Raw genomic sequence first — 72089 nt, forward strand, 5'->3', positions numbered from 1 at the left:
TTTTAGATTTTGAAGGAAATTGCTAGAAAAAAGTTTTATATAATTATTATTGTCACTCATTCTATCAAGTATTTTTATTGATTCAATGATTTATAGGAATAATTTAATGAAATTAAATTATTTATAGTTCAAAGAACACTCTCATGTTCTAGAACAAATAAGTATAAATAATTGGTTGCATAATATTGTAAGAGCTAAATCAGAACTTATAAGCAACATATGCTGGGAATATACATGAGGAAGCTACAGATGTTACAGTGCAGAATCAACTATTGTTTTATGTGGCTAGGAACATTTAGTTTGAACTTGAGTTCTTTAGAATTTATGAAGAAATAGAGAAAAAGAGCTGATATTCATGATGGTTATAGGGCTTGTATAAATTGTCAAAGTGACACGAACAAGCTACATCATGCCTCTAAAGGCAGAAACTGTTTTACAATAATGTATTGGCTATTTCAATTGTAATGGTACTAAGTGCTCTCCAACATCCATGTCCTTGATTGCATTTCTGCTCTTCGTCTGGGCCACAGAGAGACTTACTTCCCAGCCTCCTTCACAGGTGGTTGTGGCGATGTGGCTGAAATCTTAACAATGTCATATGAGTGAAAATTATGTGCATCATTTAAAGGTCCAACCCAACAAAAATCTCCCCATGAACACTCCTCCATACACCTTTTTCTTCCTGGCTGTCAGGAATGGGGATGACCCCGGAATACGTTTGCTCAGCCTAATTCCCAGGGTAACTGTATTGAGAAGGCTCTTCAAACACATCAGTACTCTGAGAAGATCAATTTAAGTCTATACTATGTATGAGTCATTTTATGTTTTGTAGCCTATTTGTGACAACTTTTTGTCCACCCAGTCTAATGTTGAAATTGGAATTGAGAATATGCTGTTTCGTGTAGATGCATTTGAATAGTGAAGAAACAGAACCAAGAATCCACTCAACCTGCTGATTTTGTGACGGGTTTTGTTTTCATTGGTTTTCCAACCACAATACGCTCTATTCATCCATGTCTTCAGTCATTAGCACATCATTTGGACTAACTATTCCCAGGGCTGGCTTTATGGTCTGAGGAGTCAGCAGGAAACAACATAGACATGATCTCCACATTACATTGTGTATATTCTGCTGGGGCAGACAGATGATTAAAAACAAATGAATAAATTAGATGTAGGAATAATTTATCTTAAGGTTTCAATGATGTTAAAATTTCCTAATGTAAAAATCAATTTGGTATGTAAATTCAGTTGCTGAACCAGGTAATACATTTCTTTCTTAAAATAGAATTTGTTATTAATAATACATCAACACACTATTTCATTATTTTCCACAAGACTGTAATAAAACAGATGATGAAGACATTCCCTATAATTATTATATAAACATAACAGATACTATTTTAATATATGCAGAAAGGTCATTATGTACTATCATTTTTTTTTAAGATTTTATTTACTTATTTGTCAGAGAGAAAGAGAGAGCACAGGCAGGGGGAGAGGCAGGCAGAGGGAAAAGCAGGCTTCCCACAGAGCAAGGAGCCCAATGCAGGACTTGATCCCAGGACCCTGGGATCATGACTTGAGCCAAAGGCATACGCATAACTGACTGAGCCACCCAGGCATTCCAGTACCATAAATTTTTACTATTCTTATAATGAACATATTTTTTTTAAAGATTTTATTATTTATTTGAGAAAGAAAGAATGAGAGAGAGAGCACAAGAAGGGGGAGGGTCAGAGAGAGAAGCAGTCTCCCCACTGAGCAGGGAGCCCGAAGCAGGACTCCATCCTAGGACTCCAGGATCATGACCTGAGCTGAAGGCAGTCGCTTAACAAACTGAGCCACCCAGGTGCCCATAATGAACATATTTTTAAGACAAGGAAGATCTGAGTCTTGTTATCTGAAGCTTAAAAGAAACTTTTTAGGTAGCAAGAGGGAAAAAATGATTGGCAATTCAGAGATTCAAAGATGAGAACTGAACAATTTGACTTCAGATTTCAACTACCAAAAAGGTCTTCTTCATTCAAAAATTGTAAGAAATGACTCTCCTAGCAGCATATGGGAACATAGAAATATTGAAAGCAAGTCATGCTCATTTTTTTTCTTCCTCAATCCTATCGTAGAACTTGATTTTTTATCCAAGAGTTTACCTACTTGTATTAAATCTCATATTCTTTAGCATTGTTTATTGTACACATACATAAAATGTATTCTAAATATATTTATCACTCTTGAATTTTATTGTGTGCATCTTTCTTTTCCTAATAATAGCTCTGATGGCTTTCCATTAACCAAGAAGAATTCATGACGGAATAATATCTACCCCAAACATTCATCCTCAATGTGTGATTTACAACTGAATATCATTACCACACAAAAGATTGAAGACTCAAACAATAAAATCTAAATACTGTGGTACATATGTGTGGTGCTGATTACAATGGGAAATAACAATGGTTTCCTGAGATCAAGTTGTCGGTTCTGGAAAATGCATAAATATAGATCAGAAATTCTTCAATTAGAAGATGATACATAGAATATGTATATGAAATACACTTTGCTTCATAATCTTGGAGAAATTTCTTACAATATTTTGTATAATTAGATTGCTTACCTGCAAAAGATGGGTTAATGATATGCTAATCTTATAATCTTTCTCATATTTTTCATAAATACACACTCACACTTTTTGTGATACGCTTAGGTAAAAGACTTTTCTAGAAAGCACTTTAGAAAGCACTCAATGTTATACTCATTAGAAAAAGAGGAAAGAAGTATAAAATGTTATAGACTCCATCAACTTGTTTTCTCCTAGAAAACACATGATGCCCCTCTTATATCCTTTCTTTCAGCCAGCACCTCAGCTGTCACAGAAATGACAGAAAGGCCTCTCTCAGCTTCTTGTTTTCCCAAATCAGGATAAATGAGTGGCTTGAACATGATTCCAATAGCCTTGCAAAGCAGGAGGATCAACTTGTTCGGCAGCCCATTAGAACTCCAGACTGTGACAATTAGAGTCAGGAAGTAACCTGCTAATAACAAGAGAAAGGAGATCACAGTCTGCATGGCTCTTATGTGGACCTTGGTGCTGGGATCTTGGGATCTTCTACCACTGGATTGCATCTTCTTGAGATGTTTCCACAACGAAAAGATTAACAGCAGGAAAGATGTCAGGGATATAGCCAAGGGCACAAAGTTTGCTAGCGTGAATACAGTCATATTCAAAAGGCTTACAATGTTCCCCAATTTGGTCTGCCTAGCGATGTTTCCTTCATATGCATTTTCTCATATATGCTTACCACTGTGACATGAAAAACCAAAAGAACAAAGACCCCAACAGTATCACAAGAACTATACTTTTAACTTTCCACTTCAGGCGAAGAAAAATAAGGCTAGAGAAATTGGCTATTTTGAACAAATAAAATACGCTGAGGCTAGTACCAAGCCAGATACTAAAATGATTGTTTACCATCCATGCACTATGAACAATAAGTCTTACTTCTAAACTAAATAAAGCTGGATTCAACACAGCTGCAAACCAGTTTATTAACATTACCCAGAACAAACCGATTCTGGAGACTGCCAGAGCAGTGAGGAATTTGATCAGCTGAGGACGTCTTTTGTCTCTTGACCCAGTCAATGCAGTTCACCACTGCTATGAAGCCACTGGCAAAATTTCCTAGAACAAATTCTGTTATTACTAGGATGGAAAAAAAATGCCCAGTAGTAAAGTTACCATGTCTAGGAGGAAAAACAAACCAAAAAGCCAAGTCTAATGTCACTGGTTGTGATTCCTTGAATATTTGGACCTTACGTACTATAGGCAGCTGATCTCTGAGTGTGAAAGTAAAGTTCTTGTTTCTTTTAAGTTCTGTGACTAATGTCAAGCAGGAAAGCACCAGGGTATGCTAATAGATGAGCTCAATGCCATCTTGATGAAAAACATTGTTATTCCCAAATAGATAAGTTGACTCCGACTCACACATGGTGTGTCCTTGCCATGGGCTGGATTATTCCATAACTAATGTCAGAGTGAAAGCTGGGGTCACATTTGCTAACATGCAAATAAGGACATATTGTTTTGCAATTTATTCCTTGTTTAACCTTTCCATAATTTGTGTTCACCAACTTTAGTCTTGAGGTAGTAAAATTTAAAAACCCAATACATAGAACAAACAGTGAATGTTCAAACAGTTTCATGGAGCTGGGTTATAGCTAGGATCTACAGCGCTATGGATTTATTATTACTTTTTTAATGCCAGATTTACATAGGAAGAATTCAAGTTTTCCTATCAAAAGCATCCAGAAAAGACAATTCTCTCTAAAAGCTGGTTGCTGATAACTAATACTTTAAAAAGTTTTATTTATTTACAAGCTCATAAACACACACACACACACACACACACACACACAAACTCACCCAAATACATGTGCATCTCGTGGATGGAATTACTGTCCTATAATTTCCAAAATGTAAAACCAGTGTCAGGAGATCATCCAGTTTAAATCCTCCCTTTCTCCCATGCAGACTTTTCAACCCATTATTTATTTATTTATTTTTAGTTTAGCACCATTTATTAAGTGATCTCAGCTGTTGTTATAGCTGCTGCGTGTCAGCCTGTTCTTAAAACATAAAATGCTCTTCCAATTCCTCTTGTCCAGGACAGAAGGATGTTCCAGGTAGCATGCCAACAGAACAAGAGACTCCGATGATGCCAGCTTCAATGATGGTGCCATCCAGAGAGGGAGAGGGTCATGGCACATTCAACCACGGCTCCAAAGGTTTTGAAAAAGGAGCCTTTGGGGGCCCAGGCTGCCTGGCATTTTGATGCTGTCGGTGTGGGTTTTGTACTCCATAATGGTGTTGGGAGGTAAGTTAAGCACTCGCCGAAGCGTATCCCAGATTCGGGCTGTGGTTGCTTGGTCACTGGCAGTCTTATTCCATATTGAAATAATGTCCTCCTGAAACCAGAGAGAGACCACAGCCCCACAGATCTCCTCCCCAACCATGAACTGTTCCCCCAACATGGCCAGGATAAGATTCTCCCAGCAACGGGATGCCAAGCCCTTCAGCAGCCAAATAATCCACTTGCCACCATTTTTATTTGCATCATCCTCCCACATGGGTTTAATTCCTTCTTTGAAGAGATGGAAGTCACCATGACCTGTCAGGTCCCCAGGACGTACCATGCGGCTATAAAACCTCCAGAACTGCTCCACAGAGGCAAAGGTGCCAATCTGTTTGATATTCTGTTCATAGCTCTGTGAGCTGGTGGGACGGCCGGGCGTCCTTCTGGAGTACCAGAAAGTATAGTTGTACTGCAGGGGATGCTCTGCTAGTCCAGGAACAACAGCCTTCCTCTTACTGCTGCCCTGACTTTTGTCTCGTTCTGTTTCTTCCTTCTCACCATCTTTCTGTGTGCTGTTTTCTTCATTCTGATCATGGCCTCCACTGTCATCGTCTTTCAATGCATCGAACTTGTTGTTCAGCCTCTCACCGCCCCCGTCGCCACTCTCAACCCATTATTAATAGCTACCAGATATATCTCTCATGCTTAGGGCTTTGATAAAGTTCTTTTTTGAGTCTATTTTATATTCAAATATTAATATTTAATTAAAATATTCAAGAATTTTGTAAACAGTTTTGGGCATTTCAAAAGAACATGTGTTTTCCATTGCCAATTCCAGTATTTTCCATATATGAATATTCAATTTTGTTTTCTCTGTTTAATTCATTTTTGATAACTTCTTTTTTAAGATTAATAGATGTTAAAATCAACTTTTACCCTTGAATTTCATTCAGATTCAGTTTTTGTAGTAATTGTTTTATTTTTTTATTTTTTATTTTTTTAAAGATTTTATTTATTTATTTGATAGAGAGAGAGAGAGCACAAGCAGGGAGAGCAGCAGGGGGAGTGGGAGAGGGAGAAGCAAGCTCCCTGCTGAGCAAGGAGCCTGATGCGGGACTCAATCCCAGGACCCTGGGATGATGACCTGAGCCGAAGGCAGATGCTTAATCAACTGAACCACTCAGGCGCCCCTGTAGTAGTTGTTTTTAGCAGAGGATCTTGAGCCGGACTGCCAGGATGAGAAACCCAGATTGTCTGCTTCATACATCTCTGATCTTGGACGCTGTTCTGAAACTACTCTCTGCCTCATTATGATCATCAGTACAGTGCAGATAGTAATGATATCCTTTCCCAGTGGTCTTTGTGAGGAGTTTGTATACTATATTCCACCTTGCCTGTCTGGTACAGAAAGGGCAGGAATGTTGTTCCTTAGTCATTTGATCCTGTGTTGTTTGATACACTAAAGTTAACCAACCATAACTTCCATTTAGGAATAGAATGTAGCAAATTGAAAAAAGAAAGATTCCCTCCAATAACAAGCAGGATAGAGAGCAAATTGCCAAAATTGTATTTGAAATTCATCATAAAGCTGTGCAAGAAGGGAAGACCACCTGAACTAAAAACTGGACTACAGAGTCTTCTCAGGTAAAGAGATGATCTATATATTCAGTGCAATTCCTCTCAAATCCCGGCAGGGATTTGATATATATATAATATGGAATATTATGCAGCTATCAAAAGGAACGAGATCTTGCCATTTGCAACGACGTGGATGGAACTGGAGGATGTTGTGCTGAGTGAAATAAGTCAATCAGAGAAAGACATGTATCATATGACCTCACTGATATGAGAAATTCTTAATCTCAGGAAACAAACTGAGGCTTGCTGGAGTGGGGGTGGTGTGGGAGGGATGGGGTGGCTGGGTGATAGACATTGGGGAGGGTGTGTGCTATGGTGAGCACTGTGAATTGTGCAAAACTGTTGAATCACAGATCTGTATCTCTGAAACAAATAATGTAATATATGTTAAGAAAAAAAAACAAAAAAAGAAGAAGATAGCAGGAGTGGAAGAATGAAGGGGGAGAAATCAGAGGGGGAGACGAACCATGAGAGACGATGGACTCTGAAAAACAAACTGAGGGTTCTAGAGGGGAGGAGGTGGGAGGATGGGTTAGCCTGGTGACAGGTATTAAAGAGGGCACATTCTGCGTGGAGCACTGGGTGTTATATGCAAACAATGAATCATGGAATACTACATCAAAAACTAATGATGTAATGTATGGTGATTAACATAAAAATAAAAAATTTAAAGAAAAAAAGATAGTGCAGTATTCTCATGCAGCTAGATATATATATTAATGAAACACAATTGAGAGTCCAGTTTAATATTTACATTCATGGTCAATTTGTTACTGAGCCCAGTTGGGCTGCCTGTCACTCGAAAGGCCATTACTCAAGAGATGAGATTTTGTTTGTTTTATTTTTTAAGGTTTTTATTTATTTATTTGAGAGAGAGCATGTGCATACAGCAGGAAGGGGCAGAGGGAGAGGGAGAGAATCTCAAGCAGACTCCCTGCTGAGCATGGAGCCCGACACAGAGCTCGATCTCAGGACCTTGAGCTCATGACCTGAGCTGAAATCGGGAGTCAGACACTTAGCTGACTGAGCCACTCAGGTGCCCCTCAAGAGAGGAGTTTTTGATTGGAAAGGAACATGAGCTTTATTCAGGAGGCTAGCAACCTGGGGAGAAGGCCGACTCTTGTTCAAAGCCAACTCAGAGATTTCTGCCTGGCCCAGGGTTTTTAAAGGGGTTTAGGGTAGTTACTCAGCAAAAGGAGTGCAGTGGTCTGCAACATTTCTTGATTATGTGCAGACCCCATGATGCCAGCTACACACATGATCTCAGTGCAAGGGGGTCATGCTGGGGGTCCGGTTCTTATTCCGTGATGTTTAGGAGGACTCTGTTCTTTCAGCAAAGGAGGGCAAGGTCTCCTGATACACAAAAGAAGTTCAGTAAAATAATTTGTGACCTAAAAGAAGAAAAACATTTTGCTAAAAAGTTGCTACGTTAATCAGAAACCCAAGGTGGCTTCATATAGACTTGCTGGCTGCTGTGGCCTCGGAAAGTTCCGGTCCTTTACTCCTCAAGGCCAGTGGCCTACAAATCTCAAGAAAAGTAAATTAGTTCTTTCACAGATCAAGGGCCTTAAGTCAGTAAGTAAGGAGGGTGTTAACTTGAAGCAAGTGAACCCTTAAGACCAGCTGGAGTGCTGCTACAAATGAATTCAAGAAAGGTATCGAGGCAATCAAGGGGAGAAATGATCTTTCTTTTGTATCCACAAACGAAGTTGGGACAATTAAATATCCACATTCATAGAGATAAATTTAGACCCTTATTTCATACCATACACAAAATTAACCCAAAATTGATTGTAGAACCTAAATGTAAGAGGAACAACTATAAACTTTAGAAAAAAACATAAAAGAAAATTTTGTAAACTTGAGTTAGTCAGACTTCTTAGATACAACATCAAAAGCACAATTCATAAAATTAATAAGCTAATAAATTGGACTGTGTCAAAATTGAAAACTTTTGTTCCCTATGATGTTCACACCCTAATTCCCTCCCCTTAAACATGGGCAGGACTTGTGACTTATTTCTAGCCTGCAGAATATGGCCAGCATGAAGGAATGTTGCAGATACTTAGGATCCCAAATCCCTAATTCTGAGTTAATTAAAAGGGAGATTATCCTTCACGGGCTTGATGTTATCAGGTAAAGCTTCAAAAGAGTGGCTGGGCCTCCACTGAGTGAGAGACTCTTGCTGGCCTTAAGTAAGTAAGCAGCCATGTGATGAAGTACACACGGAAAGGACCACAAGAAAATGAATTCTGCCAACAACCCATGTGAACTTGGGACTGGATTCTTCAGCCAAGCCTGCAGATGAGAATACAGTTTGTCAAAATGTTGGTTTTTAACTTGGTGAGATCCTGAAGCTGAGAACACAGATAAGCTTTGCCCAGACTCCTGACCCAAAAAAGCTATGAGATAATAAATGTGTGTTTGCATGCACCCCAATGTTTATAGCAGCAATGTCCACAATAGCCAAACTATGGAAAGAGCCCAGATGTCCATCAACAGATGAATGGATAAAGAAGATGTGGTATATATATATACAATGGAATATTATTCAACCCTCAAAAAAGTGAAATCTTACCTTTTGCAATGACATTGATGGAACTAGAGGGTATTATGCTAAGTGAAATAAGTCAATCAGAGAAAGACAATTATCATATGATCTCACTCTTATGTGGAATTTAAGAAACAAAACAAATGAACATAGGGGGAGGGAGGGGAAAATAAAATAAGACAAAATCAGAGAGGGAGACAAACCGTAAGAGACTCTTAACTATAAGAAACAAACTGAGGCTGCTGGAGGGGAGGTGGGTGGAAGGATGGGGTAACTGGGTGATGGACATCAAAGAGGGCAAGTGATGTAATGAGCACTGGGTGTTATATGCAACTGATGACTCACTAAACTCTACCTCTGAAACTAATAATACACTATGTTAATTAATTGATTTTAAATAAAAAAAGAAAAAGACAAAGATCAAACTACCCAATACAGATCAACCAAAAAATAAATAAATAAAAATCAATGTGTGTTTGCTTGTTTGTTTGTTTGTTTGTTTTATTTAACGCACTAAATTTCTGGTAATCTGTTGCACAGAAAGAGCAAATGAATACAATGACAGTGATTCAGAATTTAGTGTTTTGGTCTATTTGATAGAGAAGATATCTATTCTATCAGGTGAGAAAAGCTCCACAATTTGGTTTGCTAGTTTTTTTGCTGTTGTTGTTTATCTGTTTGTCAATTTGTGCAAGAATATATCTTGCTTCTTCTGGAAAGGAGAATGTCTGTATTAGTGAATTTTACAACTGTACAAGTGAATTTTTGTGTTCTATATCTATTCTGTCCCTGGGCTGATATTATACAAAGAAGCAAGCCCTCTGTGTTTCTGTTTGCAACTGACAAAAGCCTTTGCCTGTTATTGTGAGTATGAAATTTTTGCCCACCTCTGGATACTCTTATGCAAGGAATTTTGTTCTAAGTGCTTTACAGAGTTTAAGAAACACTTATTAAAACGTAACATTTGAGAATTCCCGGAGAATGAAGAAATCGAACTTCTACTACTTTAAATATGCTCATCCATTTAAAAAAAAAAAGAAAGAAAGAAAATCTTTTCTACAAAAACTACTAGTTCAGGAGTGTTTTTCTATAAGAAACCAGGCTTATATAATCCAAATGATTGCTATAACAGATCAGATTGGCATATGGTTTCCTCTGATTTTTTCAGTGTGGGATATGTTTTACTTGGTTTTTTTTTTAAAGATTTTTTATTTATTTATTTGACAGAGAGAGACACAGCGAGAGAGGGAACACAAGCAGGGAGAGTGGGAGAGGGAGAAGCAGGCTTCCCGCTGAGCAGGGAGCCCAATGCGGGGCTTGATCCCAGGACCCTGGGATCATGACCTGAGCCGAAGGCAGACGCTTAACAACTGAGCCACCCAGGCGCCCCATGTTTTACTTTTTATAAGATTTGGGGTTGTCATTCTAAATTCCTAAAATTCTTGTACTGGTTTACTGATAAGATAAGCTAATATTATGTTCACATGTTAAAATACACAAAAAATGTAAAAGTACATGTTCTAATAAACTGAATAGAAATTATGAAATGTTTTGTGTATCAACAGTAATTGTTTTCTGTAATATATCGGCTTAAAAATGTTCCAAGATTCTTAGTTATATTTAGGACTTTAGACTAATATTAAATTGGGTGATAATCAAAAATCTTTGGATTGTTTCTAGGTAAGATGGAATACTGAAATGTGGTCACCCAACATAGTTGATATATATGTATTCTTATACATATATATTTTTAAATATATATATTCACTTAACAAATTTATATTTTATGCAGTGCATAGAAAATATCTCTGGAAGTATTGCTTACTGAAGCTGTTTGGTCATTACTCTAGGTAAAACATCTTGTGAGTGCATTTTACTACTTTTCAGATTTACCTCTTTCTTTTTTCCCATTATTTCATGTAAAGAAAGATTAGTTGCACTACTAGGTATTTATCCAAAGGATACAAAAATAGTGATTCAAAGGGGTACATGCATCCCAGTGTTTATAGCAGCAATGTCCACAATAGTCAAACTGTGGAAAGAGCCAAGATGTCCATTGACAGATGAATGGAAAAAGAAGGTGTGATATATATATACACAAAATGGAATATAATGCAGCCATCAAAAGGAATGAAATCTTGCCATTTGCAACAGTGTGGATGGAACTAGAGAGTATTACGCTAAGTGAAATAAGTCAGTCAGAGAAAGATAATTATCATATGATCTCACTCATATGTGGAATTTAAGAAACAAAACAGATGAACCTAGGGGAAAGGAAGGAAAAATAAAATAGGTTAAAAACAGAGAAGAAGACAAACCATAAGAGACTCTGAGCTATAGAGAACAAACTGAGGGTTGCTGGAGGGGAGGTAAGTGGGAAGATGGGGTCACTGGGTGATGGGCATTAAGGAGGGCACATGATGTGATGAGCGCTGGGTGTTATATACAACTGATGAATCACTAAATTCTACCTGGAAATTAATAATACACTATATGTTAACTAACTTGAATTTAAATTTAAAAAAATAAAGATAGATTAGTGATCACTAGTTTTACAGTTTAGTCTATAAATTATAAATTATGGAGAAGAATCATGATGGAAATAAGGGAAGAACTGGCATTGTCCAGAGATCAGGGATTTGGATCAGATGAAACAAGAGCCCATTTTTGGAGCTCCAAGTTTGGTGGTTGGAAATATGACCAAATGCTTTGACACAGTTTACATACATAGATGGTGTGTAATTCCCGTACCCTTCAATATGGGCCTCAGTGGTTTGCTTCAGTAAATAGCATGTCCTAGAACTGACACTGGTGAATCTGCCAGATGAGGTTTAAAAAGCCAGTCATCTTGGGACATCTGCCTTTGAAGCCTTGAGTCACAGTGCTGGAGGACCCATGTGGAAAAACCAAAGAGAAGCAGAGTTGAGATGCCTGAGCTCTTCCGGGGCCCAGCTGCTCGAGTGTTCCTAGTGCAGGCACCTGGAAGAGGCCATCACGATGACTCCAGCAGCCTCATAAGAGACTCAGTGCCAGAACCATGCAGCTGAGTCACTCCTGAATTCCTGACTCTTAGTAACCAAGAGGGGATAGTGATTATTGCTGTTTAAAGCTACTAAGTCTCAGGTGATCTGTAATGAAAAATAGGCATCTAATATAGTAAGGGATAGCTTCTTTTGTTAGATGGGAGCAGGGATTTTTTTTTTTTTGTCAATTTTAAATGGGGGGTAAGTGGTGAATGTTGGGGAGCTGAAGAAGCAGATTACATCGAACAGGTGTCATTCTCTTCAGTCACCCAAAAGCTGGATCCTACTCCTGGAATCATGCCTTATTCTATCGATCTCTAATTTTATTTTATTTTTTAATTTTATTTAATTTTATGTTATATTAGTCACCATACAATACATCATTAGTTTTTGATGTGGTGATCCACGATCCATTGTTTTCGTATGACACCCAGTGCTCCATGCAGTACGTGCCCTCCTTAATACCCATCACCGGGCTAACCCATCCCCCAACCCCTCCCCTCTAAAACTCTGTTTGTCTCTCAGAGTCCATCGTCTCTCATGGTTCATCTCCCCCTCTGATTCCCCCCCTTCATTTTTCCCTTCCTTCTCCTAATGTCCTCCATGCTGTTCCTTATGATCCACAAATAAGTGAAACCATATGATAATTGACTTTCTCTGCTTGACTTATTTCACTGAGCATAATCTCCTCCAGTTCCATCCATGTTGATGTAAAAGTTGGGTATTCATCCTTTCTGATGGCTGAATAATATTCCACTGTATAGATGGACCACATCTTCTTTATCCGTTCATCTTTTGAAGGGCATCTCGGCTCTTTCCACAGTTTGGCTATTGCGGACATTGCTGCTATGAACATTCGATCTCTAATTTTAGAGAACTAAATTGAAATACTTCCCCAGCCTCCCTTGAAATTATGAAAGCTCCTAGCATGGCTTTTTGATGTGCCAACTAGGCATTTTCTAGAATGTGCTGATGGTGTCCTACAAGGGAGACCCACTCAGGAGAGCTATCGGGCAGGGGGAGGCCAACAGCCATCTGCAGCACACACACACCTTTTTCCTGCTACCCATTCAGATGCTAGCCAAGGCCCTAGGTCCTAGGAAAGGATTTTTCAGATGTAATTAAGGTCTCAAATCAGTTGATTTTGAGTTAATCAGAGAGGAGGCTATCCAGAAGGGGCCTGACTTAATCAGATAGACTAGGCTATCCCAAAGGTTAAGAGACTCCAAGCAGCAGAAAGAAAGCTTGTGATCTTCCCTTCCTAACTGCCAACCACTTGACTTTGGGTTCAAACATTAGACAGCCTGGCAAAGAGTGCTCAGCCAGCCCCCAGGGTCCTGCAAGACAATTCCAGGTAATAAATCCTAGTGGTTCTGCTTCTCTAGTTCAACCCTGACTGATACAACACACATTGTGGGATCTATCTCCATTGTATTAGTATTGTACTACTGCACTGCATAACAAATTAATCTCCTGTAAACCTTGGCAGCTTAAAACAACACTTACGTATTACCTCACAATTCCTGTGTGCCAGGAATCTGGGCACAGCTTCGCTAGATGCCAGTGGCTCAAGGATTCTCACCAGGCTGAAGACAAATTATCCATCATCTCCAAATTATCCATCATCTCGAGACTCAACTGGGGGCTGATGCACTTCCAAGCCCACACACTTGGCTATTGGCAGTTTTCAGGAATTCACTAGCTATTGACTTCTAGCCTGTTCTAGCTAGAACAGGCTTCTTGTCTTATAGTCCTCTCCATGGGGCAGCTCACAATATGGCATCTGGCTTCCCTGAGTCTGAGGAAACAGAGAGCAACTATATTAGTTTGCTAGGGCTGCTATAACAAAATACCACAGATGTGGTGGCTTAAAAAAACAAATTTATTTTCTCACAATTCTGGAGACTGGAAGTCCAAGATCAAAGTGTCAGCAAGCTCACTTTTGTCAGAAGCCTCTCTCCTTGACTGGTAGATGGATGGCCACCTCCTCACTGTGTCCTTATATGGTTGATCCTTTGCCTGTGTTTTCTGTGTTCTAATCTCTTTTTATGAGGACACTCAGCATATCGGATTAGGGCCCACCCTAATGAAACCATTTTAACTTAATTACCTTTTTCAAAGCCCTATCTTCAAATACAGTCACATTCTGAAGTACATGTGAATTTTGGGGGGACACAAGTCAGCCCTTAACAAGCACCTAAGACAAGTATAACTTAACATTATGCCCTACACATCTGCTATATTTTGTTCATTAGGAGGGAGTTACTAAATCTACCTCATACTCAAGGTTACAGATTATATAAGGGCACAAACACCAGAAGGCTGAATCATTGGAAGCCAACTCAAGGCTGTGTATCACACTCATTTGAAGGGGGAAAAATAAATCATTGAGACAGTCACTTTCCCAGGCCTCCTTGAGATTATATGTGAGATTATGGCTGAGGCTTTATCAAATAGAAGCTAGTAGGCAAAGAAACAGGGACTATACAGAATCTAGTGTGCAAGGTAGTGCCACCATATTGGTGAAACCAGTATCCATTGTCTATACAGTCTGAGGCATACCCTGTTGACTCTCTCTGCAGTGGGCATCAGTGTCAACTTCGCCTTGTCAAATCTGCAGTGATTTGTGGTATTGTAGGTGCCAGTGGCAGCCTCATGACCTCATCCTTTGGCGAGACTATAAATTCTCCAAGTTAACCAATTGTTACAGGATTTTTTCTCCCATCTTAGAAGATGGGTTAAACTAATGGAAGAAAATACCTCTAAATACTACCTTTAAAGAGTTTCCTGATAGAATGATCCACAGAGTGGCCTTGGTTTGAATCTTCCTTACATCTTCCATTTTTGTTTTTCTCAGTAATGTTACTATGCCATTGTTACTACACCAATGTTATACTATACTATGTGTTATACTACACTTACCAATGCTACTATATTCCCCTTTTAACATTCTCTAGATCAAAGTAGGAACATTTCCATATCACCACAAATGCTGAAGTTAACAAAAATACTACAGGAACCAGGGAGGGAGGCTACTTTATAATGTCTATTTTGCCAACATAAGGTCACAACATGTAATGCACCACAACCCCAAGAGAGAGCCCTGAAGTCCAAAACACCTTGAAATCTCAAAGTTTTGAGCCTCCCCTTGAGAAGTTTCAAGGCCCATCCAGTCGCTGTCCTAACTCCCACATACCTTGCTAGCCCCATATTAAAGTGTCCCTCGGTTCAAGACAAAGCAGATTTGGGAGTGTTCCCCTGCCTACTCACTGGGCTCCTTCTAAAAATAAAACTTTCTCTACATCAAAGCCAGTGACTCAGAGATTGGCTTACTGCACATGGTATAAATCTGATTTCAGGATTTTGTTAGAGGCAGTTAGTTAGGTTGTAACAGGATGCCTGAAGACCAGTGAAGAGGAAGTCATGGCCAGCTACTGGGAAAGTCAGAAGCCTGTCCAGCTAGCATTCCAAAGCCAAGCCACAGGAAGCTGGATCAAACCAGACAGGCCCAAGATAGCTGACAAAGTCGGGGGAAACCTTTGACCAAACAAGGAAGAAAAGGTGTGAAACCCTGCCTCCAAGAAATCCCCACCTCAAGTAATGAATATTCCACCCCCTTATTAACAGCTGTCAATAAAAGAGAAACTGGAAGCCCTGTGGTCCTCTCTCTCCCTCTCTTCCTCTCTTCCTCTCTTCCTCTCTTCCTCTCTTCCTCTTCCTCCCTCCCCTCCCTCTCCCTCTCCCTCTCCCTTCTTCTCCCTCCCTCTCCCTCCCTCTCGGTCTCCCTCCCTCCTTCTCTTTCTCTCTCTCACCCACTCTCCCAACTCGATACTGTACTTTCACTTTAACAAATTTTCCTGATTGTACCACTCATCCGCGATGCTGTGACTGTCCTTAAATTCTTTCTCATGATGAGACCAAGAGCCTTCAGTGGCATCTTTAGGATGGGCCGGGTGGAAGTCTCAGGGCATGGGGTCTCCCCAGTTGACCTGGCAACAGTTTGGCAACAGAAACCTGTGTAAGAATCAGCACAAGATAAATTAAAAAGAGAAGGAAGTCACCATTGTCATGGCTTTTACATGAACTTCAGTGTTAGGATCTTGGTACCCTATGATATTAAACGCTATCCTCCTGATATGTGTGCAAAAAGAAAAAAGTATCAGAAGAAATGATGCTATGGAAAAAGGTAAGGGGATGGTAATCTGAACATTGATGAGCACTAAGAAAATAATACTTTGTGTTTCATACATATTCATCTTCCATGTCTTGACTCTAAATTTAAAATAACAGGAATTATGTGGCCTATCACTGGGAACTAAAAAGAAAAAAGAGTTAAGACCCCAGAAAAATACTAATAATCACCCTATTTATTTTCCACTTCAACCAAAGAAAAGAGGATGGGAAAAAGTAGCAATCTTCTGGAAATACGAAGATGCCGAGGAAGGTGTCAGATCAGACACTTCAGTGGTTGATCATTACGCAAAACAGAATATTAACTTTTTCAATTTGACCAGTGCTATGCGGATCTGCAGAGAGCACCAGTAGAAGTGAATCAGTCAGCATCATGATCAAGAAACATATTCTGGTAATGGACAAGCTGAAGAGGATAAGACTAATGAAGTTGATCTTCCTCTTTCTTACCCAGTTGATGCAGTTCATTATTCCAATCAGTCCATTTCTGCAAATACCTGTTAGGAGTTCCACAGTTCCAACAACCAAAAAGGTTGTGCGCTTGAAATTTCTTCTGAGTGAAAAATTACCATCCTAAATATCACTGTTGATGAATTGATGGATTGAAAACAAATAGTTTTTGAAGTGCTTTTTGTTTTTATCCTGGCTTCCATTTCCTTTCAGTAGACGCCAGCTTCTATTATCACATTGGTCCTCAGCAAACATTGGGAAAACCGTTTCGTTCATTTAAAATGTCTTAGTTGGGGCGCCGGGTGGCCTAGTCGTTAGGCGTCCGCCTTCTGCTCAGGTCATGATCCCAGGGTCCTGGGATCGAGCCCCGCATGGGGCTCCCTGCTCCGCGGGAAGCCTGCTTCTCCCTCTCCCACTCCCCCTGCTTGTGTTCCCTCTCTCGCTGTCAAATAAATAAATAAATAAATAAATAAATCTTTAAAAAATAAATAAATAAATAAAAATAAAATGTCTTAGTTGGTGATTTCCTTGCCAAAAAATGTGGATAATTCTTCTTTTTAGTAATGCCTCCTATGACTTTTCATGTTCTAAGATGAGTGAAAGAATAGAATTTAGTTTGCTTAGATGCAAATCGAGATTCTCTTTCATTGTTTATCTTCTGTCCTACTCCAAAATACACATAAAAAATGAAAATCCCCAAACAGGAATTTCTAAGAGCCATCTGTAGAATTAACATTGTTGTAGAAAACTGAATTAAGAGATGGAAACTCACCATCACAATTAGCATCATCATTGACTACAGCACTTAAAAAAGAAACCAAATAAAAAGCACCAATAATTCAACTCTACCTAAGCTGATAGAAGGTTGGTGCCTAGAAATAACATAAATTGGGGAAATGTGGCAAAAATGAATCTCAGTAGTTGAAGTTTAAAAAAAATAAATTATTTTTTACCAGAATAATCTTTACTTGGATAATTATAGTAATACTGATCCCTATTCTCTAGATAACGTGCTTATATATTACAAAGGATTTTTATCTTTGATATCACATTTGCTTCTCAAATACATCGTTCAGTAAAGATAGAAGAACATTCTATTGTGAAAATGTGCAACCGAAGATCACAGAATTTAAATGGTTTGCCCCACATCATGCAGCAATATGGCCGCTCAGGCTTTATACGATACCTTTTCATCCACAGGAGGGGAGGAAGACTGATGGGAAGAAAGACCTTCCTCTGCCCTTTGGTCCTTCTAGCAGGACTTGGATTCAAATTGACACAAGACAGACTTAACAGGAGAAAATCAAATGTAATAGGCATAGGTAGGGGACATGAGATTCCGAAGACAAGGAGACAACAGGAATCTTACAATATGAGCTAAGGAGAGGGGGAGGGGCTGAGGACACAAAGGGAAGGAAGGCCATTAGCAGGAAGGTGAGAGGAGATGCTTGGAAAAACAAGGTTGTCCTATTATGCAGACAGTTCCTTAGGTAAAGGGGTGTCTCTGTTAATAGCTCTCTTCCTGGTACAGGCTCTCCTTTCCAATGTAAATTTAGGCAGTTGTGGGGGAGGCAGAGAGCTTTTCCTGTATCTGCTGGGTTTTAGTCACTTTTTTTTAAGGTTTTATTTTTAAGTAATCTTTACACCCAACATGGGGCCTGATCTCACAACTCTGAGATCAAGAGTTGTACACTCCAACTGAGCCAGCTGGGTACCCCTGGGTTTTAATTACTTTCAACTCAAAGTAATCTTTATGCCGAAGTGGCCCATCTTGGATCTGCTATATTGACGCATTATACTGTTTTTACACATAAAGAAACTTTTTAGGGGCATCTGGGTGGCTCAGTCAATTAAGTGTCCGACTCTTGGTTTCGGCTCGGGTCATGATCTCATGAGTCATAGGATCAAGCCCCGAATCAGGCTCCATGCTCAGTGGGGAGTCTGCTTGAGTGTTCTCTCTCTGCCTCTCCCTCCACTGGTGTGCACTCTCTCACGTGCCCACCCTCTCTCAGATAAATAAATAAATCTTTTAAAAAAAACTTTTTTAGAGGTTTGTAGTCATCTTAATAAACTACACACATCTGTAGGACTAAATCTCCTTGCACTTCTGTAACTTTCCAGAATTGGGACCAAAATACACCAAATACGTATGGTACATATGTGTATCAAATATGTATGTGTATGTAGATAGATACAGATATAAATAATATGAATATTTATACTAAATTCTCCTTCACAAGGAGTCTCCCACTATACCACCTGAGCAGAAGTATATGAAAGATAGTGTCCATTTTCCTGAGCCCTTGACTAGTCCGGATGCCATTTTCTGGTTGTTGTAATATAGTTTACCAATAGATGTCCACCAACCTTTGCATTTTACATACTTTTTCTTTTGGGGTGTTTGTTTTTTTGTTTTCGTTTTTTTTTTCTTGGGGTTTTTTTGGGTTGGTTGGTTGGTTTGTTTGTTTGTTTGTTGCCCTCGGTATTCATTCTTCTTTATTCTTCTGGGGAAGTCTGATTGATTCTATGATGTTTCCCAGACCTTAAGCAAAACAAGCTACTCTAAATGGGAGCTAGGGGATTGGAGGAGAGGGCGGGGTATTTACATATATGGCTGAATTTGGCAAGAATTGATATTGCTTGGCACATTGTCACTGATTTGCCAGCTTGGAGCATCAGTCAGGATTGCAGTTTGTCCAGTTCCAGGTTGCTCATCCAGCAACTTGGTGTCCCTGTGTGGAAGGCTGTACAGCAATGTGGCCATGCTTCTTCTGCGTGTCGCATACATAATGTGAAGTTCAAATTAGAAACAAACACCAAGTCTAGTTTTTCCTCAAGGGTTCCTGTTTTTCCTGCTATGTCCTGTTTATCCTGCTTCTCTGCCTTACAGCCAGATTTTCTTCCCGACTGCCAGCACTGCTGACCTCCTTTGCCCTCCAACCCACAACCTGACACAAAGGCAAAGCCCTCTTCCATTACAGACTTCCTCACAAGCTTTCACAATGGCGTAAGGTCTAATCCCTCCCTGTATAAACCCTATGTTCCATAACACTCACAGTGGCGATATGCAAGAATGGCTCATGGAAGTAGTTCCAAGGAAACCAAACTTTGAGGATATGTTCTCTGAGCTATCTGGAATTATTTCTTTCATAAGATAGAGTTAAGGTCATTCATGACCTTCTTTCCAATGATAAAGGGGACATCCATGGCATGCAGTGACGATAATTACTTAAATTATCATCTGTAGATAGAGTCCCACAATCAAGTGTCTATAGAAGAAGGCAAGGTGAGCAAGTAGTTGTTATCATCAAATATATTAGTGAAAAGAAGAAGTAGAACGGGGTTGTTTGGTTGTTTCTAAATGTGCTGGAAGGGGCACCTAGGTGGTGCAATCAGTTAAGCGTCCGACTCTTAATTTTTTTAATTTTTTTTATTTTATTATGTTATGTTAATCACCATACATTACATCATTAGTTTTTGATATAGTGTTCCATGATTCATTGTTTGCATATAACACCCAGTGCTCCATGCAGTACGTGCCCTCTTTAATACCCATCACCAGGCTAACCCATCCCCCCACCCCCCTCCCCCCTAGAACCCTCAGTTTGTTTCTCAGCATCCATAGTCTCTCATGGTTCATCTCCCCCTCCGATTTCCCCTCTTCATTTCTCCCTTCCTATTATGTCTTTTTTTTTTTTAACATATAATGTATTATTTGTTACAAAGGTACAGGTCTGTGATTCAACAGTCTTGCACAATTCACAGAGCTCACCATAGCACATACCCTCTCCAATGTCTATCACCCAGCCACCCCATCCCTCCCACCCCCCACCACTCCAGCAACCCTCAGTTTGTTTCCTGATATTAAGAATTCCTCATATCAGTGAGGTCATATGATATATGTCTTTCTCTGATTGACTTATTTCACTCAGCATAATACCCTCCAGTTCCATCCACGTCGTTGCAAATGGCAAGATTTCATTCATTTTGATGGCTGCATAATATTCCAGTGTGTGTGTGTGTGCGCGCGTGCACGCACGCGCGTGCGTGTGTATACACGTATATACCACATCTTCTTTATCCATTCATCTGTCGATGGACATCCGACTCTTGATTTTGACTCAAGTCATGATCTCAGCGTCCTGGGATCGAGCTCCTTGTCGGGCTCTGCCCTCAGCTGGGAGTCTGCTTGAGATTCTCTCTCTCTCCCTCGGCCCCCTCCCCCCTGCTTGTGCTCTCTCTCTCTCTCTCTCGCTCTCTCTTTCTCAAATAAATAAATAAGGGGCGCCTAGATGGCTCAGTCAGTTAAGCAGCTGCCTTCGACTCAGGTCATGATCCCGGGGTCCTGGGATGGAGTCCAGCATCGGGCTCCTTGTTCGCCCAGAAACCTACTTCTTCCTCTCTCTCTGCCTCTTACCCTGTCCCCGTTCGTGCCCGCTCTCTCTCTTTCTCTCAAAATAAAATCTTAATAAAATAAAATAAAATAAATCTTTAAAAAAATTCTCTCTCCATCTACTTCTTCCTCACCCCCTAAAAAAATAAATGTGCTGGAAAACTTGAAGAACGAAAATGATGAGTTCAGGTAAAAGATCAGAAATTTGCTATGACCGTTATAAAAGAAACTTATCTGTGGGAGCAGAAGGGCTGAAATTTCTGAAAAACAAACCAAATCAAATCCTACAATAGATGAATTGCATTGCAAGATGAGTTTACAACCTCACAAACTCCTGTGTTTGTGGGCGTTCGTTAACAAGAAATGAGATCCTAACATTTGGGATGAGGATGTATGGGCAGATTTCAAAGAATCTGGGGAACCTTGAAGCCCTCAATTCTGCTGAGCCTCCTTTGTCAGAGGAAGCAGCCTCCCTCCCCTCACTGAGGTTAGTTTTCCCTTGCCTCAAAAGCCTATAATGACTTCCCCCGAGGTGGTGGCCTTGTAGAGGAATGCTGATCCTCCAGGATATATCTGTACCTCCCCTTGGTGCTTTGACCTATAACCATACTCAGCTCCCAGAAGGCCCCGAATGATTAGCTACAAAGTGTGATGTGTGAGAAGGTAAAATACAGACCAAAAGAAGTGTAATGTTTTGCTAATTTTGTATCAACACACACCTGAAGAATATGAATAGGAATGGATCCTAAAGATAGAAGGAATTAAAAATTGGAACAGACCAAATATAATCATATGGGCCCACTAACAGATATTCAAAAACAAATCGCAAACGAGGTTGTTGAATGAGTAGTCCACGTACAATGGAAAATACGTGGGGGGGTTTCCAGTTTAATATTAGAATATGGAAGTGATATAAAAAAATAGCATGGAGTATTTTTTTATTACAAAAAACTCACATAGTATTCAAAACTCGTATCGTATTCAACACAACCAATTCTGGAGATAAATGTGTTACAATAAAGTCACCCAAGGAAATCTGATACCAGAGGCAACAAATGCTTCTATGATATCCCTGAGGTAAGACCAAAGGCCACATGATGGTTTTTCTTGCCCTTTCCTTCCCTTACATCAGGTATTTAATGTGGCCCTATTATTAATATGTCCAGTATTTCTTCCACACACTTTGGGTTAGTGTAATCAAGGGTAGAGTTTTCGTGGGTTGATAAGAGCAGGGGGAATTGGAGGAAGATCTCCAAGTTTTAAAGTATTCGGAGTTGGAAAGTTTTGTGTTGATTACTTCTGTGACCTGAATGACCCAGTGCATTATTTTGTCCTCAGAAGGGATGGATAGTGTCTGTATATTTGGAATTAAGCCATACCTGTTAAAAAACAACATTCAACACAGTAAGTTTGAAGATTTAACTGGCTTTATTAAACGATTCATGAATTGGGCAGCATCCCGTCCAGCAAATAGAGGGGGCTCCAAGAAGTCGTATAAAATGGAAGGTTTTTATAGAAGGGGAGTGAGGTCAAGAAAGTTATTAGCAAAAGAATTGTTCTCTGTGAGGCTGCTTTCTTGGGGGAAAAGCAAGGTATTATTATCATTGCAGATTACCTTATCTTTCTTTAGGGATGGACTGGACCCAGCAGGCAGATTCATTGGTGCTGATGGAAAGTGTGCTGACTGACCGGATAAGACTGCATTTCTGCGGGGAGGTTGAAACAGCATTTAGATTGGGTATTGAGCCTGAGTTTAGGACCTGGGGTCTAAGGGGCACCATTTTGGGCCTGTGGTTTTCTTTTGAACAGTCCCCACCTTTTGACCAGAATCGCAGTTTAACCGAGAGATGTGATCAAATTTTAAGGCGTTAACACCACTCTCGGCTACCACATTACAGTTCACGGTTCTTGTTGCTCCTTCAAATGGTACCTGTAGGTCATGATGTTTTTTACTTAGTCTCTGTGAATATTCATAAGTCACCGTTTCTTTCTTTTTTTTTTTAAGATTTTATTTATTTATCTGACAGAAAGAGACACAGTGAGAGAGGGAACACAAGCAGGGGGAGTGGGGAGAGGGGGAGGCAGGCTTCCCACGGAGCAGGGAGCCCAACGTGGGGCTCGATCCCAGGACCCTAGGATCATGACCTGAGCTGAAGGCAGATGCTTAATGACTGAGCCACCCAGGCGCCCCTATCTGAATTTTTGTGGTCTCTGCACTTTTATTCTCCCAATGTCAGTACTAGAAGCAGCCCACAGGTTTTGGGGAGGTTTGGTTTTGTTGCTGTTGTTGTTTGTTTTGTTTTGTTTGGCACCTCAGCTATAGAGGGGAACTTTATTAGGATTCTTCCTCTTTTATATCAAGAACAGATTGTAAATACGGGAGCCTGGGTGGTTCAGTCGTTAGGCGTCTGCCCTCGGCTCAGGTCATGGTCCCAGGGTCCTGGGATCAAGCCCCGTATCAGGCTCCCTGCTCCGCGGGAAGCCTGCTTCTCCCTCTCCCACTCCCCCTGCTTCTGTTCCCTCTCTTGCTGTGCCTCTCTCTGTCAAATAAATAAATAAAACCTTTAAGAGAAAAAAAAGAACAGATTGTAAAGAACATAAAAGATCAGATTCAGGTTGACCAGGAAATTCTAAGGTAAAGTCTCCATTAGAAGCAAAGTATATTAGCCCTTTTATTTTAGAAAGGAGATCTCTACCTAATAAATTAACTGGAGCTGGATCACATGGCAAAAAGGAATACTTCTCAGTTAAAAAGTCCCAGAGTCACCTGTACTGATTGAGATGAAACTGTGAACTTCATTAGATAACCCCCACTACGGAAACCTTTCTACTCAGAGAAATTTGTTGTCCTATGAGAGCAGGATTTAACATAGAAAGCGTAGCTCCAATATCTACTAAAATTTGGCAAGGTTTTCCATTAATTCTAATTTCAGTTTCCCAATGGCTATTGAGGGGAATTACTGGTAACAGCTTACCAGAGAATCCCTCCAAGTCCTATCAACCCTGGGAGGGGCCCATATAGGAGTCCTCCCTTGGGGGGCACTCAAACTGAAGAATTTGCATAGGACCTTTGAGGACAATTTTTTTTTTTCCAGCACTCCATTTGATTACAAATAGAACACTGATCTTTAGGCCATTGTTTTGACGGTAGAGTCCTAGAAGGGCAGAATGTGCAGGGCCCAGATGTTATTTTAGGTCTCTGGCCTTGGAGCTGCTGTAGCTGTAAAGCCAACAATTTGGCAGATGTGTGTTTCATCTTACTTGAAGTTGCTTTCAAAATGCTCAGCTGTAGCTATGAGTTCAGTCGGGTTGGTGGCCTCCTGTCCTATCCTTTGCCCTTTTTTTGGGCCCACGGATCTCTGGGGACAATGCATTTACAAACAGAGCGAGCGACCAGAACAAGCTGGGCGACCTCATTTCTTGACTGGAATCCAGAATGCTGAAGGAAGAGCCTCCAGCCACCTCCAGAGAGGCTGGGACGTCTGCCCCAGGTTCATCTTTCTGTTGTTTGCGTGTTTGAATAACAGACCAATCCCTGGGGGGCGGGGGAGCTCTAGGAATGGCTTTTTAAAAGATTAGCTGCTATTCTGGGAGCTTTTTCTGATTTATAAGAGAACCATGCTGGAGACACAATAACTCAAATATCATCCTTGGAATTACGCCGTTCTGCTACCCACATCCATTTTGGGGCTTCGCCAGGTCCTACCGACATGTGCACTAGCTGATAAAGCTCTGGCAGCCTGGGGTCATGGGCTCAGATCAGGATTTTAAATTCTTTTAAAAACTTCTGGGGATCCTCCTTGGTTTAGAAAATTCTTTAACTATGGCCCTTAGTGTAGTCTTTGACCAAGAAGTGAAAGATAGCCCGGGAGGGTCGCCTGCCACCTCAGGTGGTTTTATCTTTAAAGGTAGCTGCTTCCGTGTCTCTTCAGAGTGGAAAGGCAGTTCAGATAGAGATTTAGTAGCCAGGATGACCTCAGGGGTAGAAGGGTGGAGGGGTACAGTGGGAGTCCTGTCCTCCTGTCTTAGGTACCTCTCGTGTTTTTAATTTCTCGTAACCTTCTGTAACGAGACTCTCACTAAGGTTATTTTAGAATCTTGAAATCCGTAGGAAGAAGCTTCTGCACACCAATTAAAACAGGCATCCCTTTCTGTTTGCTTCATTTGGGAAGTCTTCCTTTCAAGCGCACTTCTTAAATGAACAACCTTGTCTAATTGGAATGTTCCCCATATTGGCCATTGTAATTCTAGGTTATTTTTCGTGAAATTTTTCCATCTTGCTACATGTCTGCAACTTCTGGGACTAAAGTTCTTAGACAGAAAATAAACCGGCGTGCCGGAAGGTAACAGGCTTGACTCTGTAGAATTTAAGGATCCCATTAGCTCAGACTTTGGGTTTCTTGAAGCCAAACTAATACCTAAAATGGATGTGCTGTGCCGTATATCTCACTGCAGTTTTTTTGAGGTTGTCGGGTGACCTAGAGTCCGTCCAACCTGTTCTGTGACCAACTTATTCTACCATGAGAGTCTTCTTGAGGTGGCAATCTCTCCAGCAACCTTTAAATGCTTCACCCGGGCCCACCAATGTTTGCAGTTTTTTGGCCTCCAAAGACCCCTGCTAAAAATAGCCTTTAATCGACCCAAAACAAGACATGCAAATGTGCGCCTTAAAATGTTGGCAGTACTGCATCCTGGCCACAAGAAGCCCCTGTGCGCACGACCACCAAGTCCGTCGAAAATTTGCGGAGCTTTCCTACCCGGAGAATTATAAGCTGAGAGGCTGTAGGCTTGGCTCTGGGCAGACCTTTCTGCCAGCCCAGGTGGGCTCTGAGCAAATATGCTAGTATAACTGGGCCCTGGGAAAATAGGCCAGCTCAGTTGGCTCTGGGCATAATTGTCTGCCAGTGCAAGCTGACCTGTCCTATAAAGGAAAGTCAGTTAGATTGGTAGCTCAAATGCAAAAAAGAGCCTCTTGAGGAGCTGACCCAAAGCCTTCAGAAATGGTGAGAAAGACCATGAACTCAAAGGGTTTGCAGGTACCATTGCCTGTGTTTTTCATCCCTGGATGCTGCCAGAAGTTTGCTTCAGATCCTGTTGCTTCCACCAAATCTGTTAAAAAACCCAAGTGCAGCCTAGTTTAAAGATCTAATTGGCATTATTAAATGATTCATGAATTGAGCAGCATCCTATCCAGCAAATAGAGGGGGCTCCAAGGAATCATACAAAATGGAAGGTTTTTATAAAAGGGGAATGGGGGCAAGAAAGTTCTTAGCAAAAGAAAAGGATGGTTCTAGGTCAGGCTGCTTTCTAGGTGGAAAAGCAAAGTGTCTTATGCAGACTACCTCATCTTTCTTTAGGGATGGACTGGACCCAATAGGCAGACTCGTTGGTGCTAATGGAAAATTTTCTGACTGACTGGGTAAGACTACATTTCTGGGGGAGGTTGAAACTATAATTAGGATTGGGTATTAAGCCCAAGTTTGGGAGCTTGGGTCTAAGTGACACCATTTGGGGCCTGTGGTTTTCTTTTTTAACAGACCCTTTTTCTCAGTCATACTTTCTCTCATAATTCTCGTAGCTGGTTGGTTACATACCCTCAGCCTTATCCTGTTCCTTGTACAATGACCTTAGAAATCATCTTGAATTACCAGGTGCTGAATCTCTTGGGGCTGGCTGCATGCTAGGGTGGCAGTAGGACCACAGCTAGTAAGACTGGAAGTTCGAGATTGTGGAATAGGGTGTTTGAGATTGGAGACTATAATCAAACCTCCCAGATAAATCTCGCAACAGTAAATCAGGTTTGTGTATCAGTCATATGGTCAATTAAATATATAGAAAGAAAGATATTTTTGGACATGGTAAACATGCTCTACCTGGCTGAAATTGACCTGCCAGTTAACTACAGTGCATGGATAGATACATATTCTGGAATTTAACCAGTCCTTTTCAGAAACTGTTTATACAAAAAAGCTAGAAATCAAGGGTTTGGATAATCCATGAATATTGTTATCAAACACGTAGATAGGTATCATAAACTATCTATGGTGAAAAATTCAATGTGCTTTGCATTAGGAGGTATATTCTCCTATTGCTGCTATAATAATCACAAACAGTAGCTTAAACAACACGAATTTGTTATACAATTCTGGAGGGCAGAAGCCTGGAATGGGTTCCACTGGTCTAAAACCAAAATGGAATACAATTATGTGTAGGCAAGGATGCATTCGTTTTTCCTGGACGCTATAAGGGGATATTGCATTCCTTGCTTTTTTTTTTTTTTTTTTTTTTGTCATTTTTAAGCCCTAGCACCTAGCCACATTCCTAAGCCCAGGGTGCCTTCTCTTCTTCCAAGCCAGCAATCACAGTACTTTGATCTCTGCTTCCATCTTCCCATTTCCTTCTCTTACTCTGACTCTCCTGGCTCTCTCTTCCACTTAAAAGGACCCTTAGGATTACAACAGGCCCACCTGGATAATTCAAGACAATCTCCACATTTCAGCATCAACTGATTAGCAACATTAATTCCATCTGCAACTTTACTTGCCTTGCTGTGTAACATGATCATAGGTTCTTGGGATTTAGAACGTGGACATTATTGAGGGGCCATTATGTTACCTACAACAGAAGGGAAGGTCATTAAATGTAATAAGGCTAACATCATTGACAGTGAGTCTACCTACATGTAAAGAATATTGGGGTCATAGGAGGGTGCATGTGTGTGATAGAATTCATTTTATTGTTGCTATAGAGATTGGGAATGGCTATGCTAATTTTCAAGACTTATCTTTGGGCTTGGCCACAGCTGTCATACTCATCTAAATCTAACCATACAGAAAGCTGCCCTATTCCTGGCATTTTCAGTGGTATAGAAATCTGTATGGGTTACTTTTCTCTGATTTAAAACTTAAATATCTCTGACTACTATAAGAAAATCCACACCCTGCAGTTACATTTTAACATCAATGGTTACATTATGAAATAGACCTAGGTACCTTTAACCCAGGTAAATTGGTTTCTAATACTTCCTTTTACCTAAATTTAGAGCTGTGTAATGAAAAGCACAAGGATTTTGGAACTAAGACAGTTCTGGACTTATATACTAGCCCAAATAGAAGATAAACCTGAATCTCAATCCTGGCTCTGGCATTACAAATTCTGAGCTCTTATTGCTAAGATGACTACATAAAGCATTGACAGAACATGGAGATTTTTCTGGCAGTAATTCCTGAATTTCAAGATGTACCTGAATGTACCTCAGAAGTTAAGAATGGCAGGTATTAGGTATCAAAATGCAAAGAAATATATGAAATTAGGACATATGACATTAAAAGAAAGTATATGGAAGGTGAGAAAGAACCAGGCAAGATGACCATGGACTAAACTCACACTTGGAGTGGATGTTTGATGATGGAACATACCTTTGGATTATATTATCTATTCAATGACAAGAAAGTGAGTTGAATTTAAATGATAGGTGCTTTTATCAAAAAATGAAACATATTTATATCATAAGTCTTACTATAACAAGAGTCTTCAAAAGGTAAAATTCAGAGAAGTAATGCTAGGAGGGGAGAAAATAGGAACAAAAAAGTGTACATAAGTACACATAAAAATACTGTCTGCCCAGTATTTCCTATAAAGACGAAGCAAATTGGCCAGTAAGACTCCAGTGAAAAGATGAGTGCAACCCATTAAGGAACTAACAGAATAGATTTAATGATAAGCAGAAAATTGTGAGAAGTTTACACATAGGACAGATGTGGGGATTTATAGGGAAAAAACAAAACAAAACAGAATTTACAGAATTCCAGAAAAGGTGACAGTGGTAATCATCTCTGAAATGTAAATCCAAGTGGAGCTCTCTATAATCTTTAGGATCTTACTATAGAAGGAGAATTCCAGATAAGAGTAGAAAATTGAGAGTCAGGTATATGCAAAGACATAAATGTGGCTTAGAATTGCTTTTATGATGTACGGGATGCTGTGGTTGATTGCTTAAGTTAGTCCCAATTCTTCAGCCTGTAACTGCCGTACCTTTTTTTTTTAACTTTTATTATGTTAATCACCATACATTACATCATTAGTTTGGGATGTAGTGTTCCATGGTTCATTGTTTGTGCATAACACCCAGTGCTCCATGCAGAACGTGCCCTCTTTATTACCCATCATCAGGCTAACCCATCCTCCCACCCCCCACCCCTCTAGAACCCTCAGTTTGTTTTTCAGAGTCCACAGTCTCTCATGGTTCGTTTCCCCTCCGATTTCCCCCCCTTCATTCTTCCCCTCCTGCTATCTTCTTTTTACTGCTGTACCTTCTGACCACGAGAGGGATGATCTGTTCTATTCTTTGACTCCATGCTCAGCCATGTGATTTGCTTTGGCTGATTAGATGCTGGCATATATTTTACAAGCAGTCTTTCATTGCTAGACTCATATATCACTGGGCCTTTTGTATCAGGCCTTATTCACCCTTCACTGCTACTATCATCATGAGAAGGTTATGTCTAGACTAGTGAACTGGTCCAGGGAGAAGAATGGAAGATATGAGGAGCCAAGCTGCTCCATCAGGTCCAGCTTTGATGAACTAGCTTCCAGTTAGCCCCTAGACACATAACTGGAAATCTGAAAACAGCAGATATATCTAGGCAAGTCCAACATAGATCCCTGGTCTCCAGAGATATATAGAAATGAACATTTATTGTTATCTGTCACTGAGTTTTGTGGCTGTTACACAATAAAAGTTCACTGGTACAAAAATTGGTACTAGAACTGGGCTATAATGTCAACAAAAGCTTAAATATATGGCATTAATTTTGAGGAAACTGATAGAGGAGGCTATAAAAATGGTGGCATGTTGGGCACTTTTGAAATATTTGCAATTCTGTTTTCAAGACATCTTGGAAGACAGAAAATGAATGAAGTTAACTTTTGTATCTGAGTGAAGAGGCTATAAGGCAAAACATTGTAGGAATCAAATGACTGCTTCTAGCTGTATATTATTTGGTAATAAAATAAAGAGATGGACTCCAAGGAACTCTATGCTTTGCAAAGAGATTTAAAGAAGACATAGACTATGTAACCTTCAGGTCGCTCACCCTGTAGCCTATATTTTCCATTTTTGAATCTTTTAATGTTTCCTTCTGAGTAGTTATCTTCTAATTCACTGATTCTGTCTCTTCCACTGTGTCTGATTGGTTGTTAAATATGTCTACGGAATTCTTAATCTTTTTTTGTTTTGTTTTTAAAGATTTTATTTACTTATTTGACAGAGAGAGAGAGAGATAGCAAGAGAGGGAACACAAGCAGGGAGAGTGGGAGAGGGAGAAGCAGGCCTCCCGCTGCCACCCAGGTGCCCCTGAATTCTTAATCTTGTTTATTCATTTTCTCAGACTTAACTGATTCAGTGATGGGAACAAACTTTTGCGGCTAGAGGGAAACAAAATAAAATACAACACCAAGTTCTTAAAGAAAGCTTTTTTAAAATTATTAGTGCTAGCAAGAAAATGAAAATCTTCAGGAAATTACTTAGACATTGTCCAAATTATGTAGATAAACATTTCAAGTATATATCATTAAATGAGGTACATGATGATGATGATGGCAGCTAAATGGGAAACCAGTAAATGACAGATGTGACTTCACCTAGCTTTCTAAGTGGCAGACTTCGCTGTCATAGAACACTTCCCCATGGCCTTAGGATACTTATATCAGTCTTAGCATTGGGGCTTAGCCTGAAAGAACACCTTCACCTACTACTTCATCAAGGACAACTTAAACCAACATATTTATAATGACTTACATCCTATTTTTTCCTTTATTACATTCTAAATATTGTGACAAAAGTTACCTCAACCACTACTTTGCTTTTATTGCATTTTCATACAGACATATATATCCTCTATAGAATCATAGAGTAAATTTCTTTCATATTTTAATAGTATCATTAGCAAGCAAAATTCTCCCACCTGCTTATTAGCATTTCTAGCTATTGTGATTAAATCTGGGTTATTTTATTACAGCAGTCAAAGTGACACTGTATATACACACACATATCCAAACACTACACTGAATATGTATTATGCTTTACAAAGCTACCTTTCTATGTCTGTGTCTTTTTTTCTCTAACAAAGAAATAAAAAACATTACAAATCCAATTTGTTCATTTGCATTGTTTCATAGTATTCTGTTGTATCAGTATGCCATAAGCTATTTATCCACTTTATCATAATGGACATTTGTATGACTTCTCAATTCCAGCTCTTAAGAAAAGTAGTAATATGCACATTTTTGCATAGATATCCTGGTGCCCAAGTACCAAACATTCTCTAGTGAATATAAATAGGACTGCAATTAATATGTCTCAGGATATGCATCTTCACCTTCACTACAAAATGCCATACTGTTGCACAAAGTTGTTTTTCCCAGGTTTTAATCCTATGAATATTGTATGAAAAATCCCATTGCTTCAGAACCTTTCCAAAATTAGTAACATCAGACTAATATTTATACCTTTATATTTATTAAACTATTATTACACATAATCTTTTTTCTGTTATGTGTATTTATCTTAAGTTGAAAATATCTTGTTATTCTTTTCCCTTCCTATGACCGTGATTACATATATTTCTTCATATTGCATTGTATATTATATACATTTACTAATATTCCACTGTATGGTTTTATAAACTTTCTTCTTCCTGCCTCAAATAATCTGCTGCTGCCAGCAAGTGTTACTATAGCAGAGAGATTTCCCTTAATCAAACATTATATCAGATCACTTTGAGAAAACTGGTTAGGTAACAGCATAGGATAAGGGAAATTTCAGTGCTGTTCAACATCTAAAAGGACTTGATGAAAGGAATGTCGAAATTGAAAATGAACCTACAAGATCTTCTGTTAAGGTATTTTCCCTTAGAATACAGAAACTTTTTTTCAAAATTTTTTTAATTTTATTTATTTATTTGACAGAGAGAGAGACAGCGAGAGAGGGAACACAGCAGGGGGAGTGGCGGGGGGGGGGGGGGAGAGAAGCAGACTTCCCGCTGAGCAGGGAGCCCTATGCGGGGCTCAATCCCAGGACCCTGGGATCATGACCTGAGCCAGAGGCAGACGCTTAGCGATTGAGCCACCTAGGTGCCCTTCAAATTCTATCTACGAAGCTAAATCTATTTGTTTTCTCAGAGAGAATTTAAGATGCCACAGTAGTCTCAGGCCTGAGTGACAAGTAGCTGAAATCACCATGACAAACATCTTGGCCTGTTTGTTATCTCTGTACCTTAAGGAAGATCCAACTTGCCATTGGAGTGGAAATAAGCAAATGGTGAAGAGGAGGACACCCGTCACCATTTTCATGGCCCTTGTATGGCCTCTGCTCGAGTCCCTAAAGCCCATCAGGTTGAGCTGAAAATTCTTGGTGTCTCACCAAGAACAGAAATACAAAAAAAAAAAAAAAAAGCAAAGAGGTCAGGGACAGGAGCAAAGGGGTAACACAGGTCAAGCTAGGAAGCAGAAGCCTTTCAAGACCAAAAATTTTACTTATATCTAAATGCAAAGTCATGTGTCTCTCATGGACTCTATGGGTACTCATCCACAACTCACCGGGGGCATCCTGCATTCAGAAGTTAATAGACTGTAAGAACAAAGGCCCCAGGAAAAGCACAAGACCCATTCTGTTCTCTCCACTTCAGCCAGATGAAAAAGAAGTGGGAGAACATGGACACCTTAAGGAAGCAGAAAATGTTAGGCAGGTGACAAACCAGGTAGTTCACTGATTAGTTAGTGCCCAAAGAATAGTAACCACTTTTGCCATCTGTTTACCAGTGGCATAGGGATGTGGAGACAGCCCGAACATAAATTAATCAAATAGTGTTACCCACTCTTGAGTGATTCTGGCCATAGCCAAGCTGGTAAGGATGAAATCAGTTGATGAGACTTTGCCATTCTTGACCCACTCAGTACCGTTTGCCAGTCCCATGAACCCGTTTCCCTGCATTCCTAAGATGACTTCTCCTGCTGCCACCACCAGAAAGAGATCTTCATTCCACCTCACATTTCCATGAATATATTTCTGGTGTGGTGCCTCACTGACGGCTTCATAGCTAAACAGTTGCAGGTTGACATCCACTTAGAGATGTCTGCACCATAATTCCAGAAAGGACAACCAAAATTCTGCTATGTGGTATAGTTGCAGAGACCTTCACAAAAGAATAGTTCCCTCTATTGATACTGTAATCCCAGTGCTAAACCAAATAGTTTGTCCATTTGTGCTAATGATTAAAAGGATGAAGTCAGGTATGAAAATATGCAAATATGAGACATTATTTTCCCCTAAGTTCTACTTTCATCTTTCCTGAGCCATACATTTGAATGCAAATATTTTAGATTTTGAATAGAAATTGCTAGAAAAAAGTTTTATGTAATTGTTATTATTGTCACTCATTCTACCTATCAAGTATTTTTATTGATTCGATGATTTATAGGAATAATTAATGAAATTATTTATAGTTCAAAGAGCACACTCACATTCTAGAACAAATAAGTATAAATAATTAGCTAAATCAGAAGTTGTAAGCAACATATGCTGGGAATATGCATGAGGAAGCTACAGATGCTACAGTGCAGAATCAATTATGGTTTCATGTGGCTAGGAACATTTGTTTGAACTTGAGTTCTTTAGAATTTATGAAGAAATAGAGAAAAAGAGCTGATATTCATGATGGACATAGGGCTTGTATAAATTGTCAAAGTCACATGAACAAGCTACACCATGCTTCTAAAGGAGGAAACTGTTTTACAGTAACTTACTGGCTATTTCGATTGTAATGGTACTAAGTGCTCTCCAACATCCATGTGCTCATTTCCATTTCACCTCTTCGTCTGGGCCACAGAGATTGTACTTCCCAGCGTCCCTTGCAGGTGGTTGTGGCAATGTGGCTGATATCTGAACAATGTCATATGAGTGAAAATTATGTGCATCATTTACAGGTCCAACCCAACAAAAATCTCCCCATGAACACTCCTCCATATACCTTTTTCCTCATTGCTGTCAGCAATGGGGATGACCCCAAGCAATCTTGGAAGCCACATGTTAAAGACAGAATATGTTTGCTCAGCCTAATTCCTGGGGTAACTGTATGGAGAAGGTTCCTCAAATACATCAATACTGTGAAAAGAGCAATTTAAGTCTATATTATGTATGAGTCACTTTGTTTGGGAGCCTATTTGTGACACAAAGTGGGCAGGTTTAGAGGCATTTGGATCATGAAGAAACAGATTTTGGAGGCTGGAAACACGTAGGCTCTACTTTGCAGCGGCAAAGTCTTTTAAAATGTTACATAGAAAATCTTTGAGGCAGGCCCTGTTTACATAGTCTTAGCCCTAGTGGAAGTGGTTGGTAAGACCTAAAATGTTGTGCTAAAGTTGTTTTTAGCAATGTATTACAAGACAAGATGAGAAAGGAATGAATCAACTGGGTTGCAAATAGAAAAGGAAGAGTGAGTTCAGAAATTTTGGGTTTCATAGGACTGTAAAAATCTCACAGCTCTTAGGTCTCAAACAGTAATAAATAAAACTGAAGATAAGTCCTTAACTGACAAAGGCCCATTAAGATTTTTCAGTTAAACAATAGGAAACTATTCCTTATAGAAAAGACCAGACCAAGGGTTTAAACTTCTGACATACGCCCATTATTTCAGATGGCTTCTAGGTAGCTACTATTGAAGTTGAGGTAGTCATGGGATGACTAAGCTAATTAATTGAGTAATTAATTAAAGAAGGCATTTATGTAAGGGAAATCTTTTGTCTCTGGACATCTGACTGAAAGTAAATAGATTAAACAAAATATTTGTGGTAATTGTACTTGTTGAGTTTGACAATGAAATCTGTGGCATTTGAATGACTTACTGGCTTCCAAATTTGTATTATCAGGGAGTAGGCTTGAAATTTGTACCTTGTTCAGGAGGGTTTCTTCCCCAACATCTACTTCAGATGTAGCCAAGAAGGATAATAATTATGAAGAACATCCAGAGGGTAGAGCCAGGAGCCACAAAGAATGATGAATAAGGGAGTTCTTCCCAGAGCCCAGACACAGGGACTAATCAGGAACTTCTCTGTAAAGTCAGTGCCAGGGGCTTCACAGTATCTACCCAGATTTTGTCACTGCTATGGACAATCAACAGCTATAGACCTCCTATTCTCTTTGCCAAATGAAAGGAGTTTATTCTTTCCAGCTAGCCTGACCCTAACCATTTTATATTTGGAGGTGAAGGATGGAGGAAGGCATCCATCCATTTTGTGTTTTCTGAGTTCATTTGTCATCAGACTATGAGGGACAGCAACCTGTAATCATGTAGAGAACTTATCACCCCAAATTCCTGGATCTTAAACTGACAGAACTTAAATATAGAACTCTGAGTTGTGTCCCCGGGAAAGGGATATCAGTGTATTCTATGAGTGGGGAAAAGGGTACATATGGTGATTTAAAAACAGGCATGGAGACTGTGGCAGATGTAGTGAGGCAGACCAAAATCCTTATTTTCTTCTTCCTAAGCGTGCCTGAGACATCTCCCAGCCTCCTTTGCAGTTAAGTGTGATCAAATGACAAAGTTCTAGACACAGCAGTGTGAGAAGTAATGTGTGAAAACTCCACATCTAGTCCATAGATACTATCCACTCCAAACACACACACAATAGAGAATACCCCCGGGGCAACCATGGAAAATGAGCTGAAATATTAAGATGGTGACAATAGGACACTCCTGAATTTCTCTCCTCGCTACACATGGATCACTAGGTTTCTCCCTAGAAGAAATTTGCAGACTTTCACAGCTGCTGCCTGAGGATATGACTTCTAATCAGCCTGTATGTTGGAACTACCTGTGATCCTCCCAGGAGCCTGACAGAGGAGCAGGGCACATCACCTACTGTGTCCTCCCAGATCACTTCAACAATAAAACCAAATCTCCAGCTTCTCACTAGAAGCACATCCAGACACCCAGCATCCCAACTATTATGACTGGCTCCTGGAACTGGCAGGATTCAGCATTCACAAATCCCTGGGGACCACACAAACTAAAGAGGTGGTTCTAAATGTACACAAAAAGACTCCCAGTAACTATCCCCTCTGCTTAAGCACAAAGTAGGCAAAAACACCCAGCTCTGTTTCCCCCTCATAGTGGTTAGTCTGCATATCTAATGTCCTGACTTCCCAGTTGCTGCATGAAGGTCAGACCTGCATCAAGGAGCTGAAGGGCAAAGTAATTAGTAGTTCTCCAGGAGCCTGACTTAGGGACACTGATGGGTCTCCACATACCATCATCTGCAGGGAGCCCCTGGGAGCCGCTAAGAACAAAAACAGTGGCATGGACAGTCACAGAGGTTTTAGTGGCAAACATGAGTTTGGGGTGGGCTGATTGAAAGTTCTCAAATAAACAACTTTATACTTCAAGGAACTCCAAAAACAACAACAACAACAACACTAACAAGGAGTGTAAATGAAAAGCAGAGACTATACAGACAGTAGAAAAAAAAATCAAACTACAAGCTGGTTTTTTTCTTAAAGATACACAAAACCGACAGATCTTTAGCCAGACTCAGAATAAGAGGTAAGGCTCAAATAAAATGATAAATGAAAGACATATTATGCCTGATTAACTACAATAGTGAGAATTTGCCAATATAGTCCTTTACAGACCCACTGGTGCTTACCTTTAAACTCTTCCAAAGGATCATAAAGCTAACCAGGTCATTAAAAAGTACTAAAGGGTGGTGGGAGGGGGGGAGGGAGGTCGCATGGAGCTGCCTGGGTGGCTCAGTCGGTTAAGTGTCTGAACTCTTGATTTTGGCTCAGGTTGTGATCTCAGGGTCGTGAGATGGAGGCCCATGTAGGACAGTGGGCTTGAAATTCTCTCCTTCTTCCTCTGCCCCGCCCCCGGCCCTGCACTCACCCATGCTCTCTCTCAAAAAAAAAAAAAAAAAAACCTAAATGGGAATAGAGAGTCAAAAAATGGGGAATAAGAAAGATTAGGAAAGGAAGGTCAAGTTAGTAGCCAATGCAGTATCGACTAGAGAAATGGTTTAGGACGTGTTACTGTTGATAGCTTACTTACATGTGCCTACTTGGCAAAAAATATGGATCAGTTATTCAAATGTAAAGATCAAAGGACAGAATAAAAACCAGAACCATGTAAAATATTGGTCCTATTCCACATTCCACTGTCAGTTTCACCTGATGGAAATCTTTTAACAGCTTTAGAGTATTAATGAGTAGAAGAGGGAGTTCATGACTACTCTTATTTGCCCAGTCCTTTCCCATTGAAACAGGACATCTACCTAACCACCTTAGCAGCAGATGGCTGCTATTTTCCCCATGGGCTCAGGATGAAAGACGGGGATTTTCCTGGAGTTAACCAGAGCTGGGTGTAAGGGGTGGGGTAGTAGAGAAAGGGTAGAGGAGAATGAATCCACATAGTTTATTATAGTTGGAAATGGAAGATCCAGAAACTTAATGACTTAAGTGACCCTGAATATCTTGACCTATTCTTTTTTGAATTTTCAGAAAGGGTAAATTATACCTGAATACTAAAATTACACATTTCCTCCTGGTTCTCAGAGTTGTCATTCATCTTATATTATTCTTCGGAATATTTTATATTCTCAAATATTCTATTTTATAAGTTGTCTCAAGTGACTGGTAATCAGTTCTTCTAAGTGCTGTCTACACAGTGTTGCAGGGGTGGTATTCGTAGAGCAAAGTAGAAAAAATTCTACCCGGAGACACACAATTACATTTTACAAATTTCATAACAGCATATTATTTGTACCAATCATTATCAGTAGGATATAGAGAAACAGAGTCTCTTGGATACATTAATTGTGCTTCAAGTAGTCACTACAGCTAGTCAGTGCAAGTGAGATGTGGGCTATGTGAACATACGCCTTTTCAGAACTAGTAATCTGAGGATTTTGATCATAAATTACATATCTGAATAATCCCTGAGTGTAGAGGTTAAGTTAAAATGTAGATTGGAGAAGGTAATGAAATGTGCATCACTTAAACATCAGAAGGGTATGTGGCTATGGGAGATACACTATGATGTTAACCCTAAGGTTATTCAGAGTTGAGATTTTAGTAGTATTCCAAGCTTTGGGGCCTAGCCACAGGTTTCACGGGTGTATCCCCATGCTTCCATACCTATTCTGGACTTTTCAGGGGTTTACCTGGGTGGGAATTATATTGTATGTATGTAACATGTCCCCCCCCCCAAATTAAAGTATATGTGCGTAGGTATGTGTTTCATTTTGTTTGCTTAAATGTCTGGGTCACCTGCAATTGAAAGAGTCTTAATACACAGGAAAATCCATAGCCTGAGATTGTGGTCCTTTACAGTTATAGTATGTTATGAACACAGAGACTTTTATGTCTGAACCGGCTTATGTAAGGAGTGCATCTTGCCCTAATATTAGGGTTAATTTTATGAAATCAAAGGGTGATATTCCTGGCTAATACCCCAGATCACATAGCAGACAAACCTGTTTTAAATACAAACTGTGTTCTCTAGGGCAAATTCAAATTACGTAATTTTACTAAGCTTCCTTTCTTCATTTCAGAGTGAAAATAGTATGTTTGGCTGACCACATATAAGACAATGTGTATGACATATATACATGCGTAACCCCTTCCGCACCTACCACCTGTTAAGCTCTAAGCGCTAAATACCCGTGGGAGCAGCAGACAGGAAGGGGCGGAGCAATAGCGGCTGCCTTGGCCAGAGCGCCGCTGGGGAGGAAACGGGAGTCAGCGGGAGGCGCAGGTATGAGCCTGGCGGCTGCGTGATCACGCCCCCCCCCGCCCCTCGCCGTCCCGGCCGTCGGTCGGGGGTCCACGAGGCCTGTGGTGACTCTCGGCGCTCAGCACTGGGTGAGCGGCGACCACCGGGTCCATGGCCACCGCGGCGGCTCCGTCTTCCTTGGCCCTCAAAGCCTGCAGCACGGCCGGGATCCCCAGCTCCTACGGAGTCTTCTGCAAAGGGCTGTCCCGCACCCTGCTCGCCTTCTTCGAGCTGGCCTGGCAGCTGCGCATGAACTTTCCGTACTTCTACGTCGCAGGCTCGGTGATCCTCAACATCCGCTTGCAGGTACACATTTAGTACCGTGATTACGCCCTGGGCTTCCCGGCCAGGACATGGCCGACTCCCAGGAGGCTCGGCGGCGAAACGGAGCTACGAGCGCGGAACTCTGGAATCTCGCGAGAGGACTTGAGCGCTCTTTGCGGCTGCGCTCTTAAAGGAGACGGTCCTAGCCGAGCTGTCGGGGCGGTGGCGGGTAGCGGCTAGAGAGAGGAAGTACGCGGATTTCCGGGGACAGCGACGAACTTCAGTTAAGGTCTACGACATCTTTAAAACGAAAACAGAACGAACATGATGCATTATTAAAAAAAGGAGGGCTAATAAAGTTTTCAGAAAGATTTTAATGTGCAAGCTCATGGCCCAAATTAAAATAAGACATAAATTTCGGGAATATTGGATTGTAAGCAAGACATTGGATGAGTAAGAAGCTGAAGATCTTAAAGATACGTGGAAGGCAAATATATTTCTTCAACAAGAGAAAACCATGACAATCAGAAATTTTCAGTGGAAAACACAACTGTACGGGAAAAGCGACCTTCTAATACCAAACAATGTAAAATGCTGCTGGATTTTGAACAGAGGGTTGGAGTGTAAGAAAGTGGACTCTCTTTCAGGGTCCCTGTGAGTAGCATGTAGTTCCAGACCTTGGAGCCAAAGAGAAGGAAATCCAGTCACAGCGCTAAGCTTGGCTGCTTCGTCAATAACATTTAAATAATCGTAATAAATAATGTAAATGATGTTTATGGTTTTCATCTTTTGAGATAATACTTAATTGTGGTTACAAAGTAGAATGCAAATGTTACCAGCTTTGATAATGGAGAAAAATACAGTTTACAAGCAGGGATGTTGAAGGGGGAGGGGAAAAAATGGTAATGCTGTCTTTATAAAGTGGGAAGGTGAGAGATCCAGTCTGTTGTCAATGGGGGGAAAGGCGTTTTATTATTTAGAGAGTAAATGACCTAAGGAGTATGCCATGAAGTTGCTAAAATCGTAATACAACTACATTAAAGAGGGAGGAGAGTAGGGGGGAGAAGAGCATGAATTCAGTAAGAAATGCGTAAAGACAGAAAGTTACGTGGAATGTCTCAGAAAGAAAAACTGAGAGTGCCGGGTGTGTTTGAATATAAAGACGAGATTTTTAGTTTTTCAGAGTCTGAGGATGAATTGGTGGTCTGCAGATTTTTTTTAAAAAAATTAAGGAAACAAATCCATTATGAAACAGGAAAATTCAAAGTTTTTCAGGAACTACACTGCATTCTTCTATTGCGACTCATACTAGTCATATAACGTCAGTCATAATTATGTAAAACTGAATACTAATACAACAAAAAATGATTGTGTAGTAGTGAGGGGATTGGAGAGGAGAGGTGTGTGTAATGGGGAAAAATCAGTCAAGATCTAATAGAGAGGTCAGTAAAGCAGTATCAACACATTATTAAAAAAGCTACGATAAACAGAAGTGGTTGTCTCTGGAGAAAAAAGTCAGAGATGGGTAGAGAAAATGCAGAGGATTGCTGTGTTTCACTACCAGCCTAACAGTATTATTTTGGTTTTTCTTAATTGTATATATGTATTTCTCTGATTAAAACTTAAGTAAGTTTCAGTTTTAAAAGTTTCCCCCAGGCAATTGAAATACACAACACTGGTTAAGAGCCACCACAGTAAAATGGGATTGAGTTTTTTAAATCAGGCAGATCACTGTTAAAATACAAACTCTTAATTTTGTGGTTGTAGGTGAATCAGTCTACCTAAAACCCAGTTTGCTTAACTATTAAAAGAAGACAAAAATACCTACTTTGAAAAGTCAGAGAATCAAAAATAAGTCTGCCTTAGTGCTTGATATATACACAATAACTAGTATTAGTTCTAACAAAATATCTGATTAACATGTGAGTAAAACTTAAAACTCACAGAACGCCTGTTTTTTTCCAGTGGAGCTTTTCAGTCCCTAAAGGTGATCTGTAAGGTACTGACGGTGAGGGCCTGGGGCAGAGCCTCCAGAAGGATTTTAAGAGATAAAAGTCACCATTGTTTGGAGCGATAAAGATTTATAAACTATTTGCAGTTTTGTATTCCACTAATTGTGTCCAACCAACAAGTATACTCTTGGGTTGTAAACTAAGTTCCCCCTCCAGCACCAAGTCCTGGCTTTGGGTAATTGTGTTTCTTTATACTTAATTGTGGTTACAAAGTAGAATGCAAATGTTATCAGCTTTGATAATGGAAAAGTACAGTTTACAAGCAGGGATGTAACCTTTCTTTATTCCTTGTCTCCAGGCAAACTCCTGTAGTTTTTTTTGAGCACATCCTCTTTTACTTTCTTCTGCCTTCTCTACTCTTTTTTTTTTTTTTTGCCTTTTGTTACTTGACCTGTATTTTTAAGGCTAAACTTAGAGGTCATTTTTTTTTCATTATTTTTTCCCAGATTCCCCTGATTGTATTAATCTCTTTTACTCCATCTAAGGGCTGTGTTAATATCAACCTGTGCCATTTTCATAGGCTACCTTATTTTTGCCTAATTGTGCATTAGTTATCAGATGTGGGTTTTTGTTTTTAAATATCCAAGAGACAGTTTTCTATAATCTTTCCCTTGGTTCTTACATATTGCTGTGAGAGTTCAGGAACTAAAACATTTTTAAATATCAGCAATGTAATTTGATCAGTGAAACAATTCTGTAATGCCAGGGGACTTAAAAATGGTGAGCATCACTCTTCCCCAGAAGTAGTAGTGTCCCACTTTGTAACAAAAGAATGGGGCTGCCATTAGCCCTGGAATGGTGAGGGACAGGGATGCTTCATTCAGGTTGCTACATGAACATGTGCCTTCTTCAACCTTTTTCGTTCAGCTTAGCCTTTTGTTACACTGCTGAAACCAAGGCACTCAGCACTTACTGTATATCACATCCTCCTGCCAAATTGCATGCTCTGTGAGGGAGGATACTGTATCCTATCCAGTTTTTACAGCACATACAGTATCAGCAACTATGAAGTAGGAACTGAATGAAGGCTCCATGATTTACCCTTTATTCTTCACATTTGTTCTTACACCCAGTCTGTATTTTTCTTCCCACATTTATAACTCAGTGAAGTTTCCCAAGGGAGAAAACAAGATTTTTGCCCTGACTAAACCACTTACTCTAATTCGCAAGTAGTTTTATTCCTCTTACCATCCTTCCAGGCAGCATCCATGAAGCCAAAGACTGTTCATTGCTGTATCCCTTGCCTTAGAGTATTACCTGATGCAATGTAGATAATAAACATAGTTGGATAAATGCCAAATTAGTTGTTTTTTCTACACAGTCATTAGTCAATGAAGGAAATAAAGTTGCCCCTGATATTAAGGTCCACTTTATTGCCCATAAGTTAAGCTTTTTCAGGCCATCATGAATATTGATTGGTCCAGAGATCCTTCCAGCATGAAGAAGCAGAGAGGTGACATAGTTCTCACAAATAAAGAAAAAACATATTCATAAAGTGTAATTGATAAAAATACTGGGGAATGTGGACTGTGTTACAGTTTAAAAGGGAATGGTGATCATAGTAACATATAACTTGAAGGTTAGGGAATAAGTTTTTCTTTTCAGTTGAGGGCAAAAATATGTGATTGCTTGGCTAAAAGAGCATATCCTTATTATCAGCATCATTTTTTAATTTTATTGAAGTTTTTTTTTAAGAGCATCATTTTTTAATTTTACTGAAGTTTTTTTTAAGATTTTATTTGTCAGAGAGCATACAAACAGGGGAGAAGCAGGCTCCCCGGTGAGCGAGCCAACCAGGCGTTCCTTACTGAGTTTTTAGTACCACAAACTGCAAAATTATTTACATACATGATCTCTATAATTCTCATGTATATTCTATGAGGAAAACATTTTCACCATCATTTTTCAGATAAGGAAACTGGAATTTAAAGAGGTTAAGTAACTCCCCAAGGTCATAGTAGTTGGCCAAACTAGAGTTGAACCTCCTTTATCCCTAAAGATACTTTTGATGAGGGATTCGATTTTTTTAATGTATAGGTAATGCTGAATAATCCTTTGGCTTTTTTTTTTTTAATAATCCTGTTTCTTAAATTTAAAACAGAAGTATTACCTGCATCATAGTTGGCAATATCTTTTTTTTTTTTCAGTATAGTTGAGGGCTTTATGTATTAGAATATAAACACTCAATATACTTTGATATGTAAATCCAAGCATTTTATACTTTCTGCTGTCTAAAGTCATTTGGCCTGTTAGTGGAGAGAAGGGGGATGAAGGGAGGTAGCGAAAAGGGCATTGCCCCTACGATTGAAAAGGAAACACTTTACTTACCCCTAAGGAGTAGAGGTGATAAGGTAAACATGAATTTTGGAACTATCCATCACTGCTCTGAGGAGGCTTACCTAAATTTTCTGTTACAAAGTCTTACAGTCCTATTTTAATGGGGGCTTTTCCTGGTTCAGCATTCATACATTCGATAGTCGAAAAGAAAATAGGACTTACACATGGAGACGTAAAGGGGTGGGAATGGAAAGTTTAGGAATATAGGAACAAAAGGAGACAGGAAACTGCCAGAAACTGAGCCTGGAAAGTAGCCTGAAGAGCAGACTTGGAAGGTTTCAGGCAAGAGAACCAAGAAAGGAACCCCTGCAATAACTAGGGTTTCCAGTAGGATTCAGTTGGTTCACAGCAGTTGGGTTGGATTATCATGAATATGGGAACTTCTTGCAATTTTAATAAGAATTCTTCAATAGCCGATTGCCAGGCAAGATTACCACCAAACCAAGTCATGAGTCTTTACAAATGAAGTCCGCTTCTCCCGCCTCCAATCTCAGCAATGCTCTGGGGACCATCAAAAGGCCAAGGACGTTACTGACTGCCTACCAACAAATGATAAGAAGAAACTATTGAATTCTTAGTAGCTTAATTGCAGTACATCTGAGGGCACCCCTGCCAGTTCCTATCCTAATTCGGGATCTGCATTAGAAAATTTTGCCCATCTTTATGGCTTTCAAATACCAAGTATGTGGATTTATTCACAGTAGGTAGTGGAGGGCATCAATGAATAAAGAGAAATGAAGGTTGTTCATACATTGAATGAAATGGATTGGGTATACCTTTTCATATGAACCAAATTGAGAAAAAATAAATTGTCACAACCAAAAGATAAAAAGCGCTAATGAAATAACTGTGCCCGGAATGTCTTCACTCTGAAATCATAGGCACAGAGAAGTGAGGCCAACAGATAAACAAAAGGGGGGGGAGGGGCGCCTGCGTGGCTCGGTCATTAAGCGTCTGCCTTGGGCTCAGGTCATGATCCCGGGGTCCTGGGATCGAGCCCCACATCAGGCTCCCTGCTCTGCAGGAAGCCTGCTTCTCCCTCTCCCACTCCCCTTGCTTGTGTTCCCTCTCTTGCTGTGTCTCTCTCTGTCAAATAAATAAAATCTTTAAAAAGAAAAAGGTTTAATTTTTAAAAAGGAGCTTTTTTTTTCAAGAAACTAGTTTTTAATGGATAAAAAGAAAACTTTTGAGAATATCTCAAAGAGTGAGTAATAGGAGCCTTAAAATTCAGAGGTCAGGTTAGATCTGTATGAAAGGGAAAATAAGTTATTTTTAAAATTAAACTCATTTAAACATGGGGCTAAGGAATAGAGGTACCATGGTGTTCCTTTGTCTTCTGAAGCTGTATGTATGTTGGTGTTTCCCAACTGCAAAACTGAAAATAACCCGTCTGTCACCTGTGGTTTTTTTTATATATAACCCTCTTCAATAACTTTTCTCCTGAATTGATCAAACCAATCATCTGATCAATTTTTTAAATGAAGATTTATTCTGAGAGTAACTTTTGATCAATCTTTTTTTAAAGATTCTATTGATACATTTGTGAGAGAGAGAGAGAGCAGAAGCAGGGCGAGCAACACAGTGGGAAAAGCAGCAGGCTCCCTGCTGAGCAAGGAGCTGGATGCGGGGCTGGATCCCAGGACCCTGGGATCATGACCTGAGCCGAAGGCAGACGCTTAACGACTGAGCCACCCAGGCATCCTTCAAAATATCATTTTACTAGGGAGAAAGCAATACACCAGTAGCCACCACCCAATCTGTAACCCAGGCCTCATTTTTAATAGTCATTTTGTGTGCTTTTTATCAGGAATAGGCCCCTACTTCTTAGAGCTTCATCTCTCCAACATCAGTACATGAGAAGTGAGGACTTAATCCTAATGAGAACATTTACTGCTAAATCCCACTCATAGGAAGCAAGGGCTGTGCATGGTTGTTTAAATCTTTTTTTTTTTATCTTGGTTAATAAAAAAAGTTTGCTGATACTAATGTGTAAATCTAAAAACTAAAACTAAATATGCTTACTTCTAGTAAGTACAAAGTAATCTTCCTTACGAAAAAGGATGTGTTCTAAACCAAATTATCCTCAATATCTGAATCTAAATAATAGCTAGTATGATTAGAATTCCACCTTTCCAAAAGTAAGATAATCCCAGTGACAGTCATTAGGAAATTTCTTTTAATTGAGATATAATTGACATACAGCACTGTATAAGCTTAAACTGCACACCACAATACTGCAAAATGACTACAACAGTAAGTTCAGTTAACATCCACCATCTTACATAGATACCAAAAAAAAAAAAAAAGGATTTTTTTCTTCCTTGTGATGAGAACTTTTAGGATCCACTCTCTTCGCAACTTTCAAGTTTACCATACAGCAGGTGTTAATCATAGTCATCATGTTGTACATTACATCCCTGTATGTATTCTTCTTATAACTGGCAGTTTGTATCTTTTGATCACCTTCATCCAGTTCCCCCACAGCCCCCCACCCAGGAAATTTCTTATATAGGATCCAACATAATGAGTGAAGTTAAAAAAAAAAAATCTAAATCTTTTTGTGGGTGGGTTATGTACATGTATCCTCCTCATCATCAGAGCACCCCATAGCACAGTTCCCTGGAGGAAGAGCACACTTTAAAAAGCCCTTATGGTTTTTATATTCCCAGCATTAGACTTGACCTACTGCTCCATCAAAATTAACTTATAACCCACATATTTTTCAACATTTATTATCTAGTTTGTTTTTGTTTTTTGTTAGCTTCTACAATTGAAAAATTATGGCAATTTAAAACCCTACAACGATTTCTTCATTATCGATAGTTTAATATGTTTAAAATTTTAATTTCTAAAAATTACTAGATAACAAACTTTTATTCAGAGTTGCAATATCACTAACAAGCACAATTTTGCCAAGGGCTGGCCTTAAGATTATGTACATTTTCAGCTACTTTGATTTCATTTCAATTATTTTATTATAAACATCAACCTGGCACCATATATATATATATAATACACACACACACACACACACACACACACAAACGTGTTTAAAATTTACACAAATACACAAATTTCTCCTGTAAACTTTTTGTTCTTATCCCTGGTGAGTTGGTTGTCTTTGTCCTCTCTGACAAGGGGCACCAGCCTTCGTATAATCGTTACATGCAGACACACACCCCACACAAACTCCGATTTTGATCCTTGTAAAGTACTCATAAAAGTATTCTTATACAATTAGGGATCATTATTCAGTGTCTTTTTATAAACTAAGTTGATTTTTCTCTTATTAGTGTCTATTCTAGCTTGGATTCATACTGAGAGTCTTGTTTCTTTGTTTTAAAAGTTATATCTGTTGTTATGGGATGATGATGCACTTCCAGCATTTTTATTCCTTAATATATTTTTAACTTAATATTGTACAAATATTCCACCTACTTCAACTTGGAAGGGATTTTCATTTCTAAGTAACCCTTTTCTCACATAGTAACATAATAAATATTTGCTAGTACATATAAAATCAATACATGCTGCATTACATATTTTAAATTCATATTGTCTCAAATATATTCTTGTTACTAGCAAGTGTTATAATGAATGATGCTTGCTTTTTACATTTATAGGTCATTCTGGGGAAAGTCTGTGATGTTTAATAGTATCTAAATGAATCCAGTGAGAAAAACAAAGGTTAAAATGGATCTTCAATGTCTCTTCATTAATTTAATTCTCTTGGGATATAGGAAATTCTGGAAAAGTCTATGAAGATAAGGTTTCACCATTTTCAAGTGGCGATTAAGATGCCACAGTAGTCCTAAAGCAGTTTTTCTCAACTTGCTGTTTCCCAAAATCAGAATAAATGAGTGGCCTGAAGGAAAAAGAGTTGATAATAACATGACAACCAAATTGACCTGACAATTCTGCAGTAAAAGGAAAATCCAACCTGTTAAAAGGACGGAAGAAAAGTGAACCGTGGAGAGGAGAAGGAAAGACATCACCATTTTCATGGCCTTTTTATGGGCCTCTCTGCTGAAGTCCCTAGAGCCGGAGTTCAATTGCACATTCCTGGTATGTCTCATCAGGGAAAGAAATAAAAGGAGCAGTGAGGTCAGGGACAGAAGAAAGGGAATTAAGTAGATGAAACTGAAAACAATCAAGCTGTTAAGATACAGAGTTTTCCTTACATCTGGGGACCAAGTTGAGTTTCTTTCATATCTTTGATAGACATTGACCCAGAAATTAGTAAATGTATCTAATAATTCAAAGTTGCAAGACAGTAAGAATAAAGACCCCAGTGGAAGCACAAGTAGCACTCTGTTAATTCTCCACCTCAGCCAGATGAAACAGGGATGGGAGAAATTGGCTATTTTAAAGAAGTAGAAAACACTTAGGTGGCAAACCAGGTAGCTAGGTGATCGCTCAGTGTCCCAAAAATACTAACGAATCTTGCTAGTTTATCAATGGCATAAAGATGTGGCCGGAACACCATTAAAAATGAATTGAATAGTGTTATGCAAAGAAGAACAATTCTGGAGATAGCCAGGCTGGTGAGAATGCAGTTAGCTGATGAGAGCTTTTGATTCTTCACGCAGTCAATGCAGTTAACCAGTACAATGAAGCTGCTCCCCAACATTCCAGCTATGAATTCTCCTGTTGCTGCTACCAGAAAAGCATTTTGAATTCCAGATGGCATTTCTGTAGAAAGAATCCAGAAAGTTAATCCTATGTCTCACTGATTTTTTGGCTGTCAAAATGTTGTGGAATAAAATCCAAGCTGATACTTTTCACTAAAAAATGCTCAGACACTGTCTCACTTATCTTCCTGAAAGATCCTTCCCTTTTATTCCAGCCGAGGCTCTGAAGTACACACAAGGAGAGCCAATCTCGCAGATTTAAATGAAAAACTTTAACATAACTTCCAGTCAGCGACTGATTTCCAAATTAAACAGTAAATGTCCCCACTCATCATTGGCACTGACAGCAGTTTTCCACTTGTGAGAACATCCGGAAGAATAAAGTCCAATATGCAAACATGCAAATATGAGACAGATTTCTTTACACTGATTTGCACTTTCCTTTGAACCCAAAAATACCATTTGGATCCAGGTTTCTTAATTGTAATATAATTGTCTAAAAATAAATCTCTCTAATATGGGCATTATTCATTAATTCCATTCAATAAAATCCATAATAGTTCAGATACTATTGTAGATGAAATAAGTGAATAAAGGGAAGCAACATTAAGGAGCTCACAGAGTATTAGAAAAAGCAACATTAGGTAAACTATGACTTTTGAATGTGACAAAAGTTTGACTGCAATGCAACTGCAACTCAGAGGAGTGTGTTACAAAAATCTGTCAATAGTTCATTCTGGTTTTATAAGGAGAGTGACAACTGGGTTGGATCTTGAAGCTTCTTAGGATTTCTTGAAGAAATAAATACAAAGGGAAATCATTTTCCAGAATGATATAAAAGCATATGCCAAGGCACCAAAATCAGACCTATTTGAGCTATTACTCTGATTTTTTGAGCTTTGTTCTCAGTAAGTTACTGCCTATTTGATTCTGAATAAGCTCTTGTCAGCTGAGAGGGAAAAAATAGTAAGAAAAAAATATGGTAGGAAAAAAAAACGGAGGGGTAGGGGAGTGGGAGGGAGGTTCTCCTTTTCATTAATTCGGCTTCTGGTTAAAGCCTTCATCTCATCAAAAATTGTTACAGTAAAATATAGTTTGTTTTTTTGTCTCCACAAACAGGTAACATTAATACAATGATCTTTCAACCTTGACTGCAAGGTTATCTCTCTTATCCAGAGAACTTTAGGTATATGTATGTGTGTGTGTGTATACATTATTAATTATTAATATATTAATATATATTGATGCCTGTGAGCCAACCCCGGGGATTCTGACTTAATTGGTCTGGGATATATTGTTGGCACTTATTGAGAAGTCCTTGATCTGTGTCTTAAATTACCTTCTAAACCCAGGCAAAAATCTTTGTACCCACAAGCTGCAAATCTATGAAGATTCTCCAGGAATAAGATAGGAATTTTGCCTACCTGCACTCTGACAATGCATTCCCCATTCAGCCAGTTTTGACTCTGCTTAACAAATTACCTGTTTTGCATTGGGCTATGAACAGAGATGCTCTAGATTACCAAAGCCTGACGCCCTCATCCGGGGCCCACTCCTTGTGTGGGCCCCCACAGACTTTTCCCCACCGGAGCTGAGGTGTGGCTGTGTTAGAGTAGGCAGTTAGTTAGGCTTTAACAGGATGCCTGGAGGCCAGCAAAGGGGGATGCAAGGCCCATTATCAGGAAAGTTAGCAACCTGTCCTGGCAGAATTCTGCAAACAAAGCCACAAGAAGCCAGATCAAACCAGACAAGCCCAAGACCAAGAAGGCCAGAGACCCTCATAAATATGGGAGAAAAGGTGCAAAACCCTGCTTCCCCCAAAATCCCCTCCCCAAATAATAAATATTGCACCCCTTAGTTAATACTGTCAAAGAAAGATAGAGACCCAAACCCCAGGCACAGCTCTCCCTTGAGGTGGTGCACTCTCTATTTCGAGAGTGTATTCTCTCTCTTTAATAAACTCTTGCACCACTCAACCCTGTCTGGTTGGTCCTTAAATTCTTTACTTGTGATGAAACTGAGAGCCTCTGGCAAAATCCCAGTAATGGCTGGACAGATGGTCTTCACTAGGCAGCAGTTGGATTGATCTTCTTGGCTTTTATTATGATTCACCTCAGCAACAACCATCAGGGAACTTTGAAAAAACAAGGTTTAGGGGCGCCTGGTGGCTCAGTCGGTTAAGGGTCTGCTTTTAGCTCAGGTTATGATCCTGCCACCCGGGGATCCAGCCAGGCATAGGGATCCCTGCTCAGGTGGGGAGTCTGCTTCTCCCTCTCCTTCTGCCCTTCCCCGCCCCACCTCCCTCCCCTCCACCTCCCGGCTCAGCTCTCTCTCTCTCTCAAAGAAATAAATAAAATATTTTTTAAAAAGAAAAAGGAAAAAAAACAAGGTTTATTATTCACAAGTCCTGGAGGATACATGGAGCAAGCCCAAAGCCACACAGGGAAGTCATGGGGAGCCTGGGGGAGCATAGACCTGGTGTTCTGTTTTTATTTACATTGGGAGTGGACGCCTAGGATTTTACAAGCTCATACTTTACTGGTGAATTTTTTTTTAAGATTTTATTTATTTATTGAGAGCGAGCGAGAGAATATGCGTGCGTGAGTCGGGGGACAGGCAGAGAGAGAGAGGCAGAGGGAGAAGCAGGCTCCCCACTGAGCAAGGAGCCCGGTTCGGGATTCGATCCCACGACCCTAGGATCATGACCTGAGCCGAAGGCAGACCTTAACTGACTGAGCCACCCAGACACCCCTTTACTGGTGAATTTAAAACATAACATTGTTAATTAGGACTTGGGAAGGGAGAAGTGGGGTCATGCAAGCAGTCAGTTATCTAGGTTACTCAGGGCTTTCTAAAAAGGGGAACTTCATGGATGGGAGTGGCCTGGCTTCTTAACCAGGTGTTTTATTGGAAGCGGTGTCGTGAGGCTGGCAATATGTTTGTTCAAGATGGCTGTCTTTTGAAATGGATATCTTGGCAATCAAAAACTTTACGTCAGGCATGTACACTACATAACCTTAGCTACCAAGGACCTCGGCGATGACATCAAAGTCCATAAGAGAAGGGACTATTTTGTTGTCGGCTGATCTATTTCCAGTTCCTAGAACAGGGTGGACCAGGCAAATAGTGGGCCCTTGATAACTATTTATTAAATCAGGAAACGCTGACTTAGGTGTTAATCCTCTTGGGAGCAAAGAAAAAGGGAAAATGAGTAAGACTTGACTGTGAAACTAGTATAAGAACAAGAAAAGAAAGCAACTCTTTAAAACTAGGGAAAATGTCATGACATACGTATGAACTCATGCCGGATTTCTGTTACTTCTGAAATAACCAATACTGCTCTCCAGCCCTCCTGGCTCAAACCAGAAGTCATACAGAGTCATAAATCCTTGAAGGAGATGAGGTCCTTTGTACTTCTCTTCAGGAAAAAGACTACTTCCAGAGGAGGGAGCTGGAGATGGATAGAAAACACTATATTTGGTGGCAGGAAGCCAAGAAATCACTGATGTTTTCAGAAATGCTCTGACATGTTGTAGAAGGCTACCTGACACTAGGGCTTCGTTGGTAGACTTGGTTCAGCAGGGACAAAACCCACATAGCAACAAGTCAGCCAATAGATGCTTAGTCATTATGGAATACTCGAGTTCATAGTTACACTGAAGAAGAAACTCAATCTAAAGGATATAATAACAAGTATAAAAATCACAAGGGCTATATGCTATGAGTTGAATTCAAAGTCCAGGCTCACATTTTTAAAAATCTGCATAACTACAAATCCGTCTCCGCTCCTGGGTTGAACTGCCTTTATACTCTTCATTCTTAAAATGGTTGCATTATACCCGGTAAAGAAAAAGTCTTATTGTATGTATAAATATAAGTAATATTATTCCAACAATGCTTGGGTAGATAACAATTAATCAAATTTATGTATATGCTACAGGGACAGCCCAAAATAACTCATCTAAACTTCCAACGATGACTATATTTAAATCAGAAAATCTATAGACACGGATTTTAAAATTAGCAGTTGAGAGAGTGACATTTCTTCTAAGGAATGGTGAGAGAATACATGCAGAAATCTATTTTGCCCAAATTCAAATGGGAGTACTACAGATTTCAGAGAAAGACATGCAAATTTCCTCAATGTCTCAGGTGGTTTTTCTGTTGTCAGTAGGTGGCTTCTCCTAGCAAGATCTTGATTAGACCCCATCTCCTCTGAGCCAGGGATACCTTTAAGGGACATTTGCATCATCACACAGTCTGTCCCAATTCTGTCATTCGAGATACTAGATACGTTGTCTAGAGTAATCTATGTCCTACTCAGAACCTTAAGACCAATCTTCACAAGAACAAATAGATTTGAAAAGTTTGAAGAATTTGGAAAACATATACAGGTGAACATTTTTGTTTCCTTGTACACTAAATCCTGTGTCATAGACTATAGACTATAGCTTTTCAAATTTTACCTTTTTTCCCTCCATCGATACAAAGACAGCCTCAGGAGACTACAGAAATGCGCAGCCATTCTTACTTTGAGCATGAGACTAATGTTTGCCAGGGTGGAGGTTGGTATTAGTTACACTGGCCCTGTCTTAGGTTTGAACTTATTTGGTGGGTGAGAAAGATAGTTAACAAGAAATCAGTGACAATCTCCATCAGTGACTTTATCCAACCTTGGTTCCAGAGTAGGATATAATTACCAGTATTTCTTCTCCAGGTTGTATGAGACTGGCAACACACGTGTTTCGAGTGGCTCTTCTTGGCTGGTGGTTCAGCTCCTGCTGAGTCCCCCACAAAGGCTCTTGTTATGGGGAAAGTAGAGGTGCAGGGCTTGATCTCACTTGCTATTCAAATATACAGATTACAATACATCAATTGCAATAACCCCAGCCCATGACCCTGTCTTATCTTACTAGTCCTTTGCTGTACTTCTTTGTCAAGAATAGGGCCCCCGTTCCTTAGAGTTCCACCTCCCTCAGTTTGCTGGGTAAGCGTGGACTTACTCCTAGTTAAACATTGACACACTTACCCTAAGGCCCACTTATTAAAAACAAGAGTTGCTCATAAACTGGCTCAATTACTTTATCTTGCCTACCAAAGAAAAGTTTAATAAAACTAAAAGCTAAATAATATTTTTGGTTATCATCTTTTAAAGAGTATGTGATTATCTTTAAATCATATATATGAGAGAATATCTAAAACAAAACAAACTCAATAGCTGGATCTAAATGTACCCAGCTTGATTTGCATATTCCCTTTTACCAAGGCCAGATAATTACAGTGACAGGACTAAGTTAGTGCCCAAAATAATACATGTACATTTTCTTTTGTAAAACATAAGTTACTTTGTAAAAAGAGTAAAATGTTTCTTATCATTAAAACCATTATCCACATTGTTATTGTTATTGATAACACAGAAGCACCACATAGCCTAGATGTGTTTGCAGTTTAGTTTTCTATATACAGTGAGAGAGGACGGGGAAAATGTTAATAAATCTAACATCATTCTGAGCTCCAGGGAACAGCCCTAGAGCAGTGCCCATACCTATGGCTCCATCAAGATTAATTTACAACCCACACACTTATCATCATTTAATTACAACTTTCTGTTTCTTTAACATAATCTAAAGAATACATCAAAGGTAAACCCTAAGAAAGATGTCTTCATTTTTTAAGAACTCCATTATACATACCTGCACAGCATCTGTATGATATAATCTATACCATTATATTTAAAATTTTATAGTAAACTTTCCCACCCTTAATCTTATTTACAATTTGTCATTACCTTATCTAAATTTAGATTATTATAGTCGAAACAGCACCATATACATATTATCCACATTTACACTAAACATACAGTGTTATTATAAATTTTGCTTTCTATGCCTTCTTTATTGACCTGTTTTCTATTTGTTTCTCTAAGAACTCTAGTGATCAGATTGCAACAAAATATATGTGCACAAACACAAGCATAATCATTCTCAAAATGTAATTATGATCTTTTTATAGTAGCAACGAGTGTGATTTTTAATTACAGAATAATTTTTGTGTTTTTAATTCTATTACATAGCATGGTAGAAATATCAATATCTACCACTCTGAAAATAATATTGCATATCCTGGAATTTAGCAAAATTAATAAGTGCCAAGATATATAAAAAATGTTTATGATTTGGGATTTCAAATTAAGATTAGCATTATAAGCATGTGTTTCCAGTTTATTTTATTTTGTACTGTGAATATTATTTTCCAACATCTCGTTCCCATGTTATCAACAAGACCTCTAATGACAACAATGAAAAGCTTTTTTATAAAAAAAAAAATTAGACCTTTAAGCTGCGAGGTCGTGTCTTTCCCATCTATGACTTTAGTTGCTCAATTAACTTTGCTATCAACATTTTATAGTTCATCTACCTAGTGAAGTTTGTAATTTATCTCAGTTTCTAAAACATGACATGCCTCTTCCCTCACATCTGAGTTACAATTACATACATCTGTTGCATATAAAATTAAATAATTTAGATTCTCTTTGAAGGATATTTGAAATTTTAAAATATTGGTAACCAATGTTTTAAACAAAAATGAATACTTTTAAAATTATATTGGCTGACCATGTGTCAATTATTATCAAAAGCAACCTTTTCTAGGGAAAATTTCGATAATGCTCAACAATGTTTAAAGGAACCCAGTAGGAAAAAAACAGTAGAAGTGAAATGGATCCAAAAAAAAAAAAAAAAAAGAAATGGATCCTCAAAGACTCCTAAGTCTTCATCATTAGAAAGGCTTTGGAAGGTCTTTCTGTAAAGAGAAAATTGGTTTTTCTCTTTTCAGGGAGCTTTTAAGATGCCGTAGTACCTTCAAGGCTGTCTGTCTTAGCCTGCTGTTTCCCAGAATCAAAATTAATGAGTGGCCTGAGGGAAAGACATATATGGCCAACATGATAAACTTTGTGCTCCTGTTGTTCCAAAATAAAAAAAGCATCCAATTTGACAATTGTATGGAAAAAAAAATGAACTGTGAAAAGGAAGAGGAAAGACACCACCATTTTAATGGCCTTTTTATGAGCCTGTGTGCTGAAGTCCCTGGAGCGCATGGAGTTGAGATGCAGATTCCTGATGTGTTTTACCAAGGACAGAAATAAAAGAAGCAATGAGGTCAGGGACAGAACAATAGGAATGATATAGGAAAAACTAAGAAGAATCAGGGTCTTAATATAAAAAGTTTTACTTTCATTTATATATAAAGTCAGATTACTTTCATCCATTGCATAGATATTCAAGAAGAGATCATTAAATGTTTCTAGCAATAGAAAGTCAAACAGTAGAAAGAACAAAGAAAATACAAGAATTGCGAGAACCACTCTGTTCATTCTCCACCTCAGCCAGAGGAAAAGGGAATGGGAGAACTGAGCTATCTTAAGGAGGTAGAAAATGCTTAGGCAGGTAGTAAACCAGAAGGCCAAATGATTAGTTATTCTCCAAAGCAAAGCAACAGGTTTTGCTAGTTTATAAGTGGAATAGAAAGGTGGATTTAATCCCATCATAAATGATTCAAACAATGACACCAATAGCTGAGTGATTTTGGAGATAGCCAAGCAGGTGAGGATAAAGTCAGCTAAAGAGATCTTTCGGTTCTTGACCCATTCAGAGCAGTTTACCAGTCCAATAAACACATTCCCCAACATTCCAATTATGAATTCTGCTGTCGACAGTATAAGAAAGATTATATCCAATCCAGCTAACATTTCCACAGAAAAAAAATCCAAATTTCTAATACTGTGTCTCATTAATAAATTTATAATCAAACTCTTTCAGAATAGCATCCATTTCTGGTAGTTATCTTCACCGCCTTTATTGCAATTCCAGTCTTTAGCGGGACCTCCTGCTGTTGGATACAGTCTCATATATATATATATATATATATATATATATATTTTTTTTTTTTTTTAAGGAAATCTTTCTGCTTTTATTGTAATGCTGGTCTTAATCCAGAAAGATCTGCTAAAGTGTATGGTCTCACATACTTTCATGAAGATGTTTTTATTTATCTGAAAGAGCTACTAATTTCCAAACCAAACATTTTGCATTCCTATTTATGACTGGCAAGAATTCAAATTTTCCACTTGAGGTAACGATTACAAGGTTAAAGTCAAATTTGTTAGCATGCAAATATAAGTTAGATTCTTTTTCACTGATTTGTGAAAAAAATCACCTCACCTGAAATACTATACCATTTGGATCCAAATATTTTAGTTGTTTTTCATAGAAAGCTCTGAAATAACCTAATAATAATCTAAATCTAAATAATCTAGTCTAAAATTTAGTTATAATTCAGTAAATATATCTTGAGTGCCTGCTATGGGTCAGACCCATTTCCAAATGCAATATAGTTTACTACAAAAAAAAAAGCATTAGGAAATCCATAAAATAGTGAAAACACAGAAAGAAACAATAAGAAGAAAATGTAATGTGAACACAAAAAAGGTAAGTACAAACACTACTGTTGGGGAAAGAGAAAAAAGGGGACATTAGCCTTGGATTGTATAGATAATTAGAATTTCTTGAGGGAACTGCTAAGTTATATTTTGGACTGATCAAACAATACAAAAAGACAGCAAAACCCAAATTACTTTTCTGAAATTAAAGTCTTCTTACTCATAATTTACTGTAATTACAATCTAAATGTTCTTCAGGTATCTCTGAGTGACATGTCCATGATTAAACATGTTCCTCAATTTTGCTCTTTATCTTTGTACCTGTTCTATTTGTTTTGGCCAGAGACATAATGCTGGCTAATTAGCCTTAATAAACAGAAAATAGGTAAAAAAATCATTTTAATCTGAATTTCATCAGATTAAATAAGGAAATAGTAAACAAAAGTTATCTGTTCTGTATTCTAGAAACAGATTTTGACAAAAGCCATCAATGTATCAGAAATGAACTCAAAGTTACAAATTTTGTGTCTTGTTGGCATTAAGTGTTCAAGTGTTGTCAAACAACATCCAAAATAATGAATGAAATCATTAAAAAAATACTTGGCCCTTTTCAACATTACTGTCACACTTCTGAATTAAATTCTATTAATTTTTAAAGTGTGTATATTAAGAACAATGATATATAATGAACTATTGGTAAATCATCTTGTATGACAAAATTTTTAATTTAGGACAAATATTTAAAATTATAGGAAGAAAGAGAAAGAAAGAAAAAAGGGAAGGGAGGAAGGGAAGGAGGGAGGGAGGGAAGGAGGGAAGGAAGGAGAGAGGGAAGGAAGAAATTTATTGGATAGAGCAAGGCTGAAGGAAAATAAAGAAATTTGGTAGTAGTATTTTCAGGAGGAGAATGATAGCTTTGACCAGATTAATGTCTAGAAATAGATAGAAATTCATGGCTATGAGAAACATTTAGGAGGTAGAATTAGTAAGTCTCAGTGATGGATTTGGGGCTATAAAAAGGAAGAGAAGCCAGCATATCCAGGCTTCTTCTTTTGCACCTGGATGCATGGAGTGTTGGGACTTGAGGGAATCCCTGCAGGGAGAGTAGGTTTAGAAGCAAAGTGGGGAGACAGAAGAAAAGTTGGAGGATGATGAGTTCTGTTTTGAACATTTTTGGAGTATCTGTAAGTCATCCAGGTAGAAAGGTGGGGTAGGCATTTGGGTATTTGTGACTGAAGCTCAGAAAAAGAAATTTAGATTATAAGCAGTGACTTGGGAGTCATCAGCATGCACTTGATCCCATAAGAGGTGATGAGCTCCAAGGCCCTGAGGAAGACCAAAGGGTGAAGAAACCAAAGACAAAAGCAGTCAGAGAAGGGAAACCCAGAGGCTAAGGATTTCAAAGCAACCAAGAGCAGAGAGTGTTACAAAGAGAGAGTAACCAATACTTCCTGATATTAACAAAAGGGTCTCTTATAAGGAGGTAGCAAGGAGGTCCTTAGTTAGTACAGAAAGAATAGCTCAACTGATTAGAAGACAAACTGCCGTGTCAATGAGATCTCAATAATGAAGCATTAGAAAATTAATGTGATCAGTACATTAATAGACTAAAGGAGAAACACCAAGAAAAAAAGTTTAATATAAATCTACATTTATTCATAATAAATGTTCTTAGCAAACTGCGAATAGAATGCAATATTCTTTTTCCTGATAAAAATTTATGTACAAAAACTTGGAATAAATATCGTACTATGGATACACTGAATTCATTCCCCCTGAGTTTGAGACCAAATGAGCTAAAAACATCTCACTCTTGTCTGTTTTTTGAAGGTATTTACCAATCATGTAAGGCAAGAAAATGACATAAAAGATATAAGATTGTAAAGCAGAAAACAAACAAAACTGACCTTATTCAGAGATGATGATTGAGATTACACAAAAAATTCAAAAGGATTCTTTAATACATTGTTAAAATATGATCCATTTACAAGGTTTCTGGACCACACAATAAATATGCAAAAATCTGTTCCATTTCTTCATACCATCAACAAACAGTTAAAATGAAATATTCTTTTAAAAAATGAAATTTCCATAACCTCAGCAAACATCAAGTATCTAAGAATAAATCACACACAAAAAAATGTGTGCAACACCTTCATGGAGAATGTTAAAAAGTCTGAAATGGCTTTAGCTTTTTTTTAGCCAGTATGTATTAATTACACACCAGATATAATCAAAGCCTCTAGATTTTTTAAAAATTTTAAACCATTATTATGCACATTTTTCCATTTTAGGTATGCATCCAAGGACATTAAATTCTCCGACTTCATTGTCGAATGTATTAAAATTTCCTGCTTCACATCTAGTTCATGAATTTGTCTCCAGTTGAAAAGCAACCACTTCTAATATTGTACAGACAGTTCCCATCTCCACGAATATTCAACTCTGTTCCTTTCATCTAGTCCAGTCACTTGTGTGTGTGTGTGTGTGTGTGTTTAACCATATTATAAAATGCAATTTTCCATGTGAGGAAGTAAGGGTGAGATAATTCTTGTTTGCTAATGTGCAAATACAGACTGATATTCTATCATTTTTTTTTGCATTTTCTTTGCCTAACAAATTTGTGCCTGTATCTTTAGCTATGAAAGATAATCTAAAGCTATTTATAGTTCTCAGAACGTGGTTAGGATAACAAAAAGTAAAGCAGATGCTAGACTATAAAACTGGAATTTTCTTCTACAGTACCTGAGTATTCATTGAAAGTACTTGGGTCTAAATAATGGGTATAAGTTGATTTTATAAAATTAACTAAAATTAACTGTGTGTGTGTTATATGACCCAGACCCCCTAAAACAAAGGTTGGATTTATTAAATATGGTTCCTAGAGCCAACAGTAATTATGCCATAGAGAAAGGGGTCTCAGAGAAAAGTTGGCTTGGTTTCCATTAACAGAAGCAGATGGAGGTGTGAAGAGCTTTGTTCATGGATTATAACTCAGTTGGTGTTAAAAAAAAATTTTTTTTTCATTAGAATGAAACTGTGATATCTACCCTTACTTTTATGGCTCCCCCAGAGATTAAAAAAATACGGATCCAAAATACTTCAGACATAGTCCTTATGGAGCCATTTTACACTATGTCACTTTTAAACTGTATCTACCCCATGGGTGACCCTCAAATCTGGCTGTGATGAGATGGGAGCCTGGAGGGTTGGGCCATTGGTGCCATTTTGATCTTTTTTATTGGTCCCAAGCACCCAATATATGAGGTTTTTTTTTTTAATGTGTATGGTGTTAAGAATGCACAGTGTGAACACACATTGGGGTTATCAAAATAGACTGTAAATCCCTGCAGTTACTCAATGGGATTTCAACACATATCCAACCTTGCCCCCCGATGTGGGGCATGGATCTGATCACTGGAGTTTGTTGTTACTTACTGTTGTTTGTTTTTCCTTTTCTTTTTCTTTCTTTCTTCTTCTTTCTTTCTTTCTTTCTTTCTTTCTTTCTTTCTTTCTTTCTTTCTTTCTTTTTCTTTCTTTCTTTCTTTCTTTCTTTTTCTTTCCCTCTCTCTTTTTTTTTAAATGATCTAAATCTGTGGTCATAAAGGTGTTATAGCTTCACCTCTAAAGATAGGCTTTGTCTTCATTTTCTCTTCTTTAGAAATTGACGCACATTTTGTCCACAACTGAAATCACGGATATAAGTTTGTCTCAGAAAATATTCAAAATTATGTATCAATCCCTAATTCCCAAGTTGGCAAATGAGGTATTACCATGGCAGACATCATCACACATGCAAAAATCAATCCTGTAACAATTGTTTTTAAAATTCACAAAATATCTTCGACAGTCATGGAAGGAACTGAAAAGGTTTGCTGAAAATAACCACATCCCTGTCCCATAACATAGTTGAACTGGACAGACAGACAGCCTGACTCGAAACATTGGTCACAAATAGAAGAAAATCACTGTATCATCAAAAAATCATAATAAAGAACCATACCTGTATTGTTCTATAGTTGATTAATTAAAAATCAGATCATGGACTGTAGAACTATCTCTTCAGAGACCAAATGCAGTGTCAGGACTTGGTAATTGATTGAAACAGGAGAGCGTGAAGGGAAAGTCAAGCATGTGTCCCAGTTCTCTAAGCTTGGATACATTCTGTCAATTAACAGACAGGAGAAAATACAGGAGAAGAAGGAAAGAGAGCAGAGGGACATATTTTTTAGTCTTAGACATGTGAATTTAAGAGGCCTGAGAATAACCCTTATATTTAGCTAGAATTCTACTTTTACACCCATTTTCATTTTGTTTTGTTTGACATAATATATATTCTCTATATAAAATTTATTTTCATTTTTTTGGGGTCTGTTAATCCAGGTGTGTCTCAGTAACAGCATGTGGTAGTGATTTAAAGAAAAACACTTTCTTTGCCCATCTTTTTCAACTTTTGTTGGGGGCTGCTTGTAATCCCCTTTTTAAAATATGCTGCTATATGGAATAGATTTGCCTTGCCTCTATCTTTTGAAAGTTTTTACCTTTTACATTTTGAAACGTATTCCTTTCCAGGAAAGAATAAACCAAATTTTCCTTCCTTCAACAATCCAAGTGACTGTTCCACCATATCCTCAACACTATTACCCATTTGTATAAATCTTGGCCAGTATGATCATTATGCAGAAAATAGTTTGCTTAAATGTGCATTTTTATTATTGTTAGTGAGGTTGAGAATCTTTTCTCTATTTAATTGGCATTAATATTTCATTATCATTAATTACCTGCTAACACCATGGGGTTTTAAATAGGTTTTATTGTTTTATATAAGAATTTCAGAGGTGCCTGGGTGGCTTAGTCATTAAGCGTCTGCTTTCGGCTCAGGTCATGATCATAGGGTCCTGGGTTTGAGCCCCACATCGGGCTCCCTGCTCTGCGGGAAGCCTGCTTCTCCCTCTCCCACTCCCCCTGCTTGTGTTCCCTCTCTCACTGTGTCTCTCTCTGTCAAATAAATAAATAAAATCTTTTTAAAAAAAAAGAATTTCATACATACTAAGGCTTTAATCTTTTATTTGCAATTCATTTCACAAATGTTTCGTACTGTATTATTTTTGTCATTATGTTTATTTTAACTTCATGGGAATTTTTGCAAACAGATTTTTTTCAGCTTTATTGAAGTATAATTGACACGCAAAATTATAAAATATTTCAAGTGTTTGTTGTGCTGATTTGATATATGTGTCCATTGTAAAGATTCTCCTCAATTAGGTAACACCCCATCACCTCACATATTTATATTGTGTGTGTGTGTGTGTGTGTGTGTGTGTGTGTGAGAGAAGATTTAAGTTCTAGTCTTAGCAAATTTCACTTAATACAAAGAGGGTTATTAACTATAGTCACTAGGTTTCACATTAGAGCCTCAGACCTTATTTATCTTATAGCTGAAAGCATCAGAACTAAGTTGACCATTAGGATACCCAGCTGGTATTAGAGAATTGCTTAGTGCTATGGGGAAAAATCCCGACACATCAGAATTGGGGATAAGAAAAATAAATCACAAAGCTAGTAAGTTATGGGCTGGGTTTCAAACCTAGATCCTCTGGTTCCAGAATCTGGGCTTTTAATACCTATGTTGTGCCACTTTTCATGGCGTAACAAGACACTTTGCATACTACCTTTGTCTTCCACAGGGACCCAAAAGCTTTACTTAGAGGATGATATTGGGGGGGGGGGTTGTTTCAAATTTATTATTATTGTTATTATTTTTTAAGTTTGTTTATTTATTTTAGGTAATATCTACACCCAACATAGGGCTCAGACTCACAACCCTGAGATCAAGAGTCTCATCCTCTTCTGACTGAGCCAGCCAGGCACCCCACAGGAAGATGTCAGCAATGGAATGTATTTAATTTCTTTTCTCCCAGCTGGGGAACAGGCACCCTCTGTGTCCTAAATGCCACTTTCTTATTATGTTTTGTGTCCAGTACAGTAAACCAATCCCCACACCTTCAAGTGAGTCAATTGGTGAACTGCATCTCCCTTCAATGCCGCCAGATCAATGCCGCCAGATCTTGATTATTTGCTGGCATTTTAATTTATTCACTCCTCCTTTGGGGATTCTGATGTCACTTCCCTATTCAAAGTCATAAGAGTAAAAGAGCAGGGCAAGATGTATAGTAGCACGGAAAGCACTGGGTGGCACCTAGAATTGAGACCAACTTTCTTACTGAAGTAAAGCGCATTTAGTACTTAACAGCTTACTAATGGGTTTTGTGGACAGTCCCTCTTACAATGGAGCAAATATTTTCTAAGTCACAAAATTAAAGATTAAAAAGGATGGAATATGTAAAAATGCTTGTAAACTTTTAAACTATATACAAGAATTAGTTACTATTAACAGTAATCACTACCCAGATCCAGATCCAGAAATTATATAATAATTATTTCTATCTACTGTGAGACCACCAGAGCAGAACTGGGTACAAACTGGTACTCCAAGTTCAAAGACTGAAAACTGATCGGATAAACAAAAAATCCTGTGGGACTCTTTATCATCCCATCATCACAAACCAGAGACTTTTATAGGCAGACTAGTCATCTCTATTTGGTCTGATAAGTAAAGCATAAAGAGAGGCATGAGATAATCCAGTGGTTTTCACTGTATTCAAAGGACAAGAGCAAATTCGTAGAAAAACCCTACGATTTCCATCTGTTGAAATTTGCATAATCTGCCTGGGAATCACACAAAAATTCTTGGGTTTCTAAGCCAAGAAGAACACAGGACCCAAGAAGCTGAGTGAGACATTTGGAACTTGCTATGAGATTTCTGTGGCTTTAGTGAGAGACTTCCAAGACCTTACTAGGTCTCTGTGGCTTTAGCATGAGAACCTCTATGGCCTTAATAGGGAAGGTTTCTAGGACCCTCGTATGAGATGTCTGTGACTTTAGTGTGATTCTTCTGTGGCTGGCATAAATCTGATTCACTGAGGCTTAGCTTTGCACTAACAGATCTTAGACAAGGGACTTAATATTAAGGAAATTACACTTTAGTTGTAATAAAGCCCATAACAAGAAAAGTACAATTTCAGTGTCTAGCTTTATGAGCATTAGATGGAGAGAATGATTTTTATTTTTTTTTAAAGCTTTTATTTATTTATTTGAGAGAGAGAATGAGATAGAGAGAGCACGAGAGGGAAGAGGGTCAGAGGGAGAAGCAGACTCCCCGCTGAGCAGGGAGCCTGATGCAGGACTCGATCCTGGGACTCCAGGATCATGACCTGAGCCGAAGGCAGCCGCCCAACCAACTGAGCCACCCAGGTGCCCCAGAGAGAGTGATTTTTAGTTCCTATGTTTCTCAGGAGGACCACAAACCAAAACTTTAAAATGGAAATATAGCTAAATATGCAGAGTATGACAAAACTCTGATGAAAGGAATCAAAGAATACCTAAATAAATGGAAAGATAGTCCATGTTGATGGATTGAAAGACTCAATATTGGTGAGATTTCAGTTTTTTCCAACTTGATGTATAGATTCAATGCAATACCAATCAAAATCCCATCACACTACTTTGTAGTTATTAATAAAAACATTCTAAACTTATATGGAGGGCAAAAAGATACAGATTAACCAAGACAATAGTGAAGAAGAACAGAGTTGAATCTGATTTCAAGATTTACTATAAAGCTACAACAATCAGGACGGCATGGTATTGAGAAAAGAATAAACACATAGATCACTGGAAGAAAATAGAGAGGAGAGAAACAGATCCACACAGATATAGTCAACTGATCTTTGACAAAAGAACAAAGGCAATTCAATGAAGAAAGGATACTCTTTCCAAAAAGTGGTGCTGGGGGCGCCTGGGTGGCTCAGTTGGTTAAGTGACTGCCTTCGGCTCAGGTCATGATCCCGGAGTCCTGGGATCGAGTTCCGCATCGGGCTCCCCCTTCTATGTGGGGAGCCTGTTTCTCCCTCTGCCTCTGCCTGCCACTCCCCCTGCTTGTGCTCACTCTCTCTCTCTCTCTCTCTGTCAAATAAATAAATAAAATCTTTAAAAACAAAACAAAACACAAAAACAAAAAGTGGTGCTGGAACTGGACATTCATATGCAATAACAAACAAAAAAGGACATAAACACAAACCTTATCCCTTTCACAAAAATTAACTCAAAACAAATAAAAAAACTAAATGTAAAATACAAATCAACAAAACTTGTGGAAGAAAACAGGAGAAAATCTAGGTGAGCCATATGAGTTTTTAGCTATAACACCCAAAGAATGACCCATGAAAGAAAAAAATTGGTAAGTTGGACCTTATTAAAATTTAAAACTTGTTATGAAAAAAAAAAAACAACAACTTTCATTCTGTGGTTCCTGAGACTACTTCTCCATTGGCACCAAAGTTGAGAGGGAGAAATTATTATATCTTATTATTATATCTTATTATTGTATCTTCTAAATCTTCAGTGGGCTATTTTTCCAAGTCCCTGGGCAGACTGAGAAGCAGATGCTAAATAAGCATGCCACCAGGCCAGGACACAAACAGGCATGATTATTTATTTCCTTTTGAATCAATGGGTGGATAGGAATAAGTCCTGTGAAATAAGGACATAATCTCACAAGCTCAAATATGATGAAGAGTGACAATAAGAATTGATGCACCTGACAATACAGATTCTGCTTTCTTCACATTCAGAGAGCTTAGCACTTCTCAAGAGAGATGTGGTTGTTGAAAAGTTGAAGTATGAAATGTACATCTTACTACAAGGGCAATGGGAAAATGGGGGGGGCAGGATTTTAAGCAACATGATCTAATTTATATTTTTCTTAAGCAAGATTATCTAATTTATATTTTTCAAAGACCTCTCTGGCTGTTGTAAGGAGAACTGATACCAGATGTGGTAGAGGGCAATGTTATCAAGACCAGGGGGGAGATTGTTAAGTCCTCCAGGAGAGAGATGAGCACTGCCTGAACCGGAGTCTTGTGGTAGAGATTATGGATTATGGAAGGAGTCATGTTTGCGGTGTGTTTTGAAGGGAGAGCCAGTTGCACTAGTTTACGGGCAATGAGGTAAGAGGAGCCAGCGTCAGCTGACACGCCAGAACTGATAACGAGCAGGACCAGAGGAGGTCTGCGGGGGGCCTGAGACAGATTAAATCCCTTTAAAAACGGGAGAATTCTTGGGGCGCCTGGGTGGCTCAGTTGGTTAAGCGACTACCTTCAGCTCAGGTCATGATCCTGGAGTCCCGGGACCGAGTCCCACATCGGGCTCCCTGCTCAGCGGGGAGTCTGCTTCTCCCTCTGACCCTTTTCCCTCTCGCGCTCTCTCATTCTCTCTCTCAAATAAATAAATAAAATCTTTAAATAAAATAAAAACGGGAGGATTCTGGCAGTGAACTGTCAGACTCTTCACACCTGACCCCTCTATGTCTGACCACTTCAAAAAGGCAGCTGCCCCTGAAGGCTCAGCCCAATGGATCTCCGAACAGAAGCGAGGTCCTTCGCTGCTGGAACATCAGAAGCAGTGAGTGTCCAGAACGGATGGACCAGACGGAGGCCTATCTCAACTGCGCGGCCCCAGATTGACTTCGCCCTTCATTCGTTACCTTCCAGCACCCTTCTGTTGTCTTGTTTGTTCTGTGGCTTGTTGTATTGTTACAGGATTGCAGGGTTCTTGTCCCACAGAGTGAAAGAACGAATCTCATGGATGCAAAAAGGTGAAGGGAAGTGAAGTGAAACATTTATTAAGTGAAGGTGAGAACAGAAAAGAAAGACAAAAGCTCTCTTAAGTGAGAGGGGTCCCGAATGGGTTGCCACTGAGGGCTTCTAGTGGCAGTCTTTTATTGAAAACTTGACCAGGAAGCTTGTGGCCTTGAGACTGTTGTGCCATCTTGGTTTGAGCAAGGACTATTGATAACATCCTTAATGGTTCACTTCTCTGAGGTCATTTTCTGTGATTACAACGTAGCTGCCAAAAAAAAAAAAAAAAAATACTCCCTAACATTCAAGACCAGGTGGTCTGGTTTGTTCCCTTCTCTCTGGTTTTGTACGCCTCAGCATTTCTCCACATTTGGGATTTCTGTGAGCCTAGTCAGGAGAGTCAGGGGCCTCCTGTCTCTCCCTGCCTAGACCTTAACCCTTCCCTTACTCATTATGCCCTGCTCTGTGTGCTGTCTAAGAAGCCAAGCTTAATCACATGGTGAGATGTCACCGAGTTTGGAATCCTGAACCTACTTTGTAATTGTGATTTCACTTTGCTTTATGATTGAATAAAGTTGACATTGTGGAAAGATGCAACTCGTGTGTGCGCCTTCCTAGCGTACTCATGACAGTTAATTCTCCCGGAGCCTCCCAGATGTGGTTTCATGGAGAGGAAAACACCAAGAAGGAAGGAGAAGGAAAGCTCCCAACTCCAACCCTTCACTCCCCACTTGACCTCTGATAAAACCTCACTCTCCCCAAATTGTTTCTGGCGAAGACGGAGCTGGGGTGAATGACAGCAAAGGGGCTGTTCTCTCCTAGTAAACCCTGCAGTGTCCAGCTCCAGGTGCTGAAGATTCTTTGGTGGTGATTTTTTTTAGAACAAAAAAGTATTTTTGCCTTTGTTTACTGTTAAATCCTATAGTCACCAACGTCAACTCTGCATCTAATATTACCTGTTAATTACACTTGTATTTCTGTCATCGCAAAACTTTTTGCTTTCCCAAGAGTTAATAATTATCTTTTCCTCACTTGTTTTTTTTTTCTTTTTTTAAACATCTAAGCCATCCGGCAACCTCCAACTAGATCAGCAAAGTCCCTCTCAGTGCAATTTTCCTCACCCTCAAAACTGTCAGGTAATTTGCTTTTGTCCTGGAGATTTTCTTTTCTCCCTTTTAAGAAGTGATGTGGGAACAAAGGCGGAAGAAAACGTAGATAAAATTAGATGTCCTTATAACCCTCAGCCCACAGACAAGTACTTGAGGCAGGCAGAGTTTAACATTCCTCCAGAAAACCCCCAAGAGTCTTAAAGTGAATGCCTTGCTAGGGGGAAGAACAACCTTCACTTGACTCTTGTCCAGCAGGACCCTGTGAGTCTTCTTTAGCAAAGAAAGTCCTTTTGGAAACTTCCCTTATCTTTACCTCCCCTGACTCCACAGTATAGAATCAGTTGCTCTTCACAATCCCGGGGCAACTGCCCTTTCTGCCCTCAGGTCCTGTCCTTTATTAAAACCACCTTTGCGCACCAAAGATATCTCAAGAATTCTTTCTTGGCCATCGGCTCTGAAGCCCACCCCTTCGAACCACGTCAGGTAGGATGATGACTATCCTGAGTTAATGCCTTCCTCTTTTTTGTTTTTTTCTTCATTTGAAGCTCACCATGGCTCCTCTTCCTGCAAATGAGTGCATGAGAGGCAAAATATTTCAAGATCTTGCATGTCTGAGAATGGCTTTAGTCTTCCCTCACTCAGTTGATACTGACTGGATATAAGACTCTAGGATGAAAATTATTTTTACGTAGAATCATGACACAGGTTACTGTTTTCTGACTTGCACTGTTGTTCCATTAACATGCTGATTCTCAGTTCATTGTAGATGACTACTTTTCCTCACTGAAATCTTCAGGATCTTCTTTTTTCTCCCTAAAATTTAATTAGATATATGTTGACATGGATTGTTCTTCCATCTATTGTACTGGGCACAGTATTCCAAGATGGGCTCCTGTCCTGGGCCCTGCAATTTAGAAGGGGCCTCACACAAACACCAAAACCAAAGGCATTGTTCTTTCTTTTTAGTCATTAGACACTATTTTAAAAGCTCAGCAAGTCAATTTTTAATAAACAAGACTTATGGGAGAGGGGCAAAGGCTGAACTGGTGCCCTTCCAGCCTGAGAAGGGGGGATTGAGAATGTGTCAAGAGAAACAATTCAGAGTTTCTGCCTTGGGGCACCAGAGACAAGGTGGACCGGTTCTCCCACCCCATCCCCCTACGGGCAGCCATGCTATCTGCCACTCCTATGCTCAACGATAAAGATTGGGGAGGTGTTTGAAAATTTCTGGAAATCTTAAATCAAAATTGAGGCATGAGGGAGGAAAACTGACCCAGCAGGTTCCCACACAAGCTTGACTAAGTCAGCCTTGGGCCCAGTCCAGCTTCCCCCTTCTATTCCTGCAAACAGCCTGCCCACTCCTCTGTTTGCATCGGGAAGGGTGTGCCTGGGAACACAAGGCTCTTTTCGTCTCTAGGCTTGGTCAAAAGGGCAATCTCCAAGGAAAGGCAGCAAACTTGGGTGCATATGTGACCTGAACCTAGGGTCTAGCTCAGTTTATAACTTGTGCATATTCAGAGATAGAGTATGCAGGCCTCCATTCATACTCCCACACTGCCACTGTTTTGTTTTCCTTGAAATTTGTGTTAATTGAATTTTCTTATTCCTTTTCTCACCTACTGACAATCTCTTTGCCTTTTTTTTTTTAATAGGGGAGTTCCTTAATTTTATCTTCTATTGAACTTATCAACTAACTTTACAAATGTCAGTATTTATGTTTTCTGATTTTTTTTATTTTTTTTATTTTTTTTAAGATTTTATTTATTTATTTGAGAGAGAGAATGAGAGAGAGAGAGAGCACATGAGAGGGGGGAGGGTCAGAGGGAGAAGCAGACTCCCTGCCGAGCAGGGAGCCCGATGCGGGACTCGATCCCGGGACTCCAGGATCATGACCTGAGCCGAAGGCAGTCGCTTAACCAACTGAGCCACCCAGACGTCCCTGATTTTTTTTAATTAAAGATTTTATTTATTTGACAGAGACACAGGGAGAGAGGGAACACAAGCAGGGGGAGTTTTCTGTTTCTTCTGATTTCCCCTTTTAGTGTTTCTTAAGTGTTTTCTGATGGAGATTTTCTTCAAGTATCTCATGATTCCCCGTTTTCTTTTCAAAAATTAGACACTGAGATAATCAGAAAATTCTGTGTGCATTGCAAGGATTTTGTAGAAACATGTTCATCACAGTAGGATGACCAGGTGGCCTGATAGCTATTTTGCTGAAGACCTATCTCCATATGCTTTCTCTGAAACTGCTCTCAGTCTTCAGAAGAATTCTCCTGTCTCCTGCTTGGCAGGCATAATCCTCACTACTGGCACTTGGGAGCTGGCCAGGATAAGAGGTTGGGCATCTCTCCATTCATTGCACTCAATTGCCCTGCTTTTGTGCAACATCTCTATCCTATCTTCTTCAGTGACAGCTATCCCAAGTCCTGCACCTCTCTGGTTCAGTTTTCCAGGAAACAAATCTCTCTCTCCTGCTGGAATAAGGGAGGATATGAATCTGTTTCCTGCCACCTGTTTTACCAACATCACCACCCCTCCTTCAACCTAATCTTCAGAGCACCTGTGCCTACAGTCCTTGAGCACTGTCAGTGCTCTGTGAGGACAACTTCATACTTCTGTTCAGTACCACTTTCCCCAACCAGACATGCACAGGTACTCGAGCATGGCCTTTTTTAAGATTTTATTTGAGAGAGAGAGAGAAACAGCATGAGGGGAGAGGGTCAGAGGGAAAAGCAGGCTCCCCACTGAGCCAGGAGCCCAACGTGGTCTGGATCCCAGGACCCTGGGATCATGACCTGAGCAGAAGGCAGACACTTAACTGAGCCACCCAGGCGCCCCTCGAGCATTGTCTTTCTCCTTTCTGTTATGTTATTAACCATTCTGTTTTCAGTCTTCATATATTGTGGCTTATAATTGTCCTTATAATTGTCCTAAAATGTCCTACCTTTTAGCAAAGATGGTGTTTGCATTTCTGTTTCTTGTTGTTTTTGTTTGGGTATGGCCTTTGAGAAGGAAGGGGATGAAAAATGTTTTTACTACTAAATTTAAAGTCACCCTCAGTTATTAGGAAAGCAATTTACCAATATGCTAAGAAATCAAAACAGGGGCACCTGGGTGGCTCGGTCAGTTGAGCGGCTTCCTTCTGCTCAGGTCATGATCCCAAGGTCCTGGGATCGAGCCCCGCATCCGGCTCCCCGCTCCATGGGAAGCCTGCTTCTCCTGCTCACACTCCCCCTACAGTGTGTTCCCTCTCTCGCTGTGTCTCTGTCAAATAAATAAAATCTTTAAAAAAAAGAAATCAAAACAAAAAGTTGCCAGAGGCTTATAAACCAAGGCTTCTGTTCCTATCATTCCACTTACACAGCTCCCATCAGGGAAGCCAATAACTTTTATGTTAAAAACAATCCACGTGGCATTGTTTAAGTTAATTAAAATGAAGTAAAATGTTAAATTCAGTTTCTCACTCACACTAGCCACATTTCAAGCCCTCAATAGTTATATGACTACCAGCACAGAGAACATTAATTTCATCACAGAAAGTTCTATTAGCCACTGCTTTAGACTTTAAGCTCCAGTAGAGAAGAACTGGATCTGGTCATCATTGTGCCCACAGTGCCTAGCACAGGACTTGTCAAATACTTTTTAAATGAACATATGAATTAATGTTTGAAACATTATTCTCAAAATAAGAAACAACCTAAATACTCAACATCAGAGAAATGGCAAACTAAAAGTAGACTCAAGCAATCATTTAATGTTTGTAAGGTTTTGTAATAACACAGTGAAATATTTTTAAAATAAATGTCAAGTAGGAAAAGAGGTAATAGTACCATGCACATAGTATGATCACTATTATGTAAAACAGTGTGTATAGAATGAGAGGGAACAAGAAAATAGTAGCAGCGGTTATCACTGGAAAAGGACTATGGGTTAATAAATGGCATGTTGTCCAGACTTCTTTCTGTTTCAGGGTTTCCACAATGTCCTTGTGTCACAATAGAAAGAAAACTGATTTATATTAAAAAGTTTAGGATTGGCATTAAGTTTCATAATTTTAACCTATGTTGTCATAGACAATGTAATGCAGTTAGAATACATGCATAATGTATGCAAAATTACCTAGCATGGCGTATGGCAATAAAAGTTCAACGGATGCAAACCCATTCATCTATTCTTCTATTCAAAGAGTAGTTTTCTTTTTTCTCTCTCCTGACAGCTTTCTAATAATGAATTATCCAAAAAACAGATGATTTAATAAGTAGTTCCTCTCTTCAGCACTAGACGCATTCAAAAAGAAGCAGAAAATCCATCTAGAAAGAATGTGGATGAATGAATCCATCATGACGTATCATCTGATGGCTCACGAGCATTAATGGTATCTAACTCTTGTTCTTCATTTAAATGTCAGTGATTCTGCATGTTGATATTTAAAAGATTCAGCCTATTCTTTACTTCTAGAGTAGGGTCATCCCCAAGTAATCTTCCCTCCACTGTTTTAATATGGGAAACAAAACCCAGTCCCAACTGAAAAAGTGCCTGCTCCTTTGTTTATTCAAAAAAAAAAAAAAAAACAAGTTCTACCTCTAAAAAGATAGAGTATATGCACTTTTTTCAATTCTTCCCACTAAGCACAACTAAAAACCCTGGAGTTCATGTGTAAAACACACATAAGAC

The 72089-nt window shown here is 39.1% G+C and overlaps 3 protein-coding genes and 2 pseudogenes across 3 annotated transcripts; 1 reads left to right on the forward strand and 4 right to left on the reverse strand.

The window, feature by feature from the left end:
* Positions 1 to 2703: 2703 nt before the first annotated feature.
* On the reverse strand, positions 2704 to 3742 carry LOC114221662 (taste receptor type 2 member 50-like; annotated as a pseudogene).
* A 944-nt stretch (positions 3743 to 4686) lies between these two features.
* Positions 4687 to 39040, reverse strand: LOC148163706 (eukaryotic translation initiation factor 4E type 2-like). Its single transcript, XM_088025705.1, has 5 exons — positions 38956 to 39040; positions 33928 to 34039; positions 32972 to 33197; positions 22916 to 23029; positions 4687 to 5517 (listed from the first exon to the last, which is right to left on the reverse strand). Exons 1-5 carry the CDS (start codon positions 39038 to 39040, stop codon positions 4768 to 4770), a joined length of 1287 nt encoding a protein of 428 aa, XP_087881831.1. The 3' UTR covers positions 4687 to 4767.
* Positions 38849 to 39962, forward strand: SMIM10L1 (small integral membrane protein 10 like 1). The gene has a single exon (XM_088025922.1). The coding sequence runs from the start codon at positions 39039 to 39041 to the stop codon at positions 39243 to 39245; it is 207 nt and encodes a 68-aa protein (XP_087882048.1). The 5' UTR covers positions 38849 to 39038; the 3' UTR covers positions 39246 to 39962.
* Positions 39963 to 47241: 7279 nt separating this feature from the next.
* On the reverse strand, positions 47242 to 48230 carry LOC114221664 (taste receptor type 2 member 42-like; annotated as a pseudogene).
* A 6718-nt stretch (positions 48231 to 54948) lies between these two features.
* On the reverse strand, positions 54949 to 55918 carry LOC114221665 (taste receptor type 2 member 42-like). The gene is given in 2 exon segments (XM_028119748.2): positions 54949 to 55182; positions 55184 to 55918. Coding segments are annotated over 2 exon segments (969 nt in total).
* Between the last annotated feature and the right edge of the window lie 16171 nt (positions 55919 to 72089).

This window comes from Eumetopias jubatus, unplaced genomic scaffold, assembly GCF_037043125.1.
Source record: "Eumetopias jubatus isolate StellerSeaLion01/CBP00866 unplaced genomic scaffold, mEumJub1_p1.0 scaffold_8, whole genome shotgun sequence".
NCBI lineage: Eukaryota > Metazoa > Chordata > Mammalia > Carnivora > Otariidae > Eumetopias > Eumetopias jubatus.

Bases quoted from the DNA above. Each gene is read 5' to 3' on its own strand.
- LOC148163706 (XM_088025705.1), bottom strand. From the start codon at position 39,040: ATGGACCCGGTGGTCGCCGCTCACCCAGTGCTGAGCGCCGAGAGTCAC. The intron at 34,040-38,955 runs GCGAGGGGCGGG...GACATTGTTCAG, and splicing joins CCCGACCGACGGCCGGGACG to ATATCAGCCACATTGCCACA. The intron at 33,198-33,927 runs GTACCATTACAA...GCAACTGTTTAG, and splicing joins TGGATGTTGGAGAGCACTTA to CTATGAAGCCGTCAGTGAGG.
- SMIM10L1 (XM_088025922.1), top strand. From the start codon at position 39,039: ATGGCCACCGCGGCGGCTCCGTCTTCCTTGGCCCTCAAAGCCTGCAGC.